We start from the raw sequence: 72,089 nt of genomic DNA on the forward strand, positions 1-72,089 counted from the left end.
CTATGTAATGGCCCTTTGGTATTTTAGGGTAGAGTACAGTGATTTACATTGTTTTTCAGTTTTGTTTTCTTTTTCTTATTGGATGCTGTACTGAGCAGACAGTGCTTCAGGTGGGAGCAGGTGCATCCAGGTTACATTTACACTAATAGAATCAGTAAGACTTGGTGAGCAGTCAGCTGTGGAAGGGATAAAATGGGAATCCAAGATAACTCCAGCAATGATGTCACAAGTCAGGTGAGGCTTATCGACAGACGTGGCAGGTCAGGGTCAGGGAAACGGGAGTACATTCCCTTTTGATCATATGGAGTTTGAGATGCTTGAGGGCCAGCGAAGTGCAGAAGCCCAGCAGAGAAACCCTTTTCTGTGACTGGAGCCCAGGAGATAGCCCTGGGCTGGACATGGAAACTTGTGATTCACTACCATTGTTGTGGTTTTTGTGGCAACTGAATATTTATATATATGGATTTTATGGCAATTATAATATATATAATTATACATATATGAATGAAGATGTATGTGGCTAAGGAAAACGAGGAGATCAAGAACAAGACTGTGGGTCACATTCTCATATAAGGGATCGTCTGAGAGATAGGAGCTCTCAGAAGAAGCTGACTCGGCATAGTCAGATGTGTGGAAGAAAACCCAGGAAAGCAGAGGTCACAGAGCCCACGGGAGGAAGTTCTAAGACAGAGGAAGTGGCTGTCAGTGTCAACTGTCACAGACAGGTAAAGAAAATTAAGAACTAAGTCACTGGATTTAACTACAAGGAGGTGACTGCAAGCTCAGGGAGATGGTGGAAAAAGAATCCTGACAGCAGTGGGGAGAGGGAAGCATGAATGAGGGATTGGAGCAGAGCACTCTTTGAAGAGGCTGGTTGTGAAGGAGAAGGATATAGAATGACATCAAAGGAGAGAAATTTGGGGAAAAGAGGGCAATTCTGGGGGGTGCTTTTGTTTGTTATTTATTTTGAAAATGGTTGAGACTAGAGTATATTTATAAACTAAGGAGTAGAAAGGCGGATAAAATTTATAGGAGAGTTGGATTTTTGTAGAAGCAACGTCCCAGAGGAGGGAAGAAAAGACAGGATTTAGCACACGCGTGGAGAGTTTATACTTCAGCCAGAGCCTTGAGGTGGAGGGTTACAGATGATGGAGGGTTGGGGAAAGATTTGGGATAAGCAAAGGCAGTTCATGACAGATGGCAGTAAGGAGATAACAGGAAATGATACTCTGAAGTCCATAGTCCAAGTGAATAACCAGCGTGATTTCCTTCGACAAAGTGAGGGTTTTCAACGCTCACTGTGCTCTGTGCTAGGGGCTTGCTGTCAGAAGATATATGTGATGCCCTGAATCTCACAGTCCTCTCTGTACTCACCTCAAAAACGACTTAGTTTTTGTCTCTGCCTGTCTTTCCACTTACCCTTTCTTCCCATCCCCCCTTCCTTTTCCTTCTGTTTTATTACTCTCCTGTAGATACTTCTCCCCCTTCTCTCTCCCTTCCCCATGGGCCCTTTTCTCCCTCTTCTCCTGTCTCCCTTCCCTGCACACCCATCTCTCTTGACTCCTCTGTTCCTTTTCTCTTTCCCTCTCCCTCAAACTAGCCAAAATGAGGAAACAAAATTAGCTTTTGGGTTTTCTTATTTATTGAATAAACTTTTGTTTCCTGTGTTTAATTTTTTCAAATAAGTCGAAAATTGTGTACTTCCTTCTCTAAAACTAAAGGTGTACATGTGTCTCAGTTAGATTTGTTCTGTTGCTTAATGACACCTGATGAAATAAACCTTCCCTACCTCCACTGAGGCCCATGGGGAAGGAAACAGAACCTTTCATCTGCAACAGGCACCATGTTTATTTTGCACACACTGTTGACTCCATGAGAAAGAGAAGACTTAAATGTGATAGTCTTAAAGAAAATAAAGTGTTTTCAAAGTTTGTATGTGTTGTACTAGTAAAGCAAACATAAAGAACAAGAAAAAAATAAAAACAGAAAATTCCTATCAATGTCCACACATTCAATGTTATAACTGCAATTCAAATGACAGGGGAGAATTTAAAAACAAATTGCTGGCCAAAGAAAACTGTTTTCTCCTGGAAATCTTACACTGTCTGTTGCCAGCCAAGAAAATCACTGTCCTCTTTGTTCCCCTGACCTGGCAACAAACAGAATTGAGGGCCCCGTGTTGCCCTGGTAATAGCAGATGACACTCCCCACACGCTGAGAGCCACACACAGCACCGTGGGTCCTGACTCTGGCTGTGGAATCTCAGGAGAACACACACAACTGGATTTGACACTGACTTTGGCTTCTTTAGGTGACTTAAGATCACGAGTTACTAACCATATGTCAGCAGAACCAATCCTTGACTCTGATGATGATTTCTATTGAGAGTGAATATATACAAATTACATCCATTGCTAAACTCTAAGCCCCATCTGCTTACAGCCTGAATTGTTTGTCATTACCTTTAGAAATAGTGCTCAAATTTTATGACTTCTAAACAACACCTCCAATTATAAACTTCATGCTTAAATGTCCTGACATGCCCTTTCTAAAGGAATCTTTAATAAAAATTTTAAACTATTTAATTTTTATAAAAGGAAAATTAGGAGTGGAGAGAAAGACTCCTTAGCATTCATTGGGGGATAAAGCTGGGGAAGGACCCCAGAAGAAGCTCAGGTTCAGGTTCCCAGAAGTGCAGGTCACACTGGACAGTTGGGATCATGACACTCCCCAGACGCAGGCGTGGAGAGTGCAGTGGGCATGTGTGAGTGTGATCTTCACAACTAAAAATGAGGCAAGAACCAGAAAGAACAAAAGCCCCAAACAGCCCTTACATGACTTCAGAGAAGAGCAAATTTCTCTTTGTTTTCCAGTCTCTTGAACTGTTCACGTATGTTCCTTCCAACAGCACTCTACGCTACAGATGTTTGGTTCCCACATGCTCCTCACACTGTCCTTTCCTCAGTGCTGGATCATTTCTGTCTTTCACAGAAGAATGAAAATATCTAATAAAATATCTAATAAAATAATTCACAGCAAATTAATAATTGGAGAGAAAATAACTTCATTATATTCTTTTGGTGGTATGTGCATTTTAAGAAGGGTCTTAGAACGCAATGCCCAACCCAAAGAGGACACAACCTTGGAGGGAAATGTAGACAACTGGGGGTGCTTGGGGGCAGGAAGAGTATGCTCCTATCTCTAGAGACCCTCCCATGGTGATTATCTATCCACCACATTTTTTAAAAAGTGATCTTTTGCCATGGATACATCAAAATTTTGAAGTGCTATCTGAATTATGCAAATGAACCTCAAACCTTCTTTTCCTCTCTCTTTCAGACCACTTCTGACACCTAAACCCTGTACTTGATTGTAAAATCTTAAGAGAATCCAAAGACAAATGTGTCTATAAAAGTCAACAAAGTACTTACTTGTATAGGTATGACTTCATGGGTTTACAAAGACATAAAATTGATCAGTTCCCCAATTTGATCATTCTTGAGAGTTGAAAACACCAAGTTCCCATGCAGCACACTTTGTCACTTTTATGGGCCCAGAACTCCTTTCTCAAAGGGTAGGGCTTTCCTTGCATCTAGTTTAAGATTTTTTTTTAATAAACAATTTTTGTTTGCTAACTTATGCTTTTCTTTCACTTTTCCCACTTTCCCCTCTCCCCCTTATATTTCTCAGGACAAATGTTGCCTTTCACTTTACTGCCAGTCCCTCTCAACCCCAGGTAAGTGAAGGGCTTCAAGGTTATCATGATTCTTCCTGTTGGTGTTACCCAAAGAAACCATGGTAACAGGTAGAGTTAGCATGTGATGTTGCCCTCGATCTTTCACAACATGAGTTATATTTGTACTTTTGGAATGTTGTTCATGTAACTGGGATTTTAGACACACCTTTAACCTTATCACTTGAATTGGTGTAAAATGGGAGGCATGAAGTATTTGCAGATGTTCCTTGGCTCAACCTTCATTCATAAAATTGTGGGCCTACTATGTACCAAGTACAGTGATAGATTATACTAGGTGCCAGGGATAGAAGGATGAAGAAGAGACAGGTGCAACTTCTGCCTTCACGGACCTTATAATCAGGATGGGGGTGGGGAGACAAAGAATGGAAGACCACCACTAAACAAATACAAAAATAATCAATTGATCTGAAAGTACAATAAAAATGAGACAGATTTTAATTTCTACAGTGTTATGGGTAAAATTAATTAGTTTCTCCTGTCATTAAGAAAGAACAGGAATGCTGACAAAAATTATTAGAAGAATTAGATATTTGTGCTGTGCTCTCCATTAGGCCATAGTCATAAACAGACTAAATAGATGAAAACTTTGATTGACTTAGGCTGCTTTTCTGGTGACACTTCTAGCTACCTTCCTTTCTCCTCTCATAGCTTCTGAAAGAGTGAAGTTTATGCAATAGCAAGTTTAAAACAGATTTATTTAATGTCCTGATATTTATTATAAGTCTTCTGTAGGCTGTAATGCAACTTTGTCGAAAATGGCCTTGGATATACCGTACTAAAACTGGGATTAACATATTATATGGATAATGTTGTAAATCTGTTACAACCACTTGTGAGCTGGTGAATATTTAACAACTGGTTCTTAGAGTGAAAGCCCTGTTTTGTAGCATTTGCCCATTTCTGCAGTGTAAATACCTCCACTCTGGCGGATTTCAAGCTGCCAGCGTGACGTCATTGAACACAGAGTTTGGAATCGATGTGCACAATCAGCTCCCCAGACCTGCAAGAGCCAACTCCAGCACACCTTGAAGAGTTAAATTTCCCATCAGTGAAAGCCTCCACAGTGCATATATGCTGCCACCCAGTGACAGAAGAGGACCAAGTCCCACGATCCATTGCCCTCAGAGTATTAGCCACTTAATTCATGAAATATTTGAAAGCACTAGTTACTAGGGGCAATGGGAGATATCTATATAGAAAGAGAGGGGAAAACTTGTACCCCAACTGCAGAAAGAGTACGGTCTAATAGTCCTGTCGAAAGCTATAATAAATATGATAGAAATATCATATTTATTTATTTATTATTTATTTATAAATATATCATTATATTTATTTATAACTAAATATAATAAAATGTGTGAATGTCGTGATGTACTTTGTAGACTGAAAATCAGTGATGATTATATATTATAGCTTCTTTCTATTTTAAAAAAGTATTAAACACTAAAGCCCGAATAATTTGTATATATATCACAAACTAGAGTAAAATATACTTAAAACAAACTCATGAAACAAAACAGAAATTCTTTGACATCTCTGAAGGTCTTACTTTACTCGTAACTGTTCCCATTTTGGCCTATATTTTATATCCTCTTCAACTGCAGGAAAAATTTTCTGTTCCTGTAAGTCCACCCAAACTATTGCACATACTCGGACAACCTGAATCACCACTGTCTGCCTCTATTCCTGTAGATAGAAGCAGGTTACAGAAACTGGATAGATAATCAGGACACAAGATGGTGATTTTTAGCCTAAATTCCAGGCATTGCTTTGGATCCTTGTCACTTGCTTCCTTCTGGTAAAAGTAGATTCTCAAGGCAAGGGGTTTATTTATTTGGGGTTTATGGTAATTTAAAGGTAAAAAACGATTAGTGATACCTTGGTATACAGAGAAGGCTTCGGTAGATGTCTACAGCTTGCACAAAACCAACTCCTAGAATATACAGGCATATATGTGATGCTCATTACTGCTGACAGTAACCATAATAATGCTTTTGAGTTACAAAGTATGGTTCCCCTAAGAACCATGAACGCCTCTTGGGAATTCCAGAGTATTCACCTTTGGAAGAGCCCTGTATTATATGTATTTGAATCAAGCTCCAAAATAAAAGCACAAAAACGGAGTGGCTTCTTGAGAGTGTTGCCATCTGTTACAAGGCATGAACAGACTTCCAAACAGCAGCGTTAATGACACTCTTCAATCTTGAGATGATTTTTTTCCCCATCAGAAGGCTTTGGATTGTTGAAAAAGTTCTATCTTTATTGCTCTGGTTCTCAGAGTAAGGTTAATAAAGAGGCTGTGGGAATGCAAAATGAAGTTTTAATGGGTTTTGCTTCTCCTTTCAAGTGATAGATTTACTAAAGCCCTAGGATAGGAGTTCGCTTTGTTTGTTTTCCTCAAAATTTTAATCGTATATTTCATGTCAAGCTTCTCAACCAGTTTCTATATTTATAACTACTGGGCAGAAGTCCCCTTTCTTCATTATTAGCAACATGTTTAAGGCTTAGAGTTAATAAATTTTTCCAGTGGATTGATAATCTAAGTAGGTAAATAGTGTAACTTTTGTCTATTATAAATGTTTCCTTATTCTGACGATATTGGAGAAATACTTCTGCCCAAAATTGTGAACATATTACAGGAGGCTAGATGTAGGGCTTGGTCTTTGAATCTAAATGTCATCTCCCTGTGTTCCAGCCAGGAAATAGATTCTTTGGCAAGAAAGTCTAGGGGAAGGGTGGGTCTAGTGCTAATTCTTGCCTGTGGGAATGTGGTTAAGATTCTTGAAGAACAGGCTTATCTGCTTTTCAAGGAGGAGCTTCATATTTCAAAAGGACCCCACAGAGGCAAACCTTGTCTCCTGTCACATTTCACGTATCTCTAATTCAAAGGGCTGGGGGCATCTTCTTAAGTCAAAATTAGAATGAAGTGTAGCAAAGTTTAGTTGAGAAGGAAAAACCATAAAAAATGATATGGCAATATCGTATGAAATGGCTCCTTTCTCTCGTTCACTGCTGTGTTCCTAGTGCCTGAGCCCCGCACAGAGCATTCGCTCAACATGCAAGAGATGAACGGCTGACCGAACTACTGGAGGCTTACTGAGACTTACATCTGAACTTTGTGCTTAATATTTGAGGAAACCACCTTATTCATGGGAAAATAGCTTGAGTTTTTGACCGTAAACATTTCTTAACATTAACAAATCCTGTCTTTCTTTTTTTTATTCTTAGTATTTTCTATACAAATTTCCTGAAGACGTGGACTCAGTTATCATTAAAGTTGTGTCTGAAATGGCTTATCCATGCTCTGTTGTCTCAGTCCAGAATATCATGGTGAGTCTTCATAACCTGTCAACCTTCCAATATGGAGTATTATATTGTCCCAGGGTAAATGAGAGAGAAGGGTGACCACCATGTCATCCTCATACTACATATTCCTGACAAAACTGCTAACTAATAAAGACAGTATCGTGTGCACACAAGTGTGCAGTCTGTGTTTGTAGACATTGATCTGGGGAGATAGAGAGCAGTTGACTCCTCACCAAAATAAACAAAGGAAGGAAGGGAGGGAGGGAGGATTATGACAGAGAACAAGGAAGACCAACTTGTGGGCTGCACAAGAAAAACAGAAAACTGTTTGCTCTATTTTTTAAAATTTTTATTGTGTCATTAGGCCCTTTCTGTTTCATAAGGTGTTAAATAAAAAATGGGAAAGGTGTGATACACTTTAAGATGATCTTTTCAGTTCTCTTTGATATAAAGTGACCTTGACTTCAGAGGACAAGGCACAAGTTTTAGGAGGACTATTTCATGACTGTTCTGGGGGAAAACTCTTCATGGTTTCTGGCTCAGTAGGGACCCTCTCCCCTGTGATCCAGGTGGCATGTGTGGTATGTATACTATGACATTAGTGATGCTTTCCTTTTTTATCCCTCATGCATGTTACAGTGCCCAGTGTATGATCTCGACCACAATGTAGAATTTAATGGTGTCTATCAATCCATGACCAAGAAAGCTGCCATCACACTACAGGTGAGACATCGCTTCTGTGGTTGTTATTGTCAATGACAGTGCACAGTTTATAATCAGATTACCTACTGGACCAGTCAGGTTACCTGCCGGACTTAGAAAAACCTAAGGGATTACCGCTCACTGTGTGCCTTGAATCTCTTTCCTTTCTGATTGATTTTAAAACAAAGATTGCTACACCTGAAATCAAAGCCTTCGTGATAGTAGACAGTGCTACTCTACCAGGTGCTCCGTTCCCCTTGGGGAATCTTGGGAACCTGTGATGCAGTGGGACATGTCTGACAGATTGCTTAGAGAAGTAAGGGCAAAAGATTCCAATCTACCCAATGGGGGATGCTGGTTTAGGGTAAAGTTTATCTGATCCATTTAAAACAACTAAACATATTCTACTAAAACAATATTTTAAATCAACTACCCTTCGATTGAAAAAAAACATATTGTAACCAAAACATAACTTCAACTCTGGACAGAATGGACAGGTTCAAAGGAATATGAACCACATTTGTGCAGAAGTTTGCCCTTTTGGTATGATAATTAAATTATTATTTCAATGGTAATTTTATAGCAAAAATGTACAGACATCATGTCAGCATATTTTCAAAGAGATTCTGTCCCTAGCTTTAGAGTGGTACTTACTTGGAGTACCTGTAATTTGATCTGTTCTCTAGGTAAGGAGATACTGTTTATTGAATAGCAGGCCATGAATGAGGAGAGGTTAATTATAATTTAGCTATCAGACCAAAAAACTTCTATTAGTCAGGCTTTTATTTTTAATGTCTCAGATTCGATATCTCAAATATCTGCTCTTATTTTTAGTATTTTTTTTTCCTTAGCACATCAGCATTATGTGGTCCCAAATTTAAAAAGACAAAAAAATAACCATAGTAGGAAACTCAGATTTTACATCATCTGGACACTAAATTAATGAAGTGCAAATCATATCAGTATATTCCTACTTTCAATATGTTTGGCAATAAGTTATTACTTCTCTTTTGGACCCATGATTCAGTACTGGGCCATTTTCTCAGTGGGTTAAACATAATATCAGAAATTTGGGGATAATAAAAAAAATCAGAGTTGTATAAATATACTGGACCTTAAAGATTATCTTGTCAACCATGCTTCATTCATGGATAAGAAACTGGGACACAGAGAAGCCTACTTAGAGAAAGTCAAAGCCAGGACTGTAACTCAGGTCTCCTGACTTGAGTCTTTGCTTCCCTAACCTAAATTGTTTACTTAACTGCTGACTGTGTGACTTTTAAGAAAGTCATTTATCATTAAATTTTAAAATAATAAAAACTTAATATAGTGAAGCTAAAACTGCCCTAAAAAATAAAGTTTATTCAAGAATTTAATATACAAATATAAATTATTAAACATAGACTGTTGACATATATTTTATATGGGGTCTACTACAATTCTAAGCACTCAAGTGGGCACTGGACAGATTGAAATCAGAACACTCTATTTACATAATTTCTTGGATATAACAATTATTTTATTATGGATAACCTGGAGTAGATCATGGGAATGTGAGAGTCCATTCTAAGGAGTTAGGGAGCAGAGGTGAACTTTACTTTTCTTCTCTTTCCTCTTTCTTTTTGCCCCCACCATTATATGGACTTTCTCCCTTCTTCTCCCTATCTTTATGTCTTGTGCAGAAGAAGGATTTTCCAGGTGAGCAGTTCTATGTGGTGTTTGTGATAAAGCCTGAAGATTATGCCTGTGGAGGATCTTTCTTCATCCAGGGTAAGGAACAGTGAGGAGTATGTGTCTACTTAGAAAAACCTAACAGAATGGAATGGAAAGGAAGCCAAAAGCTCATTTTGGCCCCATCTGGCCCCTTCCAACCATCGCTAGTTCCCACTAAGTGAGGGTCATCAGCACTGGCTTGGCAAGGCAGTCTGAGACATACATGAGAAAAAAATAAAGGGAAGAAAATAATAAATCTCAAGATATTATTGATACTACAAAATGCCATTTAGTGCCTGAATCTTTTCAAACTCTTGTACTCCTCAGTTGGCCCAGTTGGCCCAGTTCACTCAGTTGGCCCTTTTCTCAACAAATATTTACTACTGTGAAGTAATGATCTTATACAGCAGATCGAGGTCCATTTTCAAAGATCATTTTTGTAGCGAGCAGTAATGGATCCACTTATATTTATCGGTAGTCATCATTTCCCCAAGGAAAATTCAGAGTTCTCAATTCCCATTGCCAAAATTGTACTTTCAAGACAGTAAGTGAGCAAAGTAGGGCAACTTATCCCAATGGCAGGGGTTATGTCAGCTCTTAGGCATAGTACAAGTGGTTATGGGCAACTACCCACTACCTACCACGGGAATGGAATAGGCTGTTGATTGAAAACACAGACCCCCCCCAGCAGCTGATAGGCCATATGTGATCAACACGAAAAGTGTTTACTGTTGAGTGTAACATCGTTCCCTCAGTATTTAGGTGAATTTTCTTCTAATATACTCTTTAATCTCTTAATTACATAGCTCTAGAGTTTTGCCAACATCCAATGTTCTCGGTAAACTGTAAGTCCTTTGATGGCCATATAAGAAAAAAACAAATTCTCACTGCCTAGAAAAATGCAAACCAACAGTGCAAGAGTGTTCCCCTTTCTCCATACCCTCTCCAGCATTTATTGCTTGTAGATTTTTTGATGATGGCCATTCTGACCAATGTGAGGTGATAGCTCACTGTAGTTTTGATTTGCATTTCTCTAATGATTAATGATGTTGAGCATTCTTTCATGTGTTTGTTGGCAATCTGTATATCTTCTTTGGGGAAATGTCTTTTTAGGTCTTCTGCCCAATTTTGGATTGGGTTGTTTGTTTTTTTGATATTGAGCTGCTTGTATATTTTGGAGATTAATCCTTTGTCAGTTGCTTCGTTTGCAAATATTTTCTCCCATTCTGAGTGTTGTCTTTTTGTCTTGTTTATGGTTTCCTTTGCTGTGCAAAAACTTTTAAGTTTCATTAGGTGGGAATGTAAATTGATACAGCCACTATGCAGAACAGTATGGAGGTTCCTTAAAAAACTAAAAATAGAACTACCATACAACCCAGCAATCCCACTACTGGGCATATACCCTGAGAAAACCATAATTCAAAAAGAGACATGTACCACAATGTTCATTGCAGCACTATTTACAATAGCCAGGACATGGAAGCAACCTAAGTGTCCCTCAACAGATGAATGGATAAAGAAGAGGCAGCATACATATACAGTGGAATATTACTCAGCCATAAAAAGGAACAAAATTGAGCTATTTGTAGTGAGGTGGATGGACGTAGAGTCTGCCATACAAAGTAAGTCAGAAAGAGAAAAACAAATACTGTATGCTAACACATATACGTGGAATCTAAAAAAAACCAAAACAATGGTTCTGATGAACCTAGGGGCAGGACAGGAATAAAGACACAGACATAGAGAATGGACTTGAGGACATGGGGAGGGGGAAGGGTAAGTTGGGACGAAGTGAGAGAGTAGCATTGACATATATATACTACCAAATGTAAAATAGATAGCTAGTCGGAAGCAGCCGCATAGCACAGGGAGATCAGCTCGGTGCTTTGTGACCACCTAGAGGGGTGGGATAGGGAGGGTAGAAGGGAGGCGCAAGAGGGAGGAGATATGGGGATATATGTATACGTATAGCTGATTCACTTTGTTATACAGCAGAAACTAACACAACATTGTAAAGCAATTATACTCCAATAAAGATGTTTAAAAAAAAAAGAAAAAGAAAAATGCAAACCAAAAATGTAGTAGCTCTCTATTTTTGCAGCTGTTTTCTTCAGATGTCTGTGGCATACTGAGCCATATGATATCAGAAGAAGGGTCAAGCCTTCTTCATTCAAGAAAGGAGGCTGCATTCTCATTTGACTCACTTAGTGCTACCAAAATGCACCCAAACAACGGCCAAGTTGAAAGTTTTAACCGAAAAGAGTATTAGACAGTTTGAAGGTTTTCACGTAGTTCTTGCTAAAAGAAAACTCAGCAACCAGAGTTAATTCTGGACAGTTTTTAAACAACTGTTCAGATCAGAGACCAGGAACCTAGTATCTGATCCATTGGGCTTTGTTCTTTTTTACCAGAAAAGGAGAACCAGACCTGGAATCTACAACGTGCAAAGAACCTTAAAGTGACCATTGTTCCTTCCATTAAAGGTCAGTCTTGTTACTGAGATTCAGTGGAGAGATTCCTATGTCAGGAAGGCAGTCATGTCATTCAGTGCTAATGTCATCCTTCCAGAGAAACATCATAAGAAAACTAATGTTTACCTTAGAGATAGAAGAGAGAATCAAAGCATTTTGCTAAACCCTTTGCAGAAAGAAAGGGAAGTCAATTATGAAGTTGTATACAGGAAGTCCCTTCCCAGCTTCCCTGATGAAGTCATCACTGTGAAAGGCAGCCATTTATGGACGATGTCTGGGTGACCTCCAATAGCTTTGCTGCTTTGAGTGGAATTATCTTAGGATTTAAGAATGAGTGTGATGCAGATGGGCCCATGAAGCTGTCCTGTCCCAAACATGGTCCTCTCTTCTCTTGAGGACATCCTGACCAAAGCTGTTTCTCTTCCCTCAGGATCTGTTTATGTGAAATCCATTCTTCTCAGTTTCCTCATCTTCTTCTCCTTCTACTTGGGATGCCTCTTTGTTGCATTTGTTCATTATATCAGGTATGTCAAGAGTTTCAAGAAATGTCAACCCCTTTCACCTGTCTCTGCTTAGTGATTAGCACATTAGATTTTAGAGCCATATTAACTGGATTCGAATCTACCTTAGCCACAAACTGTGTGATCTTGGGCAAGTTACTTAAATTTTCTGTGCTTAAGTTTCTTCATCTGTAAAATGAGATAATAATTTACCTCATAGACCAGTATAACTGCAGTGTTTACTTCAATGTCCTGCACAGAGTAAGTGCTGATAGTGTTAGCTATTTTCATAGTTAATGAAACTTCAACAGAAAGATAGCTTCGGTAATTTTTAGACCAGAAAATACTTAGTGTAGATCCTATGGAATGTAAGAAATGAGTTCCACCTAACATGGAGATTTAGAAACAGCTTTAAACATTCCGTCAAAAAGTACAATTAATGCCTAAAATAAATATTGAGGTACAATAAGTAGCAGGAGTAATAAATATGCTTTGACACTACATTACCAGGTGCTTTCTTACTGTTGTAGCGTCAATTTTACAGTAAAATGTTCCTCGAGAGAAAAAAAGGAGATAATCATGCTGTAATTTGGAAATTTCCCTTCCCAAGAGTTTGGAGCCCCCAGTGAAAAGAGGACCAGTCTTTCCTTGTATCTCAGAGCAGACCTGAACATTAAGAATCCCATAGCTTGTCGTGGTCTCTGTAAAACAACTACAAAGGAATGGCAGGAGGTATAACAAACAAATGTTCTCTCTCCTCTTGAGAATGTAAAGAAAACAAAGCCAGTATAGAGTTTTCAGATTAATGGGCAAGATTAGTCTCATCTGGAGAAAAACCTCAAGGCTACCACAGTGATACAACTATCTCAGTGATACAGGCCTACCTCTGACTCAAAACATAACTCCTTTCTGTAACTTTTATGAAGCTTTGCAATTGAGAAACTGACTTCAAAAACCCACTGACCATATCTGGGACAATTTGAGAACCAAAACAATTAAGGAGAATAGTGAATTATAAACCATTGAGAAAAATAGAAATTCATAAATCCATATCAGTAAGGGAAGAAAGGAAGGGAGAAAAGGAGGGAGGAAGGAAGGAAGGAAAGAAAGACCAAAATTCTTACAGATATACATTTAATAAACTCAACAAAATTACTAAAATAGATACACATTAGGGACAGGACCCATTAGCAAATACTGACCTAGAAGGGAGGACTCTTGCCTACAGCAGAACACCAAACACTGACTGGTAAATAAGAAGAGGGTGCCGGAATTGGAAAATCATCATTTTGCATAGATCAGGTTAAGAATCATCAATGAATACTAAAACTAGCAGGAAAATCTGATGAGGATCAACATATTTGCATGGCCTTAAGTGTATCTCCACAAATCGCTTAGTAGTTGTAAGGGAAAAAGTAGTAACTATACAGTGGAGAAATTAGACTATTGACAGGGTGATAAAAATTAATATGACCAAGGGAAAGTTGGACACTCTGTGTCTCCAGATGTGAGGTCCTGAGAAGGAAATAGCATCACTTATGCAGTATTCCAGCCAGAAATGCACATTTTTAATATAATCCTGAGGAAAAAATTAGACAAACTCAAAATGATGAACAATCTATTAAAATGTATCACGAAAGACAAAAAATAGCTATGGAAATGTTCCAGATTGAGGGAGACTAAATATATGTGACCACTAAGGACAATATTTGATCTCAGACTGGTTCTTTTACTAGAAGAAAAATATGCTATAAAGGACATTATTGGGTCAATTGACAAAACTGTAAAACAGACAGCAGATTAGATAAGATTATCATATCGATGTTAAATGTGCTGAAGTTGACAACTACACTGTGGTTATGGAAGAGAGTATCTTTATTCTTTGGAAATATTTAGGCACAAAAGTTCATGACGTATGCAACTTACTTTCAAGTGGTTCAGAAAAAGATTTTTACGTATACATGTATATGAAAACACACATACGCACCCAGAGACAGAATGAGAAAGCAAAGGGGGTAATACGCTAACAATAAGTGAATCTAGGTAATGATACATGAGTATTCTATATTCCATTCTTATTCTTATAGCTTCTCTATAAATGTGAAATTATTTTCAAATAAAAAATTAAAAACAAAATCTCCAGTCTACAGGCAAATATTATACCTGGAAAGTATACATACATTAACTGGTTATCAGCTCATTAATTTATCAGATCATAATCACTAACACTGAACAATCACTTATTCTTTGCCAGGCACTCTGAGTAGACTATCTCATCTAAAGCCCCACAACAAGTAGTAGTATTAGCATTATTTGACAGTTCAGGAAATTGAGGCATTCAGAGGTTAAGCAGTTTGACCAAGAATTCACTGCCTGGGTTTGAACCCAGGCAGCCTGGCTCCAGAGCCTTAGCTCTTAAGCAGCCCGGACAAGATGGGTCTGGAGTGATCAGGGCATGTGAAGGAGGGCAGTCCTAATCAAGGAAACCAGGTCAAAAACCTGGAACCCCAGCATGAATTTGATTGAAAAGGGGTCCGAAAAGCTGCTAATTTTGACTCAGATGAGTTACAGCATCATGGGAAACGAAGTTCATCTTTTTTCTGCCTCTCTTAGGAAGGCTGTCTCTACCGCTGATGTTCTAGATTTTAGAAAATAGGTTTCACCTCTTCAGTTACCTAGCAGATATAACCAGTGTACAAACAGACAGAAATTAATAGCTGGCTATTAATCTCTCTAAAGTTGTTATTCAGCCTGCTGAAGCGAGCACAGTTTTTGAAAGTTGTGGCGTAGGCTCTGTTGAAACCTCTGGCTGCCAGATTACTTTGCTACTGCCAACTGCACAAGCATAGATTCTTTCCAAATATAGGCAAACTGAAAATAGAAATCTGGAGACATAAGAACTACTTGGCATCTAAATAGGGGAATAAACTGAGAGAAAATGCTAATAGAACTCTTCCTTCATTGAACTAAGCAGAAATAACAAAGTTTTCTACAAAACCAAGTGAAGCCAGCCAGTCCTGGAGCAGAATGCCAATTGCTTGTTGAGCCCCCTGTTCTTTATTACTAATACATGTGGGGTTCGCAGTACATGCTATGAGATCAGGATGAAAACAATGATTAGAGACATGGCTCCTGTCCTCAGGGAGCTAAGAATTCAAAGTGTTTTTATGCTATTTTTTGTTTTTTATGTTTTTTTGTTTTTATGTTTTTTTGGCTCAACCCTGAACTCCATTCCCCTCCCCACCCCCAGCTCCAATTCATTCAGCAAGTATTTATGGAGCCCCTGCAATGACCCCCCTGGGTCAAGCACTATATACATGTCTCTTTTTTTCTTTAATTATATTATATCTATATCAATTTATTTTTAAAATTTATTTTATTAATTTATTTTTGGCTGCATTGGGTCTTCGCTGCTGTGCAGGGGCTTTCCCTAGCTGCGGCAGGCAAGGGCTACTCTGTTGTGGTGCGCGTGCTTCTCATGGCGGTGGCTTCTCTTGTTGTAGAGCACAGGTTCTAGGCGCGCAGGCTTCAGTAGTTGTGTCTCACGGGCTCTAGAGTGCAGGCTCAGTAGTTGTGGTGCACGGGCTTAGTTGCTCCACGGCATGTGGAATCTTCCTGGGCCAGGGCTCGACCCCGTGTCCCCTGCATTGGCAGGCAGATTCTTAACCACTGTGCCACCAGGGAAGCCCTGCATACATGTCTCTTATTCCTTCCTCTCAGTCACCCTGCCAGATGTTGAGTTCAAACTACATGATCCTGATTACTCGTTCTTCCCTTGATTCCTGTATTAGTTATCTATTGCCACAATAATGCTGCATAAAAATCAACCATAAGGGCCTCCCTGGTGGCGCAGTGGTTGAGAGTCCGCCTGCCGACGCAGGGGACGTGGGTTCGTGCCCCGGTCCGGGAAGATCCCACATGCCGCGGAGCGGCTGGGCCCGTGAGCCATGGCCGCTGAGCCTGCGCGTCCGGAGCCTGTGCTCCGCAACGGGAGAGGCCACAACAGTGAGAGACCCGCGTACCACAAAAAAAAAAAAAAAAATCAACCATAAAAACTCCAAAAACTCCAACCATAAAAACTCCAATACATATTTACATTTGCTCACAAATCTATGGGTCAGCTGGATGATTCTGCTAATCTGGACTAGGCTCAGAGATCTCAGCTGGGTGTGGTCATAGAGTGAAATCATCTGGCAGGTCAGAGAAGAGCTGGCTTTTCTAGACTGGCCTCAGCTGTACTTTGCCTCTCATCCTCCAGCAGCCTAGCCCTACTGTATCTCCAAAAGAGATAGCAGAAGAATGCAAGGCTTCCTTAAGAGGTAGGTTCAAAAGTGGCATGATATCACTTCCCCCTCTTTCTGTTGGCCAAAACAAGTGATAGGCCAGTCCAGCTGCAAGAGGTAAAGACACAGACTCCACTTTTGATTGAAGGAGCTAGATACAAGATGAGGTATAGCCATTTTTCAATCAATCTAGCATAGGTCTCAATTACTCTTTTTTTGTTTGTTCACTCGATACTGCCTGCCTCACCCTAGCTTTGTAAATCATTTAACTCCTCTAATTAAGAACTTTATCAGCTCCAAAACCTAGGGCAAATGTGGTTAAAGCCTGTTAATACAAACACAGTCCAAACACATCATCTTTTATGAGTTCATTTAATTGCTTGCTAGTTAATATCACTAAAATTGTTTTTTTAAAGGGACTTCCCTAGAGCCTCATTTGCCAGCTAGAACAGTCAGACCCAATTGTAACTGCTCTCCTTAATGATATGCCTTGTTCACTCAACAAATATTTAGTTATCATTTCCTGAGTGCCAGGCCCTGTCCCAAAGGTTAGTGATACAGTGGTGAACGAGACAGTCTAGATCCCTGCTCTAATAGAGCTTACATTATACAAAGGAAAAACATATAAGCAAGCAATTAATAAAATAATTTCAGCTAGTGACAGGAGGAGAACAAACACAGTGGTGGGACAGAGAATGATTGGACTGGGGAAGCTACTTTAGATTTGATTTGTTCAGCAGGGAAGACCTCTCAGGACCAAGACCTGAATGGCAAGTAGGAGCCAGCCATGTGAGGATCTGGGGAGAGAGTGGCCCAGGCAGAGAACAAGAGCAAAGGCCCTGAGGCAGGGATGGGTTTGCTGTGTCTAGGAACAAAAGAGGTATGAAGAGAAGTCCTTCCACCAAACATACCAGGATCAGGGGTGTGCAACTTCTAGAACCCCCATTTGGAAATAAACAAGAACACGTACCAAAGCACAGGCACATGTAGTCCCCAACTTTTCTCCCTTCTCCCCCAACTCCAACTTCATGTCCAAAAGGGAGGCTTATCTGGGGGGAAGAGAGCAATTCACATTTTAATTTTTGATAGACATTTACATTTGATACACCCAGTTTTAAAAATAATGACTTTATTAAGACATAACTCATAGACCATAAAATTCACCCCCCTTTAAAAATTCAGTGGTTTTAGTATATTCACAGTTGCACAACCATCACCACTGTCTAATTTTCATCACCTCCAAAAAGAAACCCTGAGTTTATCAAGATTATAGGATACAAGATCAATATACAGAAATCAATTGTATTTCTATACACTGGCAGTGCACGATTCAAACACGAGATTAAGAAAATAATTCTATTTACAATAGCATCAAAAATAATAATAGAGTACTTAAGAAAAAATTTAAGAAATTAAATATGACTTGTACATTGAAAACTACAAAACATCCTTGAAAGAACTTAGAGAACCTAAATATACGAAAAGACATCCTGTGTTCACAGATTGAAAGACTTAATATTATTAAGATGGTATAGTAGACAGAATAATGGCCTCCCCAAAATGCTCATGTTCTAATATTCAGAACCTGTGAATATGTTACTTTACATGGCAAAAGAGATTTTGCAGATGTGATAAAATTATGGAGATTATCCTGGATTATCTGTGTGGGTATAATGTAATCACAAGGGTCCTTATAAGAGGGAGGCAAGAGAGTCAAAGATAGGAGGAGGTGTGATGAGGGAAGCAGAGGTTGGAGTAATACATTTGAAGATGGGGGAAGGGGCCATGACTTAAGGAATGCAGGCCACGTCTAGAAGTTGGAAAAGGCAAAGAAATGGATCCTCCCCTGGATTCTCCAGAAGGAATACAGCCCTGCTGATATCTTGATTTTAGCCACATAAGACTCATTTTAGAATTGACATCCAGAACTGAAGATAATAAATTTGTATTGTTCTAAACCACTAAGACTGTGATATTTGTTACAGCAGCAATATAAACTAAAAGACGTGGTAATACTCCCCTAACTGATTTATAGATTCAACACAATCCCTATGAAAGTCCCAGCTGACTTTCTTCCAAAAATTGATAAACTGATCCTAAAATTCATCTGGAAATGCAAGGGACCCAGAATAGGAAAAAAAATCATGAAAAAAAAAAAAAAAAGAACAAAGCTGGAGGTCTTACACTTTCTGATGTCAAAACTAACTACAAAGTGACAATATTTAAAACTCTGACACTGACATAAGGAAAGACATACAGATCAATGGAACAGAATTGAGAGTTCAGAAATAAACACTTACGTTTATGGTCAATTGATTTTTGACAAGGGTAGCAAGACAATTCAATGGAACAAGGATATTCTTTTCAACAAATGGTGCTGGGACACTTGGGTATCCACATGAAAAAGAATGAAGTTATTGTACCCCTACCTCACAACATATAAAAATAATTAACTCTAAATAGAACATAGATCTAAATAAAAGAGCCAAATCTATAAAACTCTTAGAAGAAAACATAGGTGTAAATCTTTGTGACCTTAGATTAGGTAATAGTTTCTTAGATATGATAGCAAAAGCACAAGTAAAAAAAGAAAAAAATAGGTAAATTGGACTTCATCAAAATTAAAACTTTTGTGTTTTTAAAGGACATTATCAAGGAAGTGAAAATACAATACACAAAACTGGAGAAAATGTTTGTAAATCATATATCCAGTAAGAGTCTAGTATCTAAACTAGGTAAAGAATTCTTACAACACAAAGATAAAAAGAAAAATATCCCCATTTAAAAATAGGCATTTTTAAAATTGAATAGATGTTTCTCCAAAGAAATATGCAAATGGCCAATAAGCATGTGAAAAGATGTTCAACAACATTAGCCATCAGGGAAATGCAAATCAAAACTACAATGAGCTATCACTTCATATCCACTAGGATGGCTATAATAAATTTTTTTAAATGAAAATAACGAGAGTTGGCAAGGATGTAGAGAAATTAGAACCTTGTACATTGCTAATAGGAATGTAAAATATTTAGTTCCTGCTATTGAGCTACAGTAGAAAACAGTTTAGAAAGAAATGTTAAACACAGAGTTACCTCATACTCAGCACTTCCATTCCTAGGTCATACCCAAGAGAATTTAACACATATATCCACACAAAAACTTGTACACAAATATTCATAGCAGTGTTATTCATGATAGCTAAAAAGTGGAAACAATCAAAATGTATATCAAGTGTAAACAAATAAATTAAGCATGGTATATATCCATACGATGGAATATTATTCAGCCATAAAAAGACTGAAGTATTCATCCATGCTACCACATAGATGAACCTTGAAAGCATTATGCTAAGGGAAAGAAGACAAAGAGACCACATGCAATACAATTCCATTTATATGAAATGTCCAGAATAGGCAAATTTATAGAGACAGAGAGTAGATTAGTGATTGCCAAGGGCTGGGAGGAGTAGAGAAAGAGCAGTAACTGCTATGGTTTGAGATTTCTTTGGGTGATGATGACAATGTTCTGCAACTAGAAAATAGTGATGGTTGCACAACTCTGTGAACATATTAAAATTCATTGAATTGTGCACATTAAAGGGTGAATTTTATGGCATGTGAATTATCTGAAAATAAATGAATATGGAAATAAATTAATGAACTTAATATATGTATGCCTGTATGTGCCTAGGTGTGGAATTGCTGGGTCATATTGTGTCTCTAGGTTTAACTTTTTAAGGAACTGTCAAATGGTTTTTCCAAGTGGCTGCTCCATTTTATAGTCCCACCGGCAATGTATCAGAGTTCCAATTTTTGCACATCCAAAGGCCCATTTTTAAGAGATCCTAGCAGACAAATCTGCAACAAAGTCTATAGGGAACAAATGGAAAATGCTGAAGTTTTTGCGGTCTTAGGAGCATGTGTATGTGCTTGTTTGCAGGTTTCAGAGAAAGTCCATTGATGGAACCTTTGGTTCCAGTGACGGTAAGAAAAATCCCTGGTTTCAATTCAAACTGATGTCAAGTATGTGGCAACATTCCATTTGGTACTTTTGTCTCTCTGACTTTTGTGATTTCCCAAACCCTCTATTGATTCCTATCCCCCCACAGACACACACAGAGTGGTCTAATCTGCAGTCTTCCTACAGAAAGCAGAGCCAGTGAGAACCAATTTACACACTTGATAATTACTTAGATATGGAGCTCACACTAAGAGCCTTTGTTCGGAGAGTTCCTCATAGTTGTCCACAGCCCATTTGTCAGCAATTCATCTTTTTAAGGAGTTTAATGTTTTCCAGGACATAAATTGTTCATATCTGTCTTATCACAGAGCTGACTTGTGAACAAGGGTAAGAATTTATTGTGTCAAATCTAATACAGAGCTTACTTTTCCCAAATTGAGATAGAGGGTTTTTTTGTTCAAGGATCTAGAAAACTGAAGTATTTGAGACCAGCAAGTATAAGAGAGTATTATAACTTTGGGAAATCCAGAGTAATTGATTATCCAACCATTGTAATACGCCCTTTCTTCCACTCTGAGGATTTGAACAAAGGAATTTAGTTGCTTGATCTTTTTATTAAATCTTTTAAAAAAAATTAAATGTCCTTATTTTTAAAACTTGAGATATAATTGACATATAACATTGTATAAGTTTTGGGTGTACAACACGATTCTGTATTTGTATATATTGCAAAGTGCTCACCACTAGAAATCTAATTAACATCTATCACCACACATAGTTATACTATTTTTTCTTGTGATGAGAACTTTTAAGATCTATTCTTTTAGCAATTTTCAAATACACAATACAGTATTATTAACTCTAGTCACCATGTTGTACATTACATCCCCAGGACTTACTTATATTTCATAACTGGAAGTTTGCACCTTTTGTAAGTGTCCTATTTTTGGAAAAGCCTAAATCAGCATGAGTTACTCAGTGCTCACAAGCTATTTGGCATACAGTGATCATTTGGAAAAGGAATGATGGAGTGAGAATTGATTTTTAAGTCACATGCAGCAGATTATTTTTTCTAATTTTTATTGGAGTGTAGTTGTTTTACAATGTTGTGTTAGTTTCTACTGTACAGCAAAGTGAATCAGCTATACATATACATATATCCCCTCTTTTTTTGGATCTCCTTCCTATTTAGGTCACCGCAGAGGACTGAGTAGAGTTCCCTGTGCTATACAGTAGGTATGCAGCAGATGTTTAGTTCTGTGTTTTCTACAGTTAAGTTAGAAAGACACAAAGCGACTCCCTACCCCACCCAGCAGGAGTATCTCTCCCTCTGCTGGAGGTCTGCTTCTCCTGCCTTCCTTTGACTTTTGTCTTCCTTAATGTCAACGTGTCTATTTTTCCAGGCATCCAGGCATTGGTTTTAATAACATTCAACAGCCAATGTAAAGGAATATAAAAGAACACCTGCTCTAGTGTCTTTAAAATGCTAAGTACTACTTTCTATTTTATTCATAATATGTTAAAATGAAATGTCTTCTCTCTGGATCTCGGCCTTTTCTCTCTGATGCTCTCCAGGTTTTGCTCTTATTTAGGCCTAGTCGAACTTAGAAAGCCCGATTGGTTGGATCCGATAGGTGCTCTGTGAATGGATTCTCTGTTATTTTTATTGTATGAGTGAAGTCATTTTACCACTGCAATGACAATTAAAGGAACTTCGTATTCAGAAGGGTCTCCTGAACAGTGAAGCTCTGGTAGACAGAGCTGGGACTTGAGCCAAATCACTGTCCAAGATCAAGATGGCTCTGAAAATTAGCTAAGAGCTAGAGGCACCCTTCAGATAACAAGCAGAAATGAATGAGTGAGCAAAAAAATAAATAAAGATGCATCCGTTAGATTCATGCGGCTGCAGGTAACAGCAAAGTTTATCTCAAACATACCTAAACAATAAAGAGTGTCTCCTCTCCCTGGAAGCTGAGCAGAAGGGTGGGCTTCAGGATTCACTGAGTCCAGTGGCTCTGGTCCTTTTTCCTGCCATTCCCTTGACTCTGCTTTGCCCCCAAAGCTGGTAGTGAGATGGGTCCTCACCTGACAATGTCCAGAAGGAAGGACTGTTTCAGAAGCACCTAGCAACTTCTCTCATGTTTCATTGGCCTAGAGAGGATCATACACTTGTTGCTAAACCAGTCACTGCAAAGGAATCTATTTACTTACAGATCAATCAAGCCTGCTTATAGAATTAGGGTGAGGTCATCTTTTTCTAGGACCAGCATTTCTCAAACTCAACATTATGGACATTACAGCCAGAATCATTCTTTGTTGTTGGGAGCTGCCCTGTACATTATAGGATGTTTAACCGCATCCTTCACCTCAACCTACTAGAATTCAGTAATACACTCCCTCCCTGTGACAACTAAAGTTATGCCCAGACATTGTCAAACGACCTCTTGGGAGCAAAATGTTCCCCCCACCCCTACCCCCAACCGAGAATCACTGACTTAAAAATATGGGCTTCCAGGCACAGGTGAGGGAGGATATCCAAACAAAATCCCAGCTTAGTTAGGAAGTAGGAAATAGGAATGTTCACCACAAAGGGCTCTGAAATCAGGAGGAAGTAAGGAACCTATGTAATGCTGAGAGGCTACGGGGAAAGATGACACATGACCACTGGTGAGACAAGACCTAGGTTCTTCAAACAAGAGCAGAGAAGATAAGCTCTACCCTAGGGAGGAACCAGTTAGCGACTCTTAATCACATGACCACAGAGCACGGAGAAACCAGCCTGTAGTAAGAGACAGAGGCAAGTGAGGGACCTTATCTGAAAGCTAATGTGAAAGATTCAGGGGAGGAACCTTTAGAGAGGAGCAAGGATACAGAAATGTCTTTGTCTCCCAAGGGCCAGTATCAGTGTGCCCAAGGCAGGGCTACAAGAAGTTTAATGGAGCTCAGAGCTACAGGAAATGCCCTGGGGGCTAGTGCCTAGAAGAAATGCTAGGAGCAGCGTTTGAGAAAAGGGACCCCACTAGATTTGGCATGCTGTCTGCCGCAATCAACGTGGAGCTAGATATCTGAGGAACTTGGCCTGATGCTTTCACCCTAGGTATGCCTGAGATGGAGGAAATGGAGCCAGGTCCCTACAACTTGCTAAATTGTTGGCAGCTGTTTTAGTTATGTAATGATAGGAAGGCTGCATTTGGAAAATCTGTCGGCTCCCCTGCATGTGGACTTACTACTGCGGTGTGACTGGATGGACACTGTATTCTCTATTCCTCACTTAGCACTTAGGACAGGGGCCTCTGTGGTAATCTAAAGGGCACTGGGCAAGGCTCTGTGTTCTAAAAACATGTCCTCCAGTGGCTCTATCAGTGGAAAAAACCCACATTTCACATCATTGTTAAAGAGCCTATACAGAAATTCAGTTACCACCTTGAAAGAGAGACAGATGAAACGTGACTCACAGGCCTCTGGGACCACATGAGCTGTCACCATGAACCTGGGTGCAGCCTAAGAGGAGGGTACTTTCTCAAGTGAGGGAGCTTGGTGAACTTGCCAAGTTTGCAGATTTAAGAACCAAATGGCCAATCAGATCCTTCCCTGGATGGAGCGATTACTGAATCAGCCTCCCAGCAAAGAGCAGGGCCCGGGAGGGATAAGACAAGCAGCGTGCTGAGTCCAGAGGGGTCAGGGAGCACAGGCCATCCTCAGGCTCTGTGGCAACAGGTCTCAGACTCTAGTCCTGACTCTCTACTCTGCTTTTTCCCAGCTTTGCCTGCCCGGTTTTTTCTTCTAGAGGAATTTTACTTTTACGTCCTTCTGCAAAGATTAGTGGTTTTCTTCATTTTCTCCTCAACTTTTGAGATACAGCATGACACTCGTTGGGAGAGGTAGCCAACTGGCATAAAAATGAAATATCATGTCAGCTAGTTCACAGCGTTACTGACTCCCTCTTCCGCTTCCAACCTCCTGAGTCTGGAGACGGAAGCGGGCAGGACAATTATAAATGTGACGTCCCTGAAAGAGCCAAGCATGCTCAAAATGAAATGAAGTTTTTCTCCTCACATGGAGCAATTAATATAAAAGGCAAGCATGCAAGCATATCCTATTCTAAGTTAGTAAAGCAGACAGATGGCAAAGGGCCCACACGCAGAGAAAAACATACCAGAACAAGTCTCCCCATTAAGACGAGCTCATTCACAACTTTATATGTTTGCTTATTCCCAGCCAGAACATCTTGGTCTGTCCTATAAAGTGATATTTTGTGTTTAATTCTGCTTTCTAAATGCCATACAGTTAAATAGAAATATGGCTTGCCTTCTGGGCGCATCCATCATGTTTGAAGTTTGGGAGGTAATGCTTCGGTTTTTGCGTTCTAAGAAGGTCTTAGACATTAGAAACGTTAACAGAATACCGTTATCTCATGTTGACCAGTCTCCTATTTAATTGTGCATATAGAAGTGCACAGATTCGTTTTTGTTTTGTTTTTGTGGTACGCGGGCCTCTCACTGTTGTGGCCTCTCCCGTTGCGGAGCACAGGCTCCGGACGCACAGGCTCAGTGGCCATGGCTCACGGGCCCAGCCGCTCTGCGACATGTGGGATCTTCCCAGACCGGGGCACGAACCCGTGTCCCCTGCATCGGCAGGCGGACTCTCAACCACTGCGCCACCAGGGAAGCCCAGAAGTGCACAGATTTGAAACAAGAGCACTGCTCATGAAAATCTCGATGCTCTTGTCCATCACAGAACCATTGTTGTTGTGGTTGCCTCGAGGTGAAAAGAACTAGCGACTACATCGAAACCAGGTCCTGCTCGATTGCAAGGCAGAGTGCAGAAATCATCGAAGTCTGAACAAACCTGCACAGCTGGCTTTTTCTTTTTAGTGAAGTTGTCGCCTAACAAAACAGTGATTGTTTTTGTTTGCTCACTTGCTTTGACTTTAGTTTTTGCCATTTTTTCTCTTTTGATCACACACACGAAAACCCTTTGCCTCCTACAGACCATTTCAACCCCCCGCTGCAGAGGAACTCAAGCATTCTCCGACGCACGTGTCTACTTCCCATGCCAGGGGGTTTCCCAGGAACAGAAAATGCCCAAGATCCTGGGGTTTATGATTTTAGTATCATTCTTCGCTTACTAGTTGCACATGTAATATTTGGAAAAGTTTGAGGCGCGTCCTCTTAAAGAATGTTTTTCTCTCACTGCCAACAACCATTTGGCAACAGACATGCCTATTCTACCTCTGAACTATCCCCCAAATAACCCATATTCCTGCACATCCTTAGTTCACGTTGTCATTATTTTTTGCTCCAAGGAGTGCAGTAATTTCCATACTGTCAGGGCTCATCCCGTCTATAGTTAGGGTACTGTTAATGACTGTGATAAATAAACCTCCCAATTATAGCCCCTTAATCACAGAAGTTTATTTCTGGTGTTTATGTTCAGCGGTGGCCTTCCTCACAGTGATTCCAGGACCCATGCTCCTTTGTTCCTGTGATTCTGCAACACTGTCAGGCAGGAATCGGCAACGTTTTTTCTGTAAAGTGCCAAATGGTAAATGTTTTAGGCTCTGCGGGCCATGTAGTCTCTGTTGCAACTGCTCCACTCTGCCATTGTAGCCAAAAGCAGCCACAGACGTACTCAACGAGTGGCTGTGTTTCAGTAGAACGTCGTATGTAAATACTGAAATTTATCATTTTACCTGCCATAAAATACTCTTCGTCTTCTGATTTTTCCCTAACCATTTAAAAAATTGAAAACCATTTTTAGTTTAAGGGCCATACAAAAACAGGTGGCAGGCTAGATTTGGTCTGCAGACCATAAAATTGGCCTGCAGGCTCCTACATTAGAGTGAAAAGAAAATCAAACTATTTAGAGTTATGTTCTTTCACTTTGGCAACTGGACATAAAGTGTTTGCCTCTTTGCTTTTCTTTTTAACAGGCTCTGGAAATACGTCGGTGTCACATCCCATTGCCGCCAGCACCCCTGACGAAAGCAATTATGGGGCAATAGGTATTTCCTACAATGAGTCCATTCATGGAAGTGTTTCCTGATTCTCCAAAGAATGGGATACAAGGAGCCCTCCAGCCACTAATAACTGGGAGAGTGGGCAAGGCCGTCATCGTATAAGATTATCTTTTATTTATAAGATGAATTGGCTCGATGATCTGGAAGGTTCCTTCCAGCTCTAATTTTCTCTGGTTCTATTGATCCGTTTCTTGGGTCTGCTAGCCACACTTGAGCAGAATTTTCTATGGTTGCCACCAACTCCCTTGGGGATTTTCTCGTACCCAGCCTGAGTGTAGGGCGTGAAAGATGCGTCAAGAGTCTGACGTCAGGGAGCCCGACATCAACTGACCCGGTGTTTCATTCTCAGGTTTCAGTGGAGTAAGGGCGATCAGAAGACTGAGGCTGTGCAGCAGGTGAACACGGCTGAAGCCTAACGATCTTCCATTTGGGCTAACTGCATAAACGAACCTGCACACTGCCACCCAGTCATTCACATGGCAACCCCCAGGGCTCGTTCAGTGGCCTGAAGGGTCAGAATTCTGATCCTTGTCTTGTTAGAGCTGGCGTGCATTGACGCTTCCACACACTTCCATGATGCTTGCGGGCCTATGAATGGTGCACATTAAGCTGTCAGCATAGAGGGGCTGGGAATCCTGTATGCCTGCCCTGTTATTCTGTAACTTTGAGAAGCATGTGGGCTCCGTGCTGGAGACTTATTTCTGGCTCTGCAAGAACAGGTTTTTTTTTTTTTTTTTTTTTTTAACCATCTGAATAGAAGAAATAAAGCAGAAGGTAGGCTCTGCTCATGTGCTCATTAGGCTGTGCAAATTCCCATCTGCTCTGGGAAACATTCACAGGATTCTTCTTCCTGAGAATGTTGTTTCCATTATATAATCATAGATACAGCATGTGGGGGATTTCAGTGTACAAATACTTTATCCACGAGAAATGTATAGCTGCTGGACGTGTTGGTACTAACACGTACATGTGGTAGATGCTATACATAATTACGTGCATGTGTATGTTTATACATTTATGCTCATATTTTAAAATATGAAACATGAAATATAAGCATAATATTATTTTTGCAGCCAAATAGTTAACAGAGCAGATGCCTTTATATTATGTATTCAGCCCTAGAAAGAGATGATTTAAATATAAAAATAGGAGGAGAGGAAAATTAGAGGTCCATTGAGGAGCAATTAGAGAAAGAACACGTGCTGTGGGTAAGGAGTTGGTTTTTACCAACACAGCATTTTCAGGAATGAGTCAGCACTGTGCTTTCTGCAGAGAAAGATGGACTCCATGGGCTCTTCACGGTTTGGGAAGGCAGATGAGTCTCCTCTGTTTCAGATGAGTCAAGCTCCAGTCCTGGCAGGCAAATGTCCTCCTCCGATGGCAGACAGCCATGCCAGTCAGACACGGACAGCTCCGTGGAGGAAAGTGACTTCGACACCATGCCAGACATTGAGAGCCATAAGAACGTCATCCGGACCAAGGTACTTCTGCCAGGTGGTGCTCTTCGAGAGGGCGAAAAGTTCAGGAGCCAAATACAACTTCAGCAACACCTCAATTTCCTTTATATATATTTTTTCTTCAGGGGGAGTCAAATTTCTCAGTGAGCTTTTTATTTATTTTGTTTAAACATCTTTATTGGGGTATAATTGCTTTAAATGGTGTGTTAGTTTCTGCTGTATAACAAAGTGAATCAGCTATACATATACATATATCCCCATGTCTCCTGCCTCCTGCGTCTCCCTCCCACCCTCCCTATCCAACCCCTCTAGGTGGTCACAAAGCACCGAGCTGATCTCCCTGTGCTATGCGGCTGCTTCCCACTAGCTAGCTATTTTACATCTGGTAGTGTATATATGTTCAGGGGGCTTTTTAGATAAAACTTAGCTACATACTAAAAGCAATACTTGGTTGGTTAACACTTCTTTCTGGAGGGAGAAAGTGAGAGCAGTAAAGAAAACAGAGTGCTAAAACGCTCTCAGGGTCTGAAGGGGCTGAGCATGGACAAAAGTTGAGGAAGGGATCCAACCAAATGGGAGAAAAGATTCATTTGAAGGGTGTACTTGGAAAAACTCCCTGGTTGTATACATAAAATCCTTCAGGAGTAAAAGCTCATTTCTTTCTGGCTTGTATCTTGTATCCAGTAAGGGACACAAAGGTGAATCGTTGTTTCAACCTCGTCATTCAAGAATCACACGATGGGCATCTCTGAAAACTGGGAAAGCAATTCTTGAGATCTAAGAAGCATTCAAGACGCCCAATAGGCTTCCCACATCAGCCAATTTCCCTAAAGCCAAGGGAAATACTAGGATTTTTAAAGGCATCCTGGGAAAAGCAAAATTAAAAGAAAAGTCTTGTTAAATAATTTTAATCCCTAGTGAGTGATTGAACTGAAATGTGTAAAGCTCTCCTTTATATTTTATGCAAGAAATCCAAGTACAGTTTTGCACTCTCTTTTTATTTGGCATCCCAGATGTTCCTTTACCTGTCAGATCTGTCCAGGAAGGACCGGAGAATTGTCAGCAAAAAATATAAGATTTATTTTTGGTGAGTAAATGACCAGGAGGGCTATGGTTCCCTTTAGTAAAATTAAAGTTTTCCTTGTAAAAGCTGCAATCACTTATGAGATTCATATAAGTGAATCAAATCACAGGTTTCAGTGTTTAATGAGGCACAGGTATAGGTGTTTAAAGGATTCATGCCACATTTGATAGGAAAGACAAAAATGAACTACCAAAGGAAACCAGCCCTAAATTAAATAAATACAAAGTATTAAATAAGAATGGTAGTGGAATCCCATAGGGAGACACTAAATCCTTTTCTAGGAAAATACAGTAACGATAACATTAATGTCACCACCTTCCCTCTTCTCCTCACCAGGACTTGTTCTTGGAAGAGCCAGTGATTAAAGGGATGAGATACCTAGAGCATCTCATAGTAGCTAGAAACCTCCCTGAGTGAAGATGATACCATCAGCCAATAATAAATAGACCTGCGATGGTCAGACACAGATGCAGTCTTCCTACAAGCAGAGAGTCTGAGGTGCCTGGCAGGGTCCCCTCCTTCCTCTCAGAAACCCCCAGCTGACACTTATGATAGCCCTTCCCATTCTTTTTTCTGGAAGGATACCCTTTTACTGGGATACAGATATTAGAGGAAAACAAGGGCCAGTGGGGACCACATGGAATTCCATAGTAGGGCCATCATTTTAGAACTAAGAGATATCTAAAAGAGCCACATCCCTTTGTGAGATCCATCACCCATTACCTACTCTCAGATCACTTTTTTTTTAAATTTTTAAGTCACAACTTATTTCTATTTTTTTAATTTATTTATTTTTGGTTGCGTCGGGTCTTTGTTGCTGTGTGCAGGCTTTCTCTAGTTGCGTCGAGCAGGAGCTACTCTTCACTGCGGTGTGCAGGCTTCTCACTATGGTGGGCTTCTCTTGTTGTGGAGCACAGGCTCTAGGCTCACGGGCTTCAGTAGTTGTGGCACGCAGGCTCAGCAGTTGTGGATCGCGAGCTCTAGAGCACAAGCTCAGTAGTTGTGGTGCACGGGCTTAGTTGCTCTTCAGCATGTGGGATCTTCCAGGACCAGGGATCAAACCTGTGTCCCTTGCATTGGCAGGTGGATTCTTAACCACTGCACCACCAGGGAAGTCCCTCTCTGATCACATTTAATCTAACAATATCCTAAATAGATAGGCCCTCATTAATAATTGGTAAAACCAGAAGCAAGTATTATTTACACTGTTTTACAAGTAACTGTATGAGAGGAAGATTGGAGAAACAGGAACCACATAATCAGTTTCTAATCGCGTTTGTGAGTTAACTAGGGAGTTATGGGGTGGAAAGATTCTTTTTAAAAAAAAAAAAAAGGGCAAAGTTTCCATTGTTATTTTGGAAATAACCCTTTCTGATTCTTTGCCTGCGTAGGAACATCATTACCATTGCTGTGTTTTATGCGCTGCCTGTGATCCAGCTGGTTATCACCTACCAGACAGTAAGTGCTGCCCCGAACTCCAAAATCCCACCTTTCATACTGCAGGGAAAGATATTTGCTGCGAATTACGGAGAAAGGTATAACTTGAGCTCTGTCCAAGAATTAATTCCCCGTTTGGGTTCCCACTGGATTTCTCCACTGGTTCGTCTTTGACCCTTAAATCTAGTTCCCAATTGTTTTATCACAGACCTCTTGTATTATTTTGACTACCAATCTGAAATTATTCCCTTGCACTCATTTAGTCTTGGTATCTATCAACTATGTCTATTTTTTACCAGTCTGCACTTTTGATCATCATGGGATGATGAGTAAAGTTGCCGATCAAAACAAAGAAACCTGATGTCTAATTTAGCCTGTGTCCTGTCATTGAGGGTAAATATGTTTTGTAAAAGTAAGAACAGCTTCACAATACTAATGAAATATTAAAAGAAAATATAAAATAAATAAAAAACAGACAAAAACAATAATTAAAATAGCTTGAGAATCCCCACTGCACCTTCACAGAACCCTAGGGTCCAGGTCACTTAAGGGATCCCGTCTGGGATCTATTACACATGAAAAAGCCCAGTTAGAACAGCACCAGGCTAAAGGTATTTCTAATGCAATGGTTCTCAAACTTTGCATTAAAATCATCTGGGGGACTTTTAAAAATCCCAGTGTCCAAGCTGTACCCCACACCAGTTAGATCAGAGTGGAATCAGGCATCAGTATTTTTTTTAGATGTTGGGGGTAGGAGTTTATTAATTAATTTATTTATTTTTGCAGTGTTGGGTCTTCGTTTCTGTGCGAGGGCTTTCTCTAGTTGCGGCAAGCGGGGGCCACTCATCATCGCTGTGCACGGGCCTCTCACTATCGCGGCCTCTCCTGTTGCGGAGCACAGGCTCCAGACACGCAGGCTCAGTAGTTGTGGCTCACAGGGCCAGTCGCTCCGCGGCATGTGGGATCCTCCCAGACCAGGGCTCGAACCTGTGTCCCCTGCATTGGCAGGCAGATTCTCACCCACTGCGCCACCAGGGAAGCCCCAGGCATCAGTATTGATAACTCCCAGTGATTCCAGTGTACAGCCAAGTTTGAGAGCCAGGAGTTTAATAATATTTCACCTTCCATACTTAATACGTGATGAGGACGAGGACTTTATAAGCCTTGAGCACCACCATTTATAATCTAAATATTCTCTGAATACTTTGGTGCTGTCAGAAGATACAGCTATGCTGTGATCTAGGAAGGTTCTTAACGATAGCGATAGTGATAACTATGGACAACTGACCACACATCTCCTTATGTCCACCTGCCCTGTGGTTACCATTTCCACACAGAGGATGGAACAGCTCCTTACCCTCCCAGGAGTCATCTAGAACATAGGATGTACCACGACCATCCTAATAGGCAGTTCCCAATGTTAGCATCCTCTCAAAATCCTTTTATAATGAGAACAAAGGAAACATACTCAGTTGCATTCTGCTGTGAGGCCACATAAGGAGGGACACGGAATATTTCAATTCAAAGCAAGATGGCAGCATTGAAAGGAAATGTGTCTATACTGTGGAAAGGCTGAAGATAACGACCCATCCCCTGCTGAGAAGGGGCGCTGGTTACGCTGTACATCACCGACAGTTGATCGCTGTGAGCACTGTCCACTTTTTGTGATTTCAGGCTCAGGGGGTGGAGGAAAACAGCATCTCCTCTTTTCACTCTTGGTTTTACAGATAGTCAATGTCACTGGTAACCAGGACATCTGCTACTACAACTTCCTCTGCGCTCACCCCTGGGGTGTCCTGAGGTAAGCCCAGTCCTCTGAGGCAATGAGAGATGCCTTTCTGTGTAATGTGACGATTTCAGTTTTTAAAAATACTAGAAACAGTTGTGGAAAAGCACCCCAATCAAGGGTAGAGAGGAATGAAATCAGGAAGTTGAGATCAGGTATGCCTCTTCCATTCCTGTATGGGGGCCTCAGGAAACAGTCCTGAGGAGAAGGCAGAGATGTGTTTGAAAATACCAGGTCCTTAGCTGTGATGACCCTCACCCATGGGCATGAGCTCCTAGTACATTCAATCCGTTAAACAACCTTGTGAGATAGATAGGATTATTATTACCCCCGTTTTTAGATGAAGACGTTAAGGCTCAGTTAGAAAGGTAAGGACTTGCGGAAGGTCCCTCAGCTCGTTAGTGATGTCGAGACTCACACCGGGGCCTGCTGCCTCCAAGGCCATGCTCCAGCCTCCAGAACATGCGAAGTGCAGAGAGCATTTGCCTGGGAGTTGTGAGCCTGGCTTCTCGATCCAGAACTGAACTAGTCTCAGTTTCCTTAAATAAATCTGCTGGCTGTGACCAGTTGACGCTCATCCTGAAATTCATGGTTACAGAGCTGAGTATGGACACATAACGTGGGCCCGTCCATCTATGTGAATTCACTGTCACAGTGTAGCTGAAACGCTCGGCCCAACTGCCCATCTGTGGAGCGACTCTCTTTCCTAGGATTCATTCCCCGCTACTGCCATCAGCACAAGGGAGGATTGAGTGGGTGTTAGGGAAGCTAAGCAGGCATCCCTGAGAGGAAACGGACACATTATCACAGGCTAAGCATCCTAACGTGGCATTAGGTTAAAGATGCTTTCTGATGATCTCGGTCCTGAAATCTTATGGAAAGGTTAGCAGTGGAAAACACTGAATGCTGATTTCACTCGCTCATCCATGCCTTCATTCAGTCTCTAAAGCTCTTTGATACCTTGACTCTCTCATGGTCTCTCTGTCATCCCCTTAGTGCCTTCAACAACATTCTCAGTAACCTGGGCCACATGCTCCTGGGCTGCCTCTTCCTGCTGATAGTCTTGCGCCGGGACATTCTCCATCGAAGAGCCCTGGAGGCCAAGGACATCTTTGCCATGGTGAGGAGAGGGTGGGACGAGGGAGGTGAGAGCTAGGAAGGGTTATGGTTCCAAACGGGATCTGCAAAGAGGAGGGACATCTGGCTAGACGGTGTGACAATGGATTACGTGTCATGGACCACACGAGGCCAGAGCATGGGCGTCCCGGTTCTGTGGCTGAGTCACTAAGGAGTATCTTTCCACTGACCAAGCTTTCTGCTTTTTCAGGAGTATGGGATTCCCAAGCACTTCGGTCTCTTCTATGCTATGGGCATCGCACTGATGACGGAAGGGGTGCTCAGTGCCTGTTACCATGTCTGCCCTAATTACTCCAACTTCCAATTCGGTAATTCGAATTTACATCAGCTACACAGATTTGAGTTATAGGAGTCTTATCCTGGGACCCTCTCAGAAATGCCAAGGTCGTGCTTGCAAGAATTAAATGACATTTTACGTGAAGTGATCTGAGGGCACCTCACCACAGGGCATGGTTTCCCCACATTGTACCGTTTTTTCCTCTCTGACCACCGTTTATAGACTACAAAAGAGCGAACACCGGGTACTGATCTCATGGCTAGATCTGCAGGTGGGCAATGGGCTAAGTGTCAGGCAGCAGGTCAGGTAGAAACCACCAACAGACATCTAGAAATCTCCCTCAGTGTAGCTTGGCTTAATTTAGCAGTTTGCCTGTTTTGGGTTGAAAGTAATAGAAAACCCAATTCGAATTGGATTAAATAATAAGTACACTCATCAGCGCACCAGCCGAACGTACAGAGGTGGAATGGCCTTGTGGGTAATTTGTCTGGTGGCTCTGGCTCCGCTTCTCCGTGATCCCCTTTGTTGCACCCAGCCTGCACACTGGTGGTCTCCTCAGGCTGCCTTCCCTCGTGGTGGCAGAAATAGCTACAGCAGGTCTTGGCTTCCTGTCTCCGCACCATGATGTCTAGAGAAAGCAGCGAGCTGGCTTCCAGGAGCCTTCATTTGAGAGCAGGAAACTTCTTTCCCCCAAACTCCCCAGATAAGAGCCCCTCACGCCTCCACAGCTTACACAGCCCTGAGCTTACTCCAGAATCTTTCTCTGTATGAGGGTTAGCTCGGGCCAGCATTGCTACCCCAGTCACGGTGGCAAAGGAGGTGAGGTTACCTTTAGACCAATGAGACCCTTCCCTGGAACCAGGGGTGCGGTTAGCCTTCCTGAAGCAAGTGGTCTGGGAGGGTGTGCATTTCTGAATAGAAAATGGGGCTGAGATATTTGAGTTGGTATCGAGATGCTGTTAGGATGGAGAAAGGGAATAGCTGATGCTGGAAGAAGGCAATTAACAATGTCCTCCACACTCGAGGATGAGGTTTTTAAAAACAGTTATTTTGTGTTTGTGCTCTAGCCTCTGGCTATTAACTCACAACACCACAGAAATTCTCCATCACGTTTTAGTTTGTTTAAATTAGAAGACATTTTTAATAGAGGAAAACTATAGAGAATAATATCATTCACCACTCAGAAGGAACAAATGCCAACACTTTAAAATATTTGCCTTAAATCTACTTTAAGAAATAAAACATTGTGTAAAGTTGAGGTCCCATTTTGAACTGTTTTCTAAACTTATCAACTCTCCCCTTCCTTAGAAGCAACAGCTGTGATTAATTTTATATTTATCCTTCCAGTTTGTTTTTATAGTTTTTCTTCATTTGTAACAAATTAATATTAATTTCTCACACTTCGTTCGGCATCCTTCTTTTTTCATTCAACAATGTTTTCAAGATTTATTGGTATTAAACCACGGATATCCAGTTCATTCATTTTTAAAGATTGTCATTCTGTAATAAAAATATACCACATTCATCAATTCCTCTATTGAACAACACTTAGAGGTTGCCAATATTCTGCTAGTACAGACAGTGCTACAATGACTAGCCTCATCTATGCCTGTTGCACACATGTGAGGGAGGTTCCCTGGAATACCTAGAAGTAGAATTTTGGGGTCACATGGTCCTGGTTGATGCATCTTCCATTTTACCAAAAACAGCCAACTTTCTCCCCAGAATATTAATTCCCACTCCCACTGGCTGAGTGAGAGTTTCCACTTCCCCCTTATCATCACTAACACGTGTTATTATTAGACATTTACACTTTTGCCCCATTTTTTAGTAACGTGGGACATTGCATGGCTGTTTTAACTTGCATTTCCTTAACCCCCATGCAGCTAAGCCACATGGAATTTCTAGCTGTCTTCTATCCCTAGGCTAGAAAGACTTGTATATGAGCAGTAATCAATGTGGTTATGTTTCAGTATACTGAGAAGGACCTCCTGCACCCACGTAGGATTCTTTTTATTGTCACACTGCCCTGTTCCCATTAGGGATTCTTTTGTTGTTGTTGGACAGGAGCGTTTATACACACATAGCCCTGCGAGTGGGGATAGGCAATTATTCATCATATCATCTGATACTTTTCTTCTGGGAGCTAGGAATGCCCCTCTTGGAGGGGGTGAGAGGTGGAGTGTGTAGGGTTTACCTAGAATGTGCCTGGAGAGGCTGGCGTGTTGGAGGTCACCACACAGGCTGAGGGCAGCAAATACTCCAAGGCCTGAAGGGAGGGGTTCTCTGAGGCTGAAGAGAGGTCTGTCTGCCACCTACTGGATCTCGATTGTCTCGGCTTCTCCTCAGACACCTCCTTCATGTACATAATCGCCGGCCTCTGCATGCTGAAGCTCTATCAGACCCGCCACCCAGACATCAACGCCAGTGCCTACGCTGCTTACATCTCCTTCGCCCTGGTCATCACGCTCACCGTCCTTGGAGTGGTGCGTCCCTCCCCACAGCTGGCAGCCCTCTTGGGAGGCTTTGTATTTTGTTTTTTGGACCCCAGGTGAACAGGTTTAACTAATCATAATCCTTGGCTCATGACACACTCTCATCATTGGTCCGTTCATAGCATTTTAGTTACTGAGCTAGAATTTTTAATAATGTAACAGGCCCCTGGAACACTGCCCCTGGACAGTGTTAATACAAAGCTGAGACCTGACTCGGGTGAGACTGGAATAGAGATGTACAGGCTGATGGGAGAGAGACTGACTTGAAAGGACAAAAACCACTTTCTAAATGTGCGTGCACATGCGTCAGTCGTCTTCTGTTATTTGAAGAGCATTAGCTCCCAGCTTTAGACCTACTGCCTCTTCACCTGCTGTTCAGCTGCCTCACCCATTCCTTCCCTTTTCCATTTCTTTCTTTTTCATTTGGCCAGGTAGCCATTCTTTTTCCAGCCCTGGCTGCAGTAAGATCCCTGTGAGATCAGAGAAGGGAGAAAACCCAAAATTCACACACAGCTAGGTTTTTGACACCTTAGGCATACACGAGAGATGAAACAATTTTAGTAAGTTCTCTGGGGAAAAAACAAAAACCCAGATGAAGGTAACTTCCATCTTTACTCCTAGGTGTTTGGGAAAAATGACCTGTGGTTGTTCTGGGTCATCTTCTCTGCAATCCATATTCTGGCTTCTCTGGCCCTCAGCACCCAGATCTACTACATGGGTCGTTTCAAGATAGGTGAGTCACCTGTTACTCTATACTAAACATGCTGATTAACTTACCCTGAGAAAGGATTGTCTTGCCTATCCTAAACGGAAGTGTTACTTGTCACCGTGAACGCTTGCTCTGAATTCTGTGTGTTTAATAGCATATATTCTCTCCAAGAGCTTCCTCTCCTGTATAAGACAGCAACAATCTACTATCATTAGTTCTGTTTTCAACTGAGACACTAAGCTAGCTCAGAGCTGAGGCATCCTTCCAACTCCAAGTCCCCAAAGCTTTACAATTCACCAAACTTTGAAAGTGCGTTTGTAGAACAGTATGATCATCACACCGCTAGTTCCACCGAGAAGAATGTTTTTCAGTTCATAGCACTTAAAAGGAGCATTTCTCTAACCATCCTAAATGGTTAACAAGAATAAATTCTATATTATTTTCAAATTCTGGGGCTGGAAGTTTTGGAGACCAACTTGCCAATCTTAGAGGCAGGACACCTGCCGAACGCCCTCTGACGGCATGAACGTATCACGTTAGATCACCAAGTGTTCTGTGGAAATCAGCTTCTGATCTGCTCTTGGTCAGTCAGCATACATTTGAGCGGGTGCAAGTCATTTCAGAGCATCTAAATTTCACCCATCATTTTAAAGTCCGGGAAGTCAGACTCAAAGATTCATTTGTATATTTCAAGAAAAACCAATATATATATAAACTAGGCCTATCCCTAATATTTGCAGAGCCCAAGGCAAGACCGTAAATAAAAGGCCACTTACCATATGTATAAAAATGTTTAAGTTATAAAGCAGAGGAAAAAAGTATTAAATATATGGAAGAAAGGAAGGAAGAAAGAAGGAAGGCCAAGAAGCTGATAAATATACCTTCATTACAACCTACAAGGTACAAGTTCAAATTTAAAATTCTCAGGTGCATGGAAGAGTACTCCAGAACATAGCTATACAGGAGAGCTGGTCCCCAACCCCTGCCCCTCTTTTCTTCTCACCTCTGGCTCTGTCCTGCATCTTAAGGGGTCTCACAGGTATGCATATGGACACCCTTGTCTAACATCCAATTGGCCATTCCTTGCCCCTAGAAGTGCATACTCTAGTGGTGCTATCTGCCCTCAGGAAGACAAACCAGGCAAGGGACCTATGCAGGCTCTGAGAGCGGGCTCAAGGCCCTCAGGACAGGGAATTCTTGGGTCCAGGAATTCAGAATGTGGCCTAGAAGAAGCAGCCCCCTTGCCCTGCAGACTCCTCAGTCACTGGGGAACGAGGGCCTTTAAAATACGGCACCCCTGTTGCCCAGATCTAAGAGCGATTCTATATAAACAAGTGGCTTTAAGACTAGGAGACCAAATAAAACAATCTCTCATTTTGGCAGTTTAGTTTTTCCTTTTGGCATGGTCAGTAGATTAACTCTTGGTGTTAACATAGCCAGTATACCTCCAGCTGCCCCCAGTGGAAGCATCAATAGCTGGTTGGGTAGAACATTTGGTACAGCACTCTGTTCGTGCTCCATCCTCCACACTCAAAGGTGAATGAAGTCATACAAACTAAACTCTCAAAAGGAACATAAGTTAGGCACTGTTCCTCTGGGTTTTGCAAGTTGGAAAAATAAACTTGAATACAGATATATGTAATGGTAGTGACCATTAATACATAGAGGAGCTTTTAAAATGTTTATACCACCTTGGCCCCATGCAACTTTGCAATACTGAATTAATTTACCTTTTTAAAAAAGGAGAAATTGAATGTAGTCTATTATAACCATGTACTAGTTTGTCAGGGTCCCAACAGGAAAAAGCTATCACATACAAAGACAAAAGATTTATTCACAGAGGGACTCTTCATAGGACAGGGGTGGGGTGGGGAAGAATGAAAGGGGTAGCACAGTAACCTGGGGTTAGTAGCAGAGAAGCTTTTACTACCCACAAGCCCAAAAGGGCATAGAGGAAGTGGTTACCAAAACATGGAAGGAGGGCATCACGGAGAGAAAGTCACCTTCCTCCATGAGCGTGGAGCAGTGACCTTTGGCTAACAGACAGGCAACCTCACAGGGAAGGCACCAGACAGATAGTACTCTGGGCTCACTCTCCTTCCTCTGTCCCTCCAGTCTCCTGCTGGCGTTTCTCATTGTCCAAATCCAAGGGGAGCGAGGGAACCCACTGAGTGGTCCCTGCAGTCAGCCTCCCCGGGCATGGTGAGGACAGAGAGACATGGCAGGTGAGTCTGGAGGGGCAAAGGGAAGATAACCCTCACACAACTTAACCCAACATTTAAAATTTCTGTACCTAGGGAGTCTCCCCCAAGTGGTTACGGATTTACCAAAGTCAAAAGGAAAACATTGTGACAATTGCATCTACATTTAGTCCAAAGGCAGGAAGTCGGGTTAGTGGACAGTGGTTCAGGCAACACCAACCTCTCTGCCCATTCCATAAGCTGCCTTTGCTTTCTCAAATCACAGATTCCTTTCTCTGGGGCCCTTAGGCCACACAGGAAAATTAAAGTGGACACGAGGAAAGGCAGTAGCAATGAGGCAGAGCATTTCATAAGCAGGACAGAAAACTGTAGAGCTACTTGTCCAGATCACCGTCGTGCCTCTTGTTTCCCGAAAAGGACCACAGGCAGAGGATGGATTATAAGTTGCCAGTGGTGCACAAAAGTACACAGGGAGAGAGGAAAGTCTGATTCACGCTTCGAAGAATAGTGAACTTCTGAACGTTTGAGACAGGCAGAAGGAGTCTGTGTTCTTTACGAGAAGACATTACTTTTGTAATCAGAAAACAAAATTAAAGTCATCTGTTTCGAGAGAAAAATAAAATGACCAGTAGTTTACCTGTTTGGCTACCTTCTTACAAATCTTTTTTTCTCTCCTCAATTCTCTGCTTCCCACTGATTCAGATGTGTCTGACACAGGTAACGTTCAGCCACCCTCCCCAGGGTTTTCTACATTGTTTCCTTAACAAAGCAACCTGCCTGACTGACCTGCCAACTCTGCTTTCTGAACACCTTGCAGATTGGGCAGGATTTGGTGGACAGGGGGTTTGGAGAGAGGCTCAGAGGCAGGGATGCACCCCAACCCAGCCCGCAACGCGCCTCTTCTGGGCTAGTGCATGGACACGCCCACGCCCCCACCCCCCAATGTATCTAGTCTAATGAACGCTGCTTAAATTGACCCCAGGGGTAGCCTTGAAGAGGAACGGCAGCACAGCAGAGCTGGGGTCCACCCTTACTGAAATGCTCACTTCAGGAAGACCCCAGCTTTGCCCGTGACATCTCTGTGTGGATGGCCCACAGAATGACAGCCCCACCTGGGGCCCTGACCCTGCTCATATAACAATCATCATATGTACAGGCTTTCTGAACATGCTTAGTAGACCCCACTGTCCCCTGGTTCAATTCTTACTGACTTATAACCACACTGAGAAACACAGATTCGAATTTTTACAAGCTAAGATTTCCCATGGTCTAGAGAGAGCAGATGTGTTAAGGTGACTTTTGAGAGTCCCCATACATCTCTGCTGTAAAGAAAACACTAAACCATCAACAGAGGGAAACTTAGCTGAAGGAGACCATAGGAGGGTTGGCCAGCCCCCCAAATGGTTTGCGAGTGCTTGTTCCTTGTGTCCATCTTGCCTGCCTTTCTGCGGGAATGCTGCACGGATAGAGCACACCTGCCACGAAAGCCCAGGCAGCTGTGGGTGGCATCTTTTAAAGCAAACATTTATTGCTGACCTATTAGGGACAAAGCATGGCTTTTATGAGGTGACATCATCCTGGCCGCAAAAGCTTGGGCCAAAGGGGAGTGTTCTGGATTATCTCTGACCAAGCCTTCTCACCGTGCAATTGTGTCATCAGCAGATTTGGGAATTTTCCGACGGGCCGCTATGGTGTTCTACACAGACTGCATCCGGCAGTGCAGCCGGCCTCTCTATATGGTGAGTGTGTGTTCCTGTGTGCCTTGGCCTTCTCCCAGACAACAGGAGGACAGCAGGAGGGGCAGGCTCGGGGTAGTCACACAAGGCTCCCCAAACCAAGAGGGCCAGATGGCCTAGCGTGGCTGAAGTCCAGTTAGTGAGGGAAGAGGCATCTTGCTTCCCCTTCTCACTCTTAAAAGACATGCTGGGATGGTTCCTTTTTTGCACATGAAAAATTGCTAGTATATAAAGAACATATGTATGTATATACACACACAAAACTATCAAAGTGATGATTGCTGGAGGAGGGAGGATCCAGATAGGGTGTCCCTATAAATAATCATCCAAAGAGGTATGATTATTTCACTTGTGAAAGTCAATTATTAATAATAATTATTATAATAATTAATAATAATAATTATTAATAATAATAACTATTCCTAATGACACCTGGACTGTCCCAGGCAAACTAGGGACATATGATCACTCCAATCACTTTCATTAGGAACTTTCCACATTATACATTTGTTTGCTTTTTATACATTGTTTGACTTTTACAATGAGCACGAATGCTTTTTCAAAATCATAGCCATTGCTTGATGGCAGAAATACACTTTTAAAAATTCTACCGTATGGTTTTCAATGTATTACACATTTCTACACTGAGCGGAGGGATCAGTGTAGTTTCTACACTGAGCTGGGATCAGCCCTGCTCCCAGCTGCCTTGGCTTGCTGGCCAGTGACCTTGGGAAGGCTACATACCTCCTCTGAGCCACTGCCCCAGCCTTTACCCCGTGCTGTGATCAGAACTAGTGATGCCGTTTGGGCCTGGCACACAGGCATTCACTAAATTCCTGCTGATAGTTTATAATCAGAAGGAATTTTACATAAAGGAACCTGGGAATGTTTTAAGCCCAGTAGAGCTTGGGCAGGAGCTATAGGCACTAAAAATTGAATTGAAGCTGGAGGGTTTTACTCAGGGGAGAACTTAAAAGCCCATTAGGACCTGTGAGTATTAGGAGAGATAAGAATGCCTCAGCTGTGAACCATAAGGGGAAATTAGTGTTTCTGGTGTTTTTTACATTAATTGATGCAGGCTGTCTTTTTTTTTTAAACAGACTATTTTTAGAGCATTTTAAGAGTTTTTAGTTTTTTTAGGTGCACCGAAAAATTGAGAAGAAAATACAGAGATTTCCCGTATGCCCCTCCGCCACACAGACGCAGCTTCCCCATATCAACACCCTCACCAGAGAGGTGCATTTGCTAGTCCGTGAACCTATGTTAACACATCATAATCACTCAAAGTCTATACTTCACATTACAATTCACTCCTGGTGTTGTACATTCTATGGTTTTCTTGACGAGTTTGTGATGACATATATTCATCATTATAGTATCAAAGAAGGTAGAGTAGTTTTCCTGCCCTAAAAACCCTCTGTGCTCCACCTGTTCTTTCCACCTGCCCCTCCTCCCCAACCCCTGGCAGCCACTGGTCTTTTTTAGTGTCTCCTTAGTCTTACCTTTTCCAGAACGTCATATCGTTGGAATAATATAGTATGCGGCCTTTCCAGATTGGCTGAAATAATATGCACTTATGTTTCCTCCATGTTTTTTCATGGCTTGCTAGCTCATTTCTTTTTTTTTTTTTTGCGGTACACGGGCCTCTCACTGCTGTGGCCTCTCCCATTGCAGAGCACAGGCTCCGGACGCGCAGGCTCAGTGGCCATGGCTCATGGGCCCAGCCGCTCCGCGGCATGTGGGATCTTCCCGGACCGGGTCACGAACCCGTGTCCCCTGCATCGGCAGGCGGACTCTCAACCACTGCTCCACCAGGGAAGCCCTCATTTCTTTTTAGTCCTAATATTCCACTTTCTGGATGTGCTACGGTTTATTTATCCGTTCACCTGTTGAAGGACATCTTGGTTGCTTCCAAGTTTGGGCAATTATGAATAAAGCTGCTATAAAATTTTGTGGGCAGGTTTTTGTATAGGCACGTTTTCAGCTCCTCTGGGTAAATACCAAGGAGCACAACTGCTGGATCATACGGTAAAAGTATGTTTAGTTTTCTAGGAAACTGCCAACCAAACTGTCTTCCGAAATGGTCGGACCATTCTGCGTACCCACCAGCCATGAATGAGAGTTCCACATCCTCATGAGCAACTGGTGTTGTTAGTGTTTTGGATTTTGGCTTTTCTAGTAGGTGAATTCATTTTTTTAAAAGGAAGATATTTCCCTGCGCCACCAGGGAAGCCCCAATAACTTTAATCTTAATAAGGCCATGTGTTTAGAAACCAGGAGCCTGGGAGCTGCAGGACCTCCTTGGAGCCAGAATAATGAAACTAATTCCAGGTGCATCCCAAGAGCTGCCTTAGGGCCCACCAGTTAACACAACCCAGGGAAAGAGTCCTTGGTTACAGAACAGTAGTGGCAGAATTCTTTTAACTACTGAGTAATCAGCACATACCACCAGCCTTCCCGCCAAGAGGTGGGCCCAGGCGCCCAGCTCCTTTAAAAACTGGGGGGAAAACAGCAAGACTTCTGCTTTATTCACCAGGCTTTCTTTTACAGGGACGAGGTCACGTCTGTTTGCAGTCAGAGGCTTTGCCATTTAGTCCTCGTAGAGGACTTTCCAGTCATAGGCACAGCTCTCTTAAAACTATAGAAAAATTGTTTCCACCAAGGCAATTGTTTTTCCATAATTGATGCTTCCCCTATGGTAAGTTTTTTAAAAAGCAGTATGTGCGGCCCCTCATTTGATGTTTTCTTTCCTCCTTTCCAGGACAGAATGGTATTGCTCATCGTGGGGAATCTGGTTAACTGGTCCTTGTAAGTAGTCTTAGGAAAACACGTTTTTCTCTTTATTAATTTCTCTGTAACACCGTGGTTTAGCTTTCCTTGGCTGTCATTTTTATAAAGAAGTCTTAAATTAAGGAGAGCATAGGACTGTGCTTGTTCTAGTGACTTGAAAGAAAGCTACTTTTCATCCTGCAAAGAATGCACTAGGAAGCTCTTGTGTACCAATAGTTGTCTCCCTTAAAGCAATGAGTTCAACACACTGATGCCTTGAGCTCATTTGTTCAACAAGACAAACATCAAATTTGCTATATCTAGATGGATAAATTAGATTGGATATATATGCATATACACACATACACACATATATATAAAGAGAGACTAATTATGCCAGCAGCAGCAAAAATGCAACAGTTTTAAACTCTTTTTAGAATTTTCCATAAAGGCTACCCAGTAGGCATTTCTCTTTCTTACTAGGGGTGTGTGTGTGTGTGTGTGTGTGTGTGTGTGTGTGTGTGTGTGCGTGTGTGTGTGTGTGTGTGTGTGTGTGTGTCTTTCTCATTTCTTTCTTTCCCTCCAGGTCTCAATCTTCTTACTCTGCCTATATCATTTTTCTTCCTTTTCTTTTCCCTCATTATCACCTTGGTCTTGTTTCCTCAAATGACCTCTAAGTAGAACAGTGCAACAGAAGTACAATTATGCTAGCTGTATTTTATGTATCTATTTTTTGCAACTTATTCTTAACTTAAAAATGTGAATGAGTGAGATGTTTTATTGATCCCTCAAAAAATAAGTATGTTGAGCTGCTTTTATTAGTGGTTCTTAGCTGATGTGCTCCTCTGGGTCAGTGACCTTTGATAGAAAGGTGACACCCTACTCCTCCTCCCTTTAAGATACCAGATGCAGGGCTTCCCTGGTGGTGCAGTGGTTGAGAGCCCGCCTGCCGATGCAGGGGACACGGGTTCGTGCCCCGGTCCGGGAAGATCCCACATGCCGCAGAGCGGCTGGGCCCGTGAGCCATGGCCGCTGAGCCTGTGAGTCCGGAGCCTGTGCTCCGCAACGGGAGAGGCCACAGCAGTGAGAGGCCCGCGTATCAAAAAAAAAAAAAAAAAAAAAAAGATACCAGATGCAAAGAAATAAGCACACCATCAGGGAAAGCCAGAATCAAGTCATGAGAATTTGAATCTTATTTCAGGGCCACATGCTTCTGGAAGAAACTTCCCACAATATTGTTGCCCCAGGGTTTACCTTGGGGAAGGTCCATACCTGTGAAGGACTGTCCTTTACTCAGGGACACGTCAGGATGGGTGATTCTTGGCCGTGGTCACCTGCGATGTTCTCTCGGCCACCCTTTTAGGGAAGACCCCACAGTCCTGGCGACTCTGTAAGACAGGATGGAGGGTGTTGATAGGAGATACGATACTGAACAGCTGATGATAGAGTCTGCAGGGTCAGAATCACCTAGCTTGTCCCTGCCTCTAGTAGAACTAAAATCAAACCCAAGTCTGCAATCAGATTTAACAATCAATGGAAAGATATCCCATGCTCTTGGATTGGAAGAATTAATGTTCTTAAAATGGCCATACTACCCAAATCAATCTACAGATTTAACGTGATCCCTATCAAATTACCCATGACATTTTTCACAGAACTAGAATAATCCTAAAATTCATATGGAACCATAAAATACCCAGAACTGCCAAAGCAATCCTGAGGAAAAAGAACAAAGCAGGAGGCATAACCCTCCCAGACTTCAGACAATACTACAAAGTTACAGCAATCAAAACAGTGGGGTACTGGCACAAAAACAGACATATGAATCAATGGAACAGAATAGACAGCCCAGAAATAAACCCACACACCTACGGTCAATCAATCTTTGACAAAGGAGGCAAAATTATACAATGGGTAAAAGACAGTCTCTCAGTAAGTGGTGTTGGGAAAGCTGGATAGCCACATGTAAATCAATGAAGTTAGAACACATCCTTACACCATACACAAACATAAACTAAAAATGCCTTAAAGACTTAAACATAAGATATGACACCATAAAACTCCTAGAAAAGATTATAGGCAAAACATTCTCTGGTATAAATCATACCAAAGTTTCTTAGGTCAGTCTCCCAAGGCAATAGAAATAAAAACAAAAATAAACAAATGGGACCTAATCAAACTTACAAGCTTTTGCACAGCAAAAGAAACCATAAACAAAAAGACAACCTATGGAATGGGAGAAAATATTTGCAAACAATGCGACCCAAAAGGGCTTAATTTCCAAAGTATATAAACAGCTCATACAACTCAATAACAAAAAGAGAACCCAATCAAAAAATGGGCAGAAGACCTAAATAGACTTTTCTCCAAAGAAGACATACTGATGGCCAATAGGCACATGAAAAGGTGCTCAGCATCACTAGTTATTAGAGAAATGCAAATCAAAACTACCTCACAATGGTCAGAATGGCCATAATTAAAAAGTCTACAAATAAGTAATGCTAGAGAGGGTATGGAGAAAAGTGAACCCTCCTACACTGTTGGTGGGAATGTAAGTTGGTTCAGCCACTATGGAAAACTGTATGGAGGTTCCTCAGAGAACTAAAAATAGAATTACTATATGATCCAGCAATCCCACTCCTGGGCATATATCCAGAGAAAACTATAATTCAAAAAGATACATGCACCCCAATGTTCATAGAAGCACTACTCACAATAGCCAAGACATGGAAACAATCTAAATGTTTATTGACAGATGAATAAATAAAGAAGTTGTGGTACATATATACAATGGAATACTACTCAGCCATAAAAACTGAAATAATGCCATTTGCAGCAATATGGATGCAACTAGAGATTATCATACTAAGTCAGAAAGAGGAAGACAAATATCATATGATATCACTTACATGTGGAATCTAAAATATGGCACAAATTCACGAAACAGAAACAGATTCACGAAACAGAAACAGATTCACAGACATAGAGAACTGACTTGTAGTTGCCAAGTGTAGGGGGGTGGGGAAGGGATGGAGTGGGAGTTTGGGGTTAGTAGATGCAAACTATTACATACAGAATGGATAAACAACAAGGTCTTACTGTATAGCACAGGGAACTATACTCAATACCCTGGGACAAATCATAATGGACAAGAATATTAAAAAGAATGCATAGATGTGTATAACTGAGTCACTTTGCTGTACAGAAGAAATTAACATAACATTGTAAATCAACTATACTTCAATAAAGAATAAATTTTAAAAAAAATGAACAAAAACACTCCATTAATAACAGCTTTCCACTTGAAATACTTAGGAATAAACTTTGAGAGATGTGTGGAATCTTTCTGCAGAAAATTTAATTACCTTATCAGGAGAGATAGAAAAAAACTTAGCTAAATGAAGAAAGACGGCATGCCCTGGGTGAGAAGATTAACTATTGTAAAGATAACAATTCTCAAGTTAATGTGTAAATTTAGAATTAGAAATGGAATGAAGTTAATAGGATTTTATTCTGAAATTATTTACCTAGTTAGACAAAATTGTCAAAGGTCTCTGCAAAAGGTTAACCGGAGAAAGGAGGGGCAGAGGTGTATAGTGACAGCCCAGCATTATTCAATAGAACTTTCTGGAATGATGTGTTTATTAGCCACTTGTGGTTATTGAGTACTTGAAATGTCGTGTGACTGAAAAAATGAATTTTCAATTTTTTTTTAATTTTTATTAACTTTTATTTAAATAGCCACATGTGGTTACCACATTGGATAGTGCAAGCTAGCCTAACCTTTGTTAGATAATCTAACATATTATAAAACAACAATAACACGATGAGCCACTGCTCCAAAACTAGAAATTATAAATTAGTGAATCAGGATGAAGAGGCCAGAAAGCCAACTATATACATATGTGCATGGTGTGTCTGTATTAAACACAAGCTTTCAAAACCAGGAGATAAGAAAGGGCTGTATAATAAAGACTTTTGTTAGAACAGAATATAAATTTGGAGCAAAATTAAGGCCAAACCCCAACCAAAATAAACTTCAGTATTAATTTAGACAGCTAGCAAAAATTTGGTAATGTGTGTCAAGCCAAGTATTGAGATAATTCTATCTCTAGTAATCTATTCCAACCATCTTAAATGCAAAAAGAAAAAAAAAGCACAATATATCTGAAGGTATTTATTGTTGCAGTTTTTAATAATAGTGCACAACGGAAGGACAAAGAGAAAACTCTTCATTTCAACTAGAGAGGTAGGATGATTGCTTATGGTACATCCACTGATAGGAACCTCACAATCGTTAAAAATGAATGTTCTGAGGAAGACGTAATGAATTGAAAGTTACTTACAACATTTTTAAATTCCCCTCCCACCAGAAATGGGGGTGTGGGAGTGAAAAAGCCAATAATGTTACAAATCCACCTTCATAGCTACAAAATAATTCCTCTGTGTGCTCAGTGCCCTCTTTGGACTGATCTATCGACCCAGGGACTTTGCCTCCTACATGCTGGGCATCTTCATCTGTAACCTGCTGCTCTACCTGACCTTTTACGTCATCATGAAGGTAAGAGTGGCGGCTGGGAGCCGGGCACCGCGGGCCCTCCTCGGGTGACGCGTGCAGCTTGGCAGCAGCGCTTCTCACCCACAGCTTCGCAGCTCCGAGAAGATCCTCCTGATCCCGCTCTTCTGCATCGTTGCCACCGCTGCAGTGTGGGCCGCTGCCTTGTATTTTTTCTTCCAGAATCTCAGCAGCTGGGAGGTAAGAGGGCAATTTTCTTTTCCAGGATGACATTCTCTCTCCACCTTGCCTTTCTGACCTTCCTACCTCCCTCTCTTCATGTGCTTATCTTTTTTATGTTCTCTGACATGAATGCTTTCTCTAAAGGGGATGGTTTTCAATATCCACACGTGACTGCTCAATAAATGGCATGTCATCATTATCAGGGTGGCACCTCTTAAAAACGAAGCTCTACCAACACTGCAAACGTGATCTTCATTATGTGTCATTCCCAGTGGATGTTTAATACGTACAGGAACCTTGCTTAGTGTATCTTCTCCACCTTATCATAGTCACCGTCCATAAACAAATACACAGGTGCAGGTGTTTATAAATCCATTTCACAGATAGGAAAGCTGAGGCCTAGGAAACTGCTGATGTACCTGAGGCACAGAACAGGGAAGAAGTCTTAGCTCTCCATCACCATAATCACCACAGGCAACTTTAGAACCTTTTTATCACCCCAGGAAAAAACCTGCATCCGTTAGCAGTCAATCACCATTTCTCCCTAACCCCTTAGCCTTAGGCAACCACTAATCTATCTTTTGTCTCTACAGATCTACCTATTCTGGACATTTCATATAAATGGAATCACATAACATGTGGTCTCTGGCTTCTCTTCATAACGGTTCACCCATGTGTAGATGTTATCAGTACTTCATGTTTTTATTGCTGAATATTCCATTGTATGGATATACCTCATTTTATCTACCCGTTCAGCAGTCTATCGACATTTAAGTTGTTTCCGCTTCTTGGCTTTTATGAATGCTGCTGCTGTGAACAACTGTGGTCAAGTTTTGTGTGGACGTATGTTTTCTTGGAAGCTAACTTTTTTTTTTTTTTTTTTTTTTTTTGTGGTACGCGGGCCTCTCACTGCTGTGGCCTCTCCCTTTGTGGAGCACAGGCTCCGGACGCGCAGGCTCAGTGGCCATGGCTCACAGGCCCAGCCGCTCCGCGGCATGTGGGATCTTCCCGGACTGGGGCACGAACCTGTGTCCCCTGCATCGGCAGGCAGACTCTCAACCACTGCGCCACCAGGGAAGCCCGGAAGCTAACTTTTTGACCTAGGCATCTAGTAGTGACTTTTTAGGTTTCTGGATACTCAGCCCTCGAAGGAGTTGAACTGTGGGAATGCCCCCACTACATCCTGCCTCACCTTCTTCCAGGGAACGCCAGCCGAATCCCGAGAGAAGAATCGAGAGTGTATCCTGCTGGATTTCTTTGATGACCATGACATCTGGCACTTCCTCTCTGCTACTGCCCTCTTTTTCTCATTCTTGGTGAGTTTATAAAAACTTTTTTCATTTCTTCTCGCTTTACATCCTGTACCCCTTTTTTTCTCTTCCCCTCTTTCTTACATCCCCTTTTGTATTTTTAATTTCCCTTTCCAAGTCTTCATTATAATTCAATGTACAGAATATCTTATTTCTTTTTTTACACTGTATCCTTCGGTTAGATCTTCATTTTCATTCTCCTTTTACTCTTCAATACTTTAAGACACAGAGGGATAAAATAATTTTCCTTCAGTTGTGCAATGTTTGGACTGAACTGTTGATTAGAACTCACATGCCCAAATCCCCCGGGAACCACTTTGGGCATTGGCTACAATCTCAGCCACACTAGGTTATTCCTTCTTGTGCTATACTCACGTTCCTCCCCCTCTTCCAGTCTCACTGCATGTCTTACAAACATTTCACAAGTTCTTGGAGTGGCTCAGGATAGCAGCCAAGCCTCTTTTTGCCTTCTAACCAGTCTCTTCCAAATCTCTCCTGTAGTCCCTCCATTTTTTGTCCAAACACCTTTCCAGAAGCCACGCATATTATAACAACCCAGGATGAGAACTCCCAGCCTACTTCCATCTTAATTTTGACTTTTCCAAAATAAAAGCCCATGATGCCTGTACAAAAGGTCATTTAAAAAATAACACTGGGTTGGCCAAAAAGTGCCTTCAGTTTTTAAGTAAAAATAAAGGACATTTTTCATTTTCGCCAAGAACTTTATTGAACAATGTATTTGCCCTTTTGTTCCACTACCTTCTGCCACTTTACAGGCAACTTCATAATTCCATCTTCCCAAAACTTTTTATGTTTTTGAGCAAAGAACTGTTCCAGGTGCCTTTTACAGTCTTCCAGGGAATTGAATTTTTTTCCATTAAGAGAATTTTGTAAAGACCAAAATAAATGGAAATCCTAAGGTGCAATGTCTGGTGAATACGGTTGATGAATCAGAACTTCCCAGCCAAGCTGTAGCAGTTTTTGCCTGGTCATCAAAGAAACATGTGGTCTTGCGTTATCCCGATGGAAGATTATGCGTTTTCTGTTGACTAATTCTGGATGCTTTTCGTCGAGTGCCGCTTTCAGTTGGTCTGATTGGGAGCAGAACTTGTTGGAATTAATCATTTGGTTTTCTGGAATTAGCTCATAATAGAGGACTCCCTCCCAATCCCACCATACACACAGCATCACCTTCTTTGGATGAAGACCGACCTTTGGTGTGGTCGGTGGTGGTTCATTTCGCTTGCCCCACAGTCTCTTCCATTCCACTTTATTGTACAGTAGCAACTTTTCGTTGCCTGTCACAATTTGTTTTAAAAATGGAACGTTTTACGTTTGTTTTTATTTTTGGCCGTGTTGGGTCTTCGTTGCTGTGCACAGGCTTTCTCTAGTTGTGGCGAGTGGGGGCTACTCTTTGTTGCAGTGCACGAGCTTCTCATTGCAGTGGCTTCTCTTGTTGCGGAGCACGGGCTCTAGGCGCACGGGCTTCAGTAGTTGTGGCGCGCGGGCTCAGTAGTTGTGGCGCGCAGGCTTAGTTGCTCTGCGGCATGTGGGATCTTCCCAGTCCAGGGATTGAACCCGTGTCCCCTGCATTAGCAGGCAGATTCTTAACCACTGCACCACCAGGGAAGCCCAAAACCAGAACGTTTTCATTACGTTTAAGTAGAGAATCACATGAGGAAATACAGTCAAGAAGGTTTTTTTTGCTTAACTTAATGTGAAACCCAAACATCAAAGTGATTCACATAACCAAGCTGGTGCAAATGATTTTCAGCACTTGATTTAGATATTTTGAGTATGTCGGCTCTCTCCCGTGTGGTATAACGTTGATCGTTCTTGATTAATGTCTCGATTTGATCGCTATCAACTTCAATTGGTCTACCCGACTGTGGAGCATCGTCCAGCGAGAAATCTCCAGCACAAAACTTCACAAACCACTTTTGACATGTTCGATCGGTCACAGCACCTTCTCCATACACTGCACAAATCTTTTTCTTGCGTTTCAGTTGTTTTTACCTTTCTTGAAATAATAAAGCATAATATGCCGAAAATGTTGTTTTTCTTCCATCTTCAACATTAAAATGGCTACACAAAAATTCACCAATTTTGATAGGTCTCTTTTTAAATGCACGTTGATAGGATAGCTGTCACACACAATCTAACAAAATTGTTCCAAATGAAGTTAAAAACAACTAAGTGCTGCTAGGGCCATCTTACGGAAAAAAACGAACGAACCTTTTGGCCAGCCCAATATTAGGCCTCCTGGTTTCACGCTGCCCACTTACTTTAGTCTTGTCCATGTAACCTCAAGAGTGGAGCAGGGCTACCCCCTCGTGGCCAGTTTGGGAAGTTCAACCAGTCTGTATAAACATCATTCCTGAAGGCTTTTATCTTTGATAGTCACCTTCTCTAGAGAGACAGAGACAACAAAAGTGGAGCTAAGGGTTCCATGTGGAGAGAGTGATGGTAAAGGGAACTAAAAATGGAGGATTAGGGTACAATTCTTATATGGCAATATTCTATGCAACAAGATTTCATTCCGTTTAGGTCCCGACCCAAATGTCCCCTCCTAAGTGGTAATGATGTCCCTGGCCACCCAATGAAAAACAAAATTTTATACATATACAACTGAATCACTTTGCTGTATACCTGAAACTAACACAACATTGTTAATCAACTATACTCCAATATAAAATAAAAATACAAAATTTAGAAAAATAAAATTTTAACCAAAAAAATTTTTTTACCTCGCCCCATCCCATACTTCCTATATCCCCACCACAGTTTAATTATTATCCTTAGTACATATTACTAGCTAACATACTTGACTTTGCTCATGCGTTTGCTTCATGTCTGAAGCCCTCTCTCAAATGTAAGCCCCACCAGGGTAGGGATTTTTGTTCTAAGCCATATCTCTAGCACCTGGAATAGCACTTAATAGACCCTTGATAAATATTTGAATTAATAAATGAACTATGTAATTATGACAAGTGCCTGTTAAGAGCACGGCGTTGCAGAAAGCTGCAGAAGACATGAAAACAAATAAGGGCACTTGTGAGTCTTTGGGAGAAAATATGGACTTATTGCAACTGTGGGTTCCTCTCATTTCTCTGCCTCTCTCATTTCAGGTCTTGTTAACCCTGGATGATGACCTGGATGTGGTTCGGAGAGACCAGATCCCTGTCTTTTAAGCCTCCAGCATGGAGAGCGGGGAGAGAGAGCAACCAATCTTGGTGCTGTTTCATGAAAAATACAGGGACTGCAGCAAAGTAACCACTGCCAAATGCTCCACTCACCCTCTGTTTGGTTGGCTCTGTACACATTCCCGCAGGGAGGAGAGGAGATACAGGGGGACCCAAGCCTGCAAGAAGGGAAGCAGAAGGGAGGCAGCAACTGTGGACAGAGTCAAGCCCTTCAGAGTCGAAAAACACCCACCATCCCCTTCTGTCACTACTCTGAGTTAGACATGGACAAAAGCTGCATCGAAGTTGACCTTGGGACCACTCCCACCCTCACCTGATATTCGCCAGCCATGGGGGGACCATGCTGCTCTCCGTCCTCCAGCTGCCTCCCCGCCCAGAAACTCCAGGGTGGCCCCCGTGCATCTCTGTAACATCTGCTGCTCTAGACATCCCAAAACACCAGCCCACTTCTCCGAAGTCCTGGAATGATGTGATTCCTTAGAATCTGGTAGAGGGGTGGCCCCAAGGCCCTACCCAACTGGGATAGATGTTTTGTAGCACCAGCTCGTCACCTCCACCAAAGGAATGCTGTACGCTTCCCCCAGGTTCCTGACCGCATTAGGAGGACTCTTACATCAGGCTGGGTCACCCGCTCCTGGCAGGTAACTGTCCCTGAGACCAAGGTGTGGGTGCTTCCCTGTTCCTTGGTGTCCTCATCTCACCGCTGTGTGTTGACCCCCTGACTCAGGCTCTACCTTCTCGGGAAGGCCACTTCTCCACAGACCAGCTCCAAGGTGGAAGGGGAAATGGGAAAACTCTTCCAGCAGCAGGAGGCACCAGAGGAATGACCGACAGCACTAGGAGACTGGTGACATCAGCATCAAGCACTCAGGCCTCACGTTAAGGACTTGGACTCCTGGAGCAGATTCAGCGAAGGCAATTAGGCCTCCAAGTCAAATAGCTCCATTCTGTGCCTGCATCACCCTTGGGGAAGAAATAAGTGTTCTAAGCAGGGGCACTGCTCTCGGGCTCCTGTACAACCGGCCAAGCCCCTCCTCTGCTGCTTTATGCAGATCAGGGGCTTTAGACTTTCTCCTGAGTTTCTCTGGAGGCCAGTCTCAGGGTGAACACATCTCACTCCTCCTCTCCAGTTGCAAAGAGCTCAGCCGGTTTGGGGGCGGGGCGGTTGTCTCTCTGACACACCTGATTCACATTCACTCCCCAGGATGGGGTTGAAACACTCAGTGTCCCACTTCACTCTCTCACTGTCCAGCAGCTCTGCCCCCAGGAAGTCCCATTTTGACCAAACTCCTGTATTACCTGCGATATGACGTCATCAGAAAATTTACATGCAAATGTGCATACACAGATATATTTGCCTGTGAAATTGAAGTCACCTTCTCACCTCTGCTTTCTTGATCCTTCCTTAGAAGGATCCTTCATTCTTTTTAAAATATATATATATATAATTTTCTCTAAAATAATGTTCCAAAACACATTTTGGAAGTTTGAATGGCAAACTTTCCCTGATTTTAAGAACACAAAGATGCTTTCAATGAAACGTTATGATTTTTTTTCTAAAATGCCCCCAAATTCATAATTGGTGTTGTTATTCTTTATTCCTTAAAAATTGTTGGCTTCCATAGGCCATATGAAGGCCACCTATTAAATGGTTGTATCAATCTAACATTTAAAATAAATTTCAAACCTGTTTAACTTGGCTGATTTGACCGAATTCTTTTATTTTTAATGCACTAAAAGTTTTCAAATCCAAAAACAAGCGGGGGTGTGGGGTGGTGCAGAATGCAAACGACAAAGTCTGTTCAAGCAGCCCCGTGGCCTGAAGTGAATAAATAGTAGGACACCTTACCTGTTTGGTAGCTTGTCTGGGAAATATGTCCATGGAAATGGGGAAGGGGCCCCAGAGAAATGGATGGACTGTGCTGCTGTATTCTTGACCGTTTTCTGACACAGTCTGTCTTGTGCTACAAACTTACACGTTGTGGTCAGTTTTGTTCTCTGCAGCAGGACGAAAAACCCAGACCAAGCCTGCTCTTATAAATATCAATTCTAAAGGTACCTGTTGCTTTTTCTATAGTGCTGATTTGTGCATGGCTGGAGGCCACAAGAAAGTCGTTCAGCTGTGCCTGTAGGTTTGATAGGAACTCGGGGTGGAGGGGGCAGCCACAGTTACTCACAGTGGTCCCTCATCCACATGTAGCACAGGCCTGTGTGACTTTTGTCTGTCCTCATGGACTTCTCTCTTCACAAGAGAAGGGAAGGCAACTCTGAAAGCTGAGTCCAACAGGAGGGTAACGGGAGCCAGCCAGCCACCGAGAAGAGGCTCTTGGCAGAGAGGCCCAGGGTAATAAAAGCAGTTCCCTTGGAGGACAGAGGTGTGGCAGCCAGACGGGCAAAACCGCACATAAAAAAGGCCTCTTCACACCTCTGACAAATGCTGGGGAGGCAGCCCCACCTGTTAACACTGGATGGCTGAGGGATTAGCCTGGTTTTATTTTAGCAGCAGGAGAAGCCAGTGGAAAACCAGGGTCTATCTGGGGAAGGGACTTTCCATGGTTGAAGAAGATCACCGAGTCAGCTCCTGGGGTAAAGAGAGTGGGAGCTTCTTCTTTTGTAGCTCCAAGCTGCCACCAGAATGTCCTGTGGGGTCGCAAAATGCATGTGTCGGGGAAACAAATAATACCCAAATGTTTCTCCTCCTGGGAGACAGTCTCTCTGTCTAAAACTTGGGAAAAAGGGAAAAACAGAAACATTCTTCATAGAAGGAACAGTTGAATCCGAGAAAAATTCTTGAGTCAGACTTTAGTCCACATACGTTCACCTGCTTGCTGTGTGACCTTGTGCAATCTGCTGGAACTCTCTGATCTTTATTGCCACATCTACATGACGCGACATGAAGGTGACAAAGGTGGAGCTGTGTAGAGCACCTGGAGCAGTGCCCGCAGAGAGAAGGTCCCCACCTGCACCTCTCGAACCCTGCAGGGTGGCAGGGCCAGAGCAGGTCTCCCTGCTGGGCTGGCACCTCTCGCCCAAGGGGGCCCCTCTTTGAAACCAGCTATGCTGTTTCCTGACCTCAGTTCCAGGAGGCCCTGAAGGGGCTGGGAGGTCTCTTCCCCTTCAGAGAAACTGCCCAGAATTATCCCACCTCCCAGCCCCACTCCTTGCCCTTTAATTGCTGCATTTCATCGTCTTTGGCCCTTAATACTCCAACGCAGATGAAAAGTTGCTGCCAAAGCTGGGGCCAAGTGGAAAGTCTGGCTGTGTATAAAGTCACACCTCGTTACTGCCAGTTCTGCTCTGGGAATCTCAAAGAAAACCTAGACTTTCTCCTCTCTCCAGCATCTATAGCTACTACAGTCCAGGGGATGCCAGGTGCAAACGTTTCCCCCGACCCTTATCACCAAATGTTCCGTAGGGAAAGCCTGGATGTTCAGCCTGGATGAAGAGGGACTTCAGCCTGCGGGTGACAAAACAGGTCCCAGAGGAAGCCTGGGAGGGTCGCTCTGGTTTTGAAATGATTCTAATGTCCCCTGCTGAAACTAAGGAAAAGCATTATGAGTAAAGATACAACTAGCTTCTGCCTGAAGCAACGTAAAACCCAAAATTATGTTTACCATAATTTTGCCCAGCTTATAGTCATTTTTTTGCTTTGTTTTTAAATGCTGGTGTTAGGGAACCGGGTTCATTTTACCTGAAGCACCGCAACCACAACGCGGAGACACTGACGTCTGCAGCAAAGACAGGGCTTATCCGCAAGGCAGCCAAGGGAGAAAACCGGAGCACAAACCTCAAACCCCCCACCCCGAAGGGAGGAGGCGGGGTATTTATGGGACGAGGAATGAAGAAGCGGGCTGCTCTGAGGCACGGGAGCGTGGGAAGCCGGGGAGGTGAGGAAAGGTGATTGGGAAAAGGTGCGGTCATCACCGTGCTGCGCAGGCATAGCTAGGCTACGGGCCTCTGCCCGTTCCAAAGGTCACGGGTGGAAACTCGCGCATGCCCAGTAGGGAGGTCAGTGGTCCCGCCTAGTTTCAACAAGCTCAGCTGAGCTAGATAAGACCTGCTCCAAATTCCTGGAAAGCAGCTCAGGCAGTTTCTTGTTTGGGCCTCGTGCTTCTTGGAGAACAGGCAAGCCTTAAAATGACATTGATTAGTGAAGGCAGGGGAAATGGATTTGACTAATTACCCACGGTTTTGGCGGGGACAAGATATATTTCTGTGGCTAAGTTCAAATGTCTCCTCAATATTAAGGCACCATCGTCAATAAGGTTAATGACCTGCTGAATCTTAGGCCTTAACACACATGAATTCAAATAAGCTTGGCGAGGGTCATGGATCAGCCTTTTTCAATGAGTTTCTAAAAGGCCATAGTAATAGAGTTTTCACTTGGACGGGATTCCTCTGCAAAAAGAAACCGATTTTTAGGCTTTTTTGACCCCTGTGAACTCCAAGGGGGGCGGGGTTTGCAGTTCATCATATGGTTTTCCTGAAGTAGGGTCTTACTATTCTTATTGAAGTACAAGGAGGACTAAGTGGTGACCAATGTTGACATAGAATTACCCTTTGCTCCTCCAGTCTTAGGGAAATGGAGCTCTGCGTTCTTTCTGAATATCTCTATATTAGAAGTTTTCATGATTTTTCCTGAACTAAATTTTTAAAAACTCCATGATTTTATCCTACCTTTTTTTCATTCCCTGTCATCTAAGGCTTATCCCTTTCATTGGAGATGAAAAATAGCTAACCATCATAGAATAGCCTTGAAGTTATATCACATTTCAGTCATGCTAATGTCTGGGTGTCTCATTTCTCATCCCAGAACATGCAATCCCACTCTGGTTGGCTCCTGGGCCCCTAATTTCCTCTAACCCTGTAACTCTTAATATATTTTTTTAAACTCTTGACATTCTTTGTGAATTAGGACTCTAAGTCCTTTAAACAGAAGACTATCCATAATAATTCAAAAGCTCTCTCTTTTAAGGTGCTCTAATGTTGCCAACACAGAAAAATGTTGATTTGCGTTTTATGATTTATTTTTAGAAGTACACTTTTTTAAAAATCAATTAATTAATTATTTGGTTGCCCCAGGTCTTAGTTGCGGCAGGCGGGCTCCTCTAGTTGCAGCACATGGGCTCCTTAGTTGTGGTATATGGGCTTCTTAGTCGTGGCATGAGAACTCTTAGTTGCAGCATGCACGTGAGATCTAGTTCCCTGACCAGGGATCGAACCCGGGCCCCCTGCATTGGGAGCACGGAGTCTTATCCATTGTGCCACCAGGGGAGTCCTGCGTTTTATGATTTTTATTACATTGCTTATCTGAGCGTTTCACAAGGCGCAGTACCCGGTTCCAGGCAGGTCCCTTCGAGGAAGAGGAAAAATTCAGGCCTAAAGTTTAGGCTTCTCTCTCAATGTGGGATACCTTGTAAAGTAACCTGCTCTTTAGGAGGTCCATTTCCCCTTTATCCTCTCCTTCCTCACCATTTCTCTGTTCACTTACATAGAGTCAGAAATACTGCTTCAGTCAATAGTCAGTCAAGAAATATCTGGGCCAAGCACTGTGAGGAACTGGGCAAAGCAATGGGCAAAACACCCAGTCTCTTCAATCACGGGGTCTACGGTCCAAAAGGGGAGAGATGCATGAAACAAGTAACTTGTTCATTATAAGTGGGCAAAGAGCTCCAAGAAGAGAACGGCCTTAGAAGAATCTTACTAGGTACAGACGCAAAGAAAGTCCAAGTAATTATCAGCAATTTTTATCCCTAGATGTGAAGCCCCTAAATTGCTGCCCCTAGAAGATTAAAGTTGGCAGAACCGATTATTAAAACAGCAAACATTTGTCATCGGACATTCTGCCAAGGGTTTTATATACATTCCATGCTGGATCCTGAAACACTCACCACCACCAACCCCATGAAGTCGGTATTATTACTATCATCCCCATTTGCCAGACAGAGAAACTGAAACTTAGAGGAGTCGATGTCCACTAGATGAAGTGAAAGGTGCAGAAGCCTGGATTAAGAGTCAGAAATGGGTGGTTCAGGTAACAAGAACAGAGACAGGGAAGGTGGATGGTGTTGCAGCCCTTATTTGTTCATGTATCTATATATGCAAAATACACAGCCTAGAATTCTATAACCCTTGAACATATTAACAAAAAGAGAAGGTTTTTCCAAACTTCAGAAGATGTGTCTGTTACATGAATCTGAGTGACAGTGAAACCTATCGTGCTTTAGGAAAGTCAGCCAATAAAACTGCAGCTTTGTATCATTTTGGCTCTTTAAACTGGAACAGCAGGATTCAGAGGACTCTTGCTTCAGTTTCTAAGCTTGTAAAGTTAAGGACCAAAGTCCTTTTTATACATTCAATGACTGCATTTGGCAAAGGGCTGTAGACCCAAAGATTCATTTTAAATTAAAATATATGTAGCATAAGGTGTCAGGTTTCTACTGGGAACCTGTTGGTTCAGAAACAAAATTAACAGTGGAGAGAAAGCACAGGAATAAGAAATGGGTTTTTTTTTGTTTCGTTTTGTTTTTTATCTGCATTGGCTCTTAGCTTCGGCGTGCGGGGTCTTTTGTTGAGGCGTGCAGGAACTTTTGTTGAGGTGTGTGGGATCTTTCATTGTGGTGGGCGGGCTTCTTTCTAGTTGTGGCGTGGGCTCCAGAGCTCGTGGGCTCCAGAGCTTGTGGGATCTGTAGTTTGCAGCATGCAGGCTCTCTAGTCGAGGCCTGCGAGCTCAGTGGTTGTGCTGCGTGGGCTTAGTTGCCCTGCAGCATGTGGGATCTTAGTTCCCAGACCAGGGATCGAACCTGCATCCCCTGCATTGGAAGGAGGATTCTTTACCACTGGACCACCAGGGAAGTCCCTGGAATAAGTGGGTTTTTTAATTTCCTAAAACATGTTCAGAGACTCAAAATACTGTCAAGAGTCCTAAAGTCCTCCAAAGCTGCCTCTGAAACCAGTCTATGCTTGGTCCAATAGGTCAGGCAGAATCTACGACTCCCATCAATGGCTGAACCATCTTTGTTCCTGGTGGCTGGGAGTATTTCCATTCCACCAAACTGAGGCAGAGGAACTAGCCTGCGTTGAACTGGGAAATCATAATTCTTCAATTGGGGGTACAATGATAATGGAGATAAAATTTTCTAAATTGTCCAGAAGTAAGACAAAAAAAAAAAAAAACCAATACGACTTCGTTTGAAACACCAACATACTAGCCAATTTTCTTCTCCTATACTAAGCTGTCTCTTAGGCTTAAAAAAAAAAAAATTAATGTGAATTTGCATATTTGCCACTCAGCAGCATTTCTTTTTTGAAATGGGATTTAACCTAATTGAATCACAAGTTCCCAGAAGGAAACGTCCCTGCAGCAGTAAGTTCTCTACCACTACTATTAGGCTTCAGTCTCTTTCCAAACCACAGATTTGAATGTGATAAAGCAATGTAAGAAAACACCACCCAAACCAGACCTGCACAGCACACACTTAGTTAAAACCTGGATTTTCACATCTTCCCCAAATCAGTAGTTTATATGGTCATGTGAAAAATTAAGTGGCACATTGATACTAGGTAAGCAACCTACCTGACTTCTGAACTTACGTAGGTAGCAAATCGGAATTGTGTCCTTAATTTCTCACAGGAAGACGAAAAGGTCAAAAGAGGTGTTGATACTGACCAACAAACCACATGCTAGTGGAGCCCTGCATTTCAGTCTCCCATGTAAGGCAACAGAAATGAGGAATGTCATGGAAAGTAATCGCCACTTTACATTTAAATATTCCTTTGCAACTATGTGAAACCTCTTCAAATATAAAGCCTCATTTGTCCTTCACAACAACCCTGTGGTCTGGACAGGACAGATAATGTACCAGCAAATAAATTAAGATGCAAAGAAGTTATGCCACTTGCTCAAAGTCACAAAGCCAGGCAACAGGAGCCAGATACAAAATAGTGCCTTGGCCTTTTCTTTTGCTAAAGAATGACAGTAAAATAACTTTTAGGTTTGGCTGACTCAAGAAATTTATCATGAGAAAACCAACATCATCAGATCAGACTTCCATAGTTTTTTCTTAACCTTTTTATTTAGGCATAAAATATATTCAGTAATGTACAAAATGTGCACTAATCATAAGTGTATACTGATGTGTAAATTTTTACATATATTTTACAGATATATTTACACACCCATACACACACACCCCATTGTAACCACCACCCACATTAAGAAAGAAAACATTTCCAGCATCACTGTGCCTGTTCCAAGTTCATCCCTCCCCAGAGATAACCACTATTCTGACTTTTCTCCTCCTAGATGAATTTTGCCTATTCCTGAACTTTATATAAATGGAATTATGCAGTATGTACTCCTTTTCGTCTGGCTTCTTTCACTCAACGTAATGTCTGTGAGAGTTGTCTGTGTGAATCAGTAGCTTCATTGTGTGAATATATGACATTTCACTTATTCATTCTCCTATTGATGGATGTTTGGGTTGTTTTCAGTTTGGGGCTACCTGTAAAGAAAGCTTCTATGAACATTCTTATATATTTCTTTTGGTGAACTTATACATACATTTTCCCCAGAGTATATACACAGTACACTATGGAATTGCTGAGTCATGGGATAAGTCTTTAGTTTTCAAGGATACTACCAACTGTTTTCCAAAGTGGTTGTATCAGTTTACACTCTCATCAGCATCACATGAGAGTTCCAATTATTCCACGTTTGCCAACACTCGGCATTTGTCAGCTCGTTCAATTTTAGACTTTCTGGGTGAGGTGTAATGGTATTTCATTGTATTTTATTTTGCATTTCTTTGATAACTACTGATGTTGAGCACCTTTTTATATAGAATTCTTGACCATTTATGTAAAGGATTTTTTCAAGTTCTTTTCCCATTTTTTAAATTGGCTATGAGTTTTTTCTTTCTGATATATATAATCTTTGCTAGTCTGTGACTTGATGAACAGACATTGGTGATTTTAATGAAATCAATCTAACTTGTTTTTTTCTTTTATGTTCTAGTCAGATGATATTTCCTGTGGTTTCTTCTAGAACACTAGTTCTCATTTTTTGGTCTTGGGACCTATTTACACTCCTAAAGATTGTTGAGGACCCCCCAGAGTTTTTGTTTATGTGAGTTAATATCTATTAATATTTACCACATTAGAAATAAAAAATGGAAAGTTTACAAATTTTATTAATTCATTTAAAGAGAATAATAAACTCATTACATAACACAAATACAGTCCTCCCCTGGTATCTGAGCGGAATTGGTTTCAGGACCCCCTTGTACCAAAATCCACAGATACTCAAGCCCCTTATATAAAAGTGGCATAGTGTTTGCATATAAAACATGCACATCCTCCTGGATACATTAAATCATCTCTAGATTATTTATAATACTTAGTACAATGTAAATGCTATGTAAATTGTTCCCAGCATGCATCAAATTCAAGTTTTGCTTTTTGGAACTTTCTGGAATTTTTTTCCCAAATAGTTTCAATCCACAATTGGTTGAAACCTCAGATATGGAACCCGAGGATACTGAGGGCCAACTGTAACATCTTTTATGAAAAATAACTATATTTTCCAAAGCAAAAAAAATTGTGAGAAGAGTGTGCTTCACATTCTTGTAAATCCATTTAATATCTGGCTTAATAGAAGGTAGTTAGATTCTCATATTGGTTTCTGCCTTCACTCTTCTGCAGTATGTGTTTTGCTTGAAGCATACGAAGAAAATCTAGCCCTACAGAAATACATAGTTGGAGAAGGGAGCAGCCGTTCTAGATAATTGTAGATATTCTCTTTGATACTATACCAAAACTCAACACATGGTAGTTTCCCAAAATTAATTGCAATGTGGAATCCAAAACCATATCAGTGAACTTTTCATGTTTTGTAATGTTGAAATCCATTGGTCTATCTTTCAATTTGAATGGATCTTTTTACCCACGCATGGTTTTGTAACAGCATGCCTCAGTCACTTGGAAAATATTGTCTCACTGAATTGTGCAAACCTTTCAAATATTACACATTTAATTATATAATTATTAATTATATACATGTGTATACATATACTATTCATTTATATCACTACTGATCTCATCAGAGAGGTCTTAATGGGAACCTGTCAAGCTCACAGTAGTGGATACAGTGCATGTACATTTCATTCATTTTTGAGAAACTGTCTGCCAAATACCTAAGTCTGAATAACTACAGATTTTAGTCATTCTCTCAGCTAAAAATAGTATTCCATAAAGAGAACCAGGAGTTCATTCTGTAATTTAACACCAGTGCTTTTCCTTGTGAAAACCACCATCCTCTGGCTTGCAGCAGAAGTGCTTTATGTTTGCTTCCCATGTGCTCACACAATATTTAAAAAGGATATTAAAAGGAAGCATACTCAAAAGTTAAGATCGAATGAAATTGATAATTTCTGTTTCTTCATCAAGGAGATTCTACACTACGTTGTTTTGGTTTTGTTTTTTTTTTACTATGACTTTATGATGATTAAAATACATGGGCTTCCCTAGTGGCGCAGTGGTTGAGAGTCCGCCTGCCGATGCGGGGAACACAGGTTCCGTGCCCCGGTCCGGGAAGATCCCACATGCCGCGGAGCGGTTGGGCCCGTGAACCATGGCCGCTGAGCCTGCGCGTCCGGAGCCTGTGCTCCGCAACGGGAGAGGCCACAACAGTGAGAGGCCCGCGTACCGCAAAAAAAGAAAAATACAGTGACTATTACTACTAGCATAGTAGTCAGTGCCACTGCCTTGATTTGTGCTAAAGTACTAGCAGTTTTACCCACCATTGCTTTTGCACCATCAGTGCATATGTCGACACAGTATATAGGCATGTCACACCTTGGTTCTATCATAAAAATAATTTTGACCTCACAGATTCCCTAAAAGGGTCTCAGAGAAACCCAGGGAGGCTGGAGACTACATTTTAAGAAGCACTACTCTAGAAGCTTTAGTGTTTTACGTTTTACATTTAGGTCTTTGACCCGACTCAAATTAATGTTTGTTTATCATGTGAGGTGGCGGCGGGGAGCAGGTGTCTAGGGCTTCTTCCCCTTCCGTACTGATATCCACTTGCTCCAGCCCATTTACAGAAAAGACCATCCTTTACTCACTGAAATGGAATTGGCACCTTTATCATCAATCAATTTGATTATATGTGTCTAATCTATTTCTGAATTTTCTGCTCCCTTCCATTGGTCTACTGTCCATCCTTGTGCCAATATCACACTGTTTTAATTATTGGAGCTTTATAGTAATTTTTTAAAAAAATTTATTGATGTATAATTCACATATAACATTATATTGGTTTCAGGTGTACCACAGAATGATTTGATATTTGTATATATTGTGAAGTCATCATCACAAGTTTAGTTAACATCTGTTACCATACATAATTACAAAAAATTTTTTTTCTTGTGATGAGGATTTAAGATCTACCCTACTAGAGTAGTTTTGAAATCTGGTGGTTTAAGTCTTCTAACTTTGTTTGTAAGATAGTCTAGACTATTCTAGGACTTTCACATTTATATAATTATTATATTAAATACTATATAAATTTAAGAATCTGGTTGTCAATTTCCACCACCCCCCCAAAAAAAAACTCCTTGCAGTGATTTCAGTGGCAATTGCCACTGATCATGTTTGTCTTGATCCCAACTTGGGAGAAATTATTAAGTATGATATTAGCTGTAGTTTTGTTTACTGGGGACTTTTTGGCAGAAATGCTTTATCAGATTGAGAATGCTCCCTTCTCTTCCTCTTTTGTTTAGAATTTTTACCATAAATGGATGCTGAATTTTATCAACTAAAAAGTTACCATATTTTAAAAATATGGTAATTGAGTTACCGTATTTTTTTATCTTTTATTCTGTCAATACAATGAACTGCATAAATTGATTTTAAAATGTTAAAACATTTTATGCATTCCTGAAATAAACCACATTTGGTCACGATGTACTATTCTTTTCATATATCTGTAGATTTGATTTGCTGACATTTTGTTTAGAATTTTCAGGGAATTCCCTGGGGGCCCGGTGGTTAGAACTCTGCACTTTCACTGTGTGGGCCTGGGTTCCGCCCCTCTTTGGGAACTCTGGCCCGCAAGCCATGATGCAGCCAGAAAAGAAAAAAAAGAAGAATTTTCACAACTATGTTTATTAGGGATATTGGGCTATAATTTTCTTTTACTATAATGTTGTGACAGATTTGGTATCAAGGTTATATTAACTTCTTAAAACAGGTTTGGAAATGATCCCTCTTCCTCATGAGTTTGGGTAGATTGGTATCACTTCTTCCTTTAACATTTAGAGGAATTCCCCACTAAGATCTCTTGGGCTTCAGGGTTTTTTGTGGGAAGACCTTTAAAAAAATCAAAACAGCTATTGAGATATAATTCACATACCATAGAATTCCCTCATTTAAAGTGTACAATTCAACAGTTTTTAGTGTATTCACAGAGCTGTAGAGCCATCACCACAATCAATTTTAGAACATTTTCATCATCCCCCATCAAAAACCCCACACACACCATCAGCCACCTCTCACTTTCTCCCGAACTCCCCAACCCTAGGTAACCACAAATCCACTTTCTGTTTCTTTAGATCTGCCTATTCTGAACATTTCATAGAGATGGAATTATATAATACATAGTAGGAAGGTTTTTAATTATAGATTCAATTTAGCCAGCAGGTATAGAGGTATAAAGATTTTCTATTTCTTCTTATGTTCCTTTTGGTAAATCATATTTTTCAAGAATTTTGTCCATTTCATCTCAGTTGTCAATAATATTGGCATAATGTTGTAAGTGATCTTTTTATGATTTTAATTTTTGTATGATCTTTTGTGAAGTCCCCTTTTCTATTCATTTTATTGGTAATTTATATTTTCTTTTTTTCCTTGATCAGTCTTCCTTAGGAGCTCTTTTGTTTTCTTTTTAATCTTTTCCAAAAATCAACTTTTGGGTTTGCTGATTTTCTCTATCATATGTCTGCCTTTTCTTCTTTTTATCGGTCACATTTTTCTGGACATTGTATATATTTCCTGGATATTGTACATAAACGAACAGCAAAGATTGAAGTTGTGTTATTTTTCACCAGAAGGGAATCACACTTTTCCTCTGTTAGAGAGTTGAACTTTGTGAGAACGGGGATGCAGCTGTAGTTAGAGGCAGTTCGCTTCTGGTTTTCAGTGTCTTGAAGGTGAGACTGCTTCATCTAGCAGAAATTTGTCTCCTAAGCTTCATAAAACTGTGGGAGCTTTCACTCTGCCTTTTCAACCCATACTCATCCAATGTCCCCAGGGGATAAATAGAAAGGCAAGAGATCTCACCTCACCTAGGGAGGCCTTTTCTCTCTGTTTTGTTCAGATCTATTTATATAGTCAGAGGAATTTTGTCCTCTTATTTTGATGGGTTTTAGTATCGTTTTAAACATAATTTTCTAATTTATTCTTTGTTCTAGTGGTGCAGTGGGATCCATAACATGCCACTAGCTATTACATTCTATCCAAAAGTGAAAATTCCCTGGATAGCTTTTTAAAGAGATATAAGTTACTAAAATCACTTTCCCTCAAACATCTAACTAAACTGGAAAGCTAACAAAACGTTAAATATATGGCTGTTATAACTTGCACATTCATTTTAGGGATATTGAATCTATGCACAGTGGTTGCACTATTATAGGTTGTATGCACTTTACAGCATATTAGGGTTCCTTGTATAACCAAAATATATGATACATCTATTATCATATGAGAGGCAGTGGGCAATAGCAGAAAGAACACTAAACCCTTGATAGAATACTGAGCTTTAACCTGAACTCGCAAAAAGCTAGACCAGGAAAATATAGTGAGCACTAATTTCCTGGAGAACATGTGAAATAAATGCTCTCTAAAGTCCTCATTTTACCTGTTTCAATATTAGGACATGTTTTACTCATTCATAAGACAAAAATGTCAGGTGTAAGTGAGATGAACACCTGAGCATCTGCTCTCAGATTCAATAGAACTTACCAATGTTTTGGGGGTTTTTTTGTATAAATTTATTTATTTATTTTTGGCTGCATTGGGTCTTCGTTGCTGTGTGCGGGCTTTCTCTAGTTGCAGCGAGCAGGGGCTACTCTTCGTTGCGGTGCACGGGCTTCTCATTATAATGGCGTCTCTTGTTGCAGAGCACGGGCTCTAGGCACGCGGTCTTCAGTAGTTGCAGCACATGGGCTCGGTAGTTGTGGCTCGCAGGCTCTAGAGCGTGGGCTCAGTAGTTGTGGTGCACGGGCTTAGTTGCTCCGCGGCATGTGGGATCTTCCCTGACCAGGGCTTGAACCTGTGTCCCTTGCATTGGCAGGCGGATTCTTAACCACTGTGCCACCAGGGAAGTCCCCTACCAGTGTTTTTGAAGTACCTCTCTTGATACCTTCTCCCTCCCTCCTTTCCTAAGAAGTATCCGTTATCCTGAATTTTGGGTTTCTCATTTCCTCAATTTATAATTTTTGTAGTTTGTTTTTTGGCCACACCATGTGGCTTGTGGAATCTTAGTTCTCTGACCAGGGATCAAACCTAGGCCCTCAGCAGTGAAAGTGCAGAGTCCTAACCACTGGACTGCCGGGGAATTTCCCCTCAATTTGTAATTTTTCCCACATCTGTAGGCTATCCCCAAAGAATAAATTGTTTGATTTAAAGGTATTTAAACTTTACATAGCTTTATACTGCACAAGATCCTCGGCAACCTATCTTTTCCCCTCAAACTTCATGCTTGTGAGATGTGACAAGTTGATGTGGGTAGTTGTAATGAAAGACCTAATTCTTGTCCCAAAGTTTTGTGCTTCAGTTTCTGCCACTACAAATACACAAGGAGAGTTTAAATTGAATCATCTATCAATTCTCTCCAGATCTGAAATTCTGCTTTTTACAATAAATATAGAGGTGTACAGTTTACTCCAAAAATACAGCACTGATCATAATTATGATTTATCTGAGGTTGACTCGTTGATCAGAAACACAACCCCATGGGAAATGTGTCATGGTATCATTTTCAGACATTTTGGCAAAATTTAAAGATTACCTGAACATGAATCTTCAGTATGTAAGACAAATCATTTTAATACCAGGTTTGAAGCGGCACGGGCAATGATGAGAAAAGGCAGAATTCACAATGCAAAAATGCAAAGTTTATTTTCTTAAATAAAATACTATATTCATATCTATACAAATAATTATTACAACCATTAAAATGTTACATTTACCAATAAAAATTTCAAAACTTTAAACAAGAGCATGGTTCAGAATATTCACACCCTAATACAATGCATTTGTAAAAAGATGTCAAAATAAACAGGACCTATTCTTATTTACAACTGTAGGACAATCCTGACCATATTATACATATCTGCTCTGGATTCTATTACAAAACAAATTAGTTCCCATTAGAATTATAAACCAGGTAATTTACAGTAATAGGACACAGTGCACAGCAGATATTGCTGGCGTGAGAATAGTTACAAATATTACATACACTACTGAAAGCACTACAGTTAGATTTTTTTCTGGTGACTGCCCTACAGTAAGCTTCTCACCCAGTGTATCTATAAATAATTTGTGAAGGTAACTATGTTCTCAGATTTTTCCACCCACTTTTACTGAAATGAATATATATGTGTGTGTGTGTGTGTGTGTATGTGTGTGTATATATATATATATATATATATATATATATATATATATAATCTGTTGAAAGTGGAAGCAAATCTTTTCTTCACAGTAACACAACTGCAGCATTTTAAGCAACACTGTCTGGTCCCTTTCTTCTTGGAAGATCAACAGTTCAACTCCCCCTAAAAGTTACCAATATAGTCATGTCCAGTGCCTCACAGATGAAAAACGGTTTTAAGACTTAGGGGATGGAGGAACAGAGGTCCAGAAAAGTGAAGAGGGGACTGACATGGAGTAAACTTTAAGTTCCTATGGTGTATAGCTGTACACACAACTGAGGGGAAAAAATTAATCATCTTTTCAAAAAAGTGTTAACAAATGAAGAGTTGTCTTCTACGTCTCATGAGATCCCTAGTGACAGGTTATGCGGTCATTCAAAATAACACCAATTTGGATACTATCCCCAATATTTTCAACCCAGGTTGGCTCATGTTTATGAAGCATCTGAACACAGGCATGTGCCAGAAAATGATTACAGTTGACAGGGTTTGTGCAAATCTAGAAAGAAGAATGTTGAATGGCCACCACATACAAGCTCTGAGTTTAAAAGGAGTCTTGCATCTAATTACTAAGTGTTTTACAAGATCGGCTTTAAAGATGGCTCAGAGAATGATAAGGCAACAGTGAGAAACATCAGCTGTACTTGTCGTCTAGGTGTTTGATTACACAGCATGGACCATCCCGGCCGGTCCTTTGCTGTAACAGAGGAGTGAGTGAGCAGTATGTTCCAATGGCTGGTCCTAGGACCAGAGGCACAGTTGCAGGTAAAGTGCAGTCTCAGGGTAGTGGCATGGGGGCACAACTAGAAGCTCTGTGTCCAAGAAGTTCCTCAACACTTCTTCCCAGAACACCTGGATGGCCTCAATCTGAACCTTATGTCCCCCCCAGACTCTAGTAGAAACACTCTTAGGTTCACACAGGAAGTGTAGAATGCAGGGAGGATATTGTTAAGTAAAAAAAGGACCCTTTTCTGTTGAACTCTGGAGGAAGGAGAAATGGTATCCTTCAGCCAAAAAGGTATTGGAGAAGAAACTAATTTCTGGCCATTAATTTGCATAAAGGTATCATAAAATCATCATTTATTATTGCCCTCTGGAAGTACACAGCCATAGGTCGTTATCTCTGGGCAAAGGCAGATTTAGAGAGACAACAGAATTAGAACAACGACTTCCAGGTTCCGAAGGATATCAACCCAAAGCCGTCTGATTTTGGTACCACATTTGCCCTTTCTTTACTCCTCCATGGGGGGAAACAAAAAAAACTCTCCCAAACAAGGGACAGAACTATATGGCACATTAAACATTTTCAGTCGGTCGTGAACTACTTTTGTTTTGAGAAATTCTTGTTGCCCCTTAATAGAATAGGAGATATAATGGTTTCCAAAGGCAGGCATTTGGGAATCACTGATTTGGAAGTATGAGTCCCTATCACACACCGATCCAATAGACACTGGACTCAATAAATGTTTCAAGGCAGAGGAGTAATCATCCTTCTGAGGAAATGACCAGATTCCCTGCCACCTGTTTGACATGGAGCAGACGGAAGAAAATAAGAGCCTAAGTACTCATGTATCAAAGGAAGGATAAAGCTAAGAAGATGCATATTAGTAAGTCTTTACCCTTTCTCAAATTTTAAAAACTTCACTCCCATTAAAATGTATTTCTACATTTTTTTGGAGTATAAGTCTTAGCCTCTCCATGAAATGGCCAATGTTAGAAGGCAAGAGCAAGGCAAATGAATTATCTTTAAAATGTTTAAATAATTTTGTATATTAAGAAGCCTGATTTTTAAAAGTTGATCCTCATTGCAGTTCACCCTGATATGTGACTGAAAATCACTGAAAAAGAACATTCCTTCCTCGTCCTTCTCTTCCCAAAGTTCTGATACATTACATTTTATAAAGCATGATCACTCTGGAATTTGCATTCCTTACTTAGAAAAAGGGTGCCACCTCTGGTACACCCCAAAGGTCTTAAAATAAAAATAAACTTCCTGGAGCAGTATAAAACACCCCGAAACAATCTGTATGTACCAAAAAAAAAAAAAAAAAAAAAGAAATGACATCAAAGTTGATTTCTTTTATCCATGATTGACACATTAGAAGTTTTTACATGATGAGAAATCTGAAAATTTTCACCTCATCATAAGTTGCTGTGTAAAATGTCTAGAGGAATCAACCACTTTCTGAAACTGATTCTATGGGATCAATAACACTACAAGAGAGAGAAACAATTTAATCAATGACTCTCACTTATGACTCCTACCTGTTAGTATTTCTAGAAATTACAAATTTATCTGTGGAAATGGATTTACACTCTATAGACATATATTAGAAAGCCATGAATAACATTAAATTTACTATAACAAAAATTGACTATGTTCTCTGCCATTCCTTTGCCAAAATTATATCCAGAGCTCGTTAGATATTAAATAATAAATTTCCTCCCCCAGATCATGTAGCTCTAATTATCAAATACTTAATACTGCTGGTAAATCTCATATACTCGGGCTTCCCTGGTGGCGCAGTGGTTGAGAGTCCGCCTGCCGATGCAGGGGACACGGGTTCCGTGCCCCAGTCTGGGAGGATCCCACGTGCCCCGGAGCGGCTGGGTCCGTGAGCCATGGCCGCTGGGCCTGCGCGTCCGGAGCCTGTGCTCCGCAATGGGAGAGGTCACAACAGTGAGAGGCCCGCGTAACGCAAAAAAAAAAACACAAAAAAAAACAAAAAAAACCTCATATACTCGTGCTTATAAATCAAGTAAGATTACTGTGCTCTGAACACTTTCAGAATTGAGTTTGTGTATAAAATGATCTCTTACATACATACATGTCTGTAAGATAATTAGAGCTACATGTAAGCAGGAGCCAAATTATTTGCAGATGGTCATATCTTTCCTCCAATGGTCAAATAAGCCTTACTTAGGGGGTAGAGACTCTTTCGGGATCAAAGTGTTATATTCCTGGAATGAAAGCTCTGAGGAATGTAAATGCTACCTCTGAACAGAGCTGAGCAGAAAAATACAATCGAGGCAACAGAGAAATATCTGCAAGTACCAGGCTTGGGGCCTTTCCACTGAATGTTCAAATCGAGCTGCTTCTTAGCCTGTTACCTTAGTTCCAATTCTAACAGTCCCCAGTTCTTCAGAACTCAACAGCCACTGTGTGTGTGTTGGCGGGTACAGGAGGAGGAGGGGGAGACAGAGAGAGAAAGACAAGGTAAGAAAGAGAGAGGGAGGAAGGGAGGGAGGGAGAATGAATAGCTGAACACATTGAAACCAGTCCCTGCAATTAGCAGACTGGACCTTTCAAGAACAAAGAAAAA

The 72,089-nt window shown here is 41.2% G+C and overlaps 1 protein-coding gene across 1 annotated transcript; it reads left to right on the forward strand.

Moving 5' to 3' along the window:
• Positions 1–3,695: 3,695 nt before the first annotated feature.
• On the forward strand, positions 3,696–54,734 carry SIDT1 (SID1 transmembrane family member 1). Its single transcript, XM_027104925.1, has 21 exons — positions 3,696–3,736; positions 6,986–7,088; positions 9,382–9,535; positions 11,890–11,961; positions 12,380–12,473; positions 20,672–20,715; positions 26,625–26,696; positions 28,047–28,192; positions 29,182–29,255; positions 30,644–30,710; positions 32,417–32,490; positions 33,472–33,595; positions 33,803–33,920; positions 36,239–36,375; positions 37,006–37,117; positions 40,957–41,033; positions 43,792–43,838; positions 48,255–48,360; positions 48,445–48,555; positions 49,740–49,853; positions 52,976–54,734. Exons 1-21 carry the CDS (start codon positions 3,696–3,698, stop codon positions 53,036–53,038), a joined length of 1,950 nt encoding a protein of 649 aa, XP_026960726.1. The 3' UTR covers positions 53,039–54,734.
• Positions 54,735–72,089: the final 17,355 nt, after the last annotated feature.

Source organism: Aethalodelphis obliquidens, unplaced genomic scaffold (assembly GCF_003676395.1).
Source record: "Aethalodelphis obliquidens isolate GAN/ISIS:26980383/991018 unplaced genomic scaffold, ASM367639v1 scaffold1, whole genome shotgun sequence".
NCBI lineage: Eukaryota > Metazoa > Chordata > Mammalia > Artiodactyla > Delphinidae > Aethalodelphis > Aethalodelphis obliquidens.

Bases quoted from the DNA above. Each gene is read 5' to 3' on its own strand.
- SIDT1 (XM_027104925.1), top strand. From the start codon at position 3,696: ATGTTGCCTTTCACTTTACTGCCAGTCCCTCTCAACCCCAG. The intron at 32,491-33,471 runs GTAAGCCCAGTC...TCATCCCCTTAG, and splicing joins CACCCCTGGGGTGTCCTGAG to TGCCTTCAACAACATTCTCA. The intron at 48,556-49,739 runs GTAAGAGGGCAA...ACCTTCTTCCAG, and splicing joins AGAATCTCAGCAGCTGGGAG to GGAACGCCAGCCGAATCCCG.